Source organism: Passer domesticus, unplaced genomic scaffold (assembly GCF_036417665.1).
Source record: "Passer domesticus isolate bPasDom1 unplaced genomic scaffold, bPasDom1.hap1 HAP1_SCAFFOLD_98, whole genome shotgun sequence".
NCBI classification, from domain to species: domain Eukaryota; kingdom Metazoa; phylum Chordata; class Aves; order Passeriformes; family Passeridae; genus Passer; species Passer domesticus.
The window spans coordinates 51,938-109,377 of record NW_026990192.1 but is presented as its reverse complement, the minus strand read 5'-3'; the positions used below and the strand labels follow the sequence as shown (position 1 = coordinate 109,377).

At 52.7% G+C, this 57,440-nt stretch overlaps 1 protein-coding gene and 8 long non-coding RNA genes across 10 annotated transcripts; all 9 read left to right on the top strand.

Moving 5' to 3' along the window:
• The first annotated feature begins 2,349 nt into the window (after positions 1-2,349).
• Positions 2,350-3,517, top strand: LOC135293278 (uncharacterized). The gene is made up of 3 exons (XR_010355372.1): positions 2,350-2,657; positions 2,768-2,957; positions 3,231-3,517. It is a non-coding gene; the product is annotated as an uncharacterized LOC135293278 (long non-coding RNA).
• A 3,270-nt stretch (positions 3,518-6,787) lies between these two features.
• LOC135293276 (uncharacterized) lies at positions 6,788-7,973 on the top strand. Its single transcript, XR_010355369.1, has 3 exons — positions 6,788-7,108; positions 7,219-7,408; positions 7,682-7,973. It is a non-coding gene; the product is annotated as an uncharacterized LOC135293276 (long non-coding RNA).
• A 3,264-nt stretch (positions 7,974-11,237) lies between these two features.
• Positions 11,238-12,424, top strand: LOC135293275 (uncharacterized). Its single transcript, XR_010355368.1, has 3 exons — positions 11,238-11,559; positions 11,670-11,859; positions 12,133-12,424. It is a non-coding gene; the product is annotated as an uncharacterized LOC135293275 (long non-coding RNA).
• A 3,435-nt stretch (positions 12,425-15,859) lies between these two features.
• LOC135293286 (uncharacterized) lies at positions 15,860-16,875 on the top strand. The gene is made up of 3 exons (XR_010355380.1): positions 15,860-16,010; positions 16,121-16,310; positions 16,584-16,875. It is a non-coding gene; the product is annotated as an uncharacterized LOC135293286 (long non-coding RNA).
• Positions 16,876-20,310: 3,435 nt separating this feature from the next.
• Positions 20,311-21,326, top strand: LOC135293281 (uncharacterized). The gene is made up of 3 exons (XR_010355375.1): positions 20,311-20,461; positions 20,572-20,761; positions 21,035-21,326. It is a non-coding gene; the product is annotated as an uncharacterized LOC135293281 (long non-coding RNA).
• Positions 21,327-24,755: 3,429 nt separating this feature from the next.
• Positions 24,756-25,771, top strand: LOC135293280 (uncharacterized). Its single transcript, XR_010355374.1, has 3 exons — positions 24,756-24,906; positions 25,017-25,206; positions 25,480-25,771. It is a non-coding gene; the product is annotated as an uncharacterized LOC135293280 (long non-coding RNA).
• Positions 25,772-29,225: 3,454 nt separating this feature from the next.
• LOC135293279 (uncharacterized) lies at positions 29,226-30,167 on the top strand. The gene is made up of 3 exons (XR_010355373.1): positions 29,226-29,357; positions 29,468-29,657; positions 29,920-30,167. It is a non-coding gene; the product is annotated as an uncharacterized LOC135293279 (long non-coding RNA).
• Positions 30,168-34,329: 4,162 nt separating this feature from the next.
• On the top strand, positions 34,330-35,297 carry LOC135293288 (uncharacterized). The gene is made up of 3 exons (XR_010355381.1): positions 34,330-34,456; positions 34,567-34,756; positions 35,030-35,297. It is a non-coding gene; the product is annotated as an uncharacterized LOC135293288 (long non-coding RNA).
• Positions 35,298-40,339: 5,042 nt separating this feature from the next.
• Positions 40,340-47,949, top strand: LOC135293274 (protein Shroom3-like). 2 transcript variants are annotated; one of them, XM_064407267.1, is made up of 2 exons: positions 40,340-42,753; positions 46,142-47,949. In XM_064407267.1, the coding sequence occupies exon 1, from the start codon at positions 40,567-40,569 to the stop codon at positions 42,454-42,456; it is 1,890 nt and encodes a 629-aa protein (XP_064263337.1). In that variant the 5' UTR covers positions 40,340-40,566; the 3' UTR covers positions 42,457-42,753; positions 46,142-47,949. The 2 variants fall into 2 exon arrangements, with proteins under 2 accessions (XP_064263337.1, XP_064263338.1); XM_064407268.1 differs by having other exon boundaries at positions 40,340-42,774.
• Positions 47,950-57,440: the final 9,491 nt, after the last annotated feature.

Here is a 57,440-nt window from a genome sequence, read left to right as displayed (position 1 = left end):
AAAATTACCCAAGATCAGGCAAGATCCATGGCAAACACCTGCCCAAATTGTCAGCAACATGCCTTTGCTTCTGTCAGAGCTGCACTCAATCCAAGAGGACTAAAGACTCTCCAGATCGGGCAATCACACATCACACACCAAGCCCCTTTTGGGAGACTAAAATACATCCCCGTCTCAATCCACACCGACAACGCTGCGGTTTCTGCCCCTGCCCATGCTGGTGAAAAATCAAAAGATGCTATAAAACCTTCCTTTTTAGCCTTTTCCATCTTCCCTGTTCCACAGGAAATTGAAACTGATCACAGTCCTGCTAATACCTCCCACTGATTCCAACCCTTTTCTGACCAGTGGGCTACAAAACATGTCACAGCCATACCGCACTCTGCCACAGGACAGTCCATAGTCCAGAGGGCCCACTCTTCCATCCAAAGGATCCTTGATCAACAGAGACAGGGAGTCCACATATTATCTCCCATTGGAGGCCAAGGCCCTTGATGTGCTCAACTTTTTGAACAGCTCCCCCAGTCATCAGGCATTTTATATTTAATTGGCAGCCCAATAAAAAGAAAAGCCACCTGTCTTGATCAAAGACCCTGAATCCAAACAAATTATGGGCCCTTTCCCATTCATTACTTGGGAGGGAGGATATGCTTGTGACTCTACAGCAGCAGGCCCAAAATGGATCCCAGCAAAAAACATCAAACCCTTCTGCCAATGGCGAGGAAAACACCAGAGCCACCATCAGAAAAACAGAACAAAAGCCTAAGAGAGACAGCAGCAGCCTGGAAAAGAAGAAGGACAGAAGAAGATCTCCTAAGCAGCGTGGACCACACAGACCAACACCAAGATAGTTCAGACATCACTAAGCGGAATATATCGCTTAGCATTTATAAAAACTGTATTCCAGCCTTGATATTTGATTCTTCTCATAAGCTGACTTCAAACCCTTGCCTTACAGAAGAGAAAGTTTAGTGGGACCAGAATTTAAGTTTCACATTGCAATCTCCCTATCTCTTTACTTTCAGGCCACCCAAGCCTCCACCCACTACTAAATTAGCTAAAGTCAAAGGATGCTGTCCTTTGTTGCCACTGCAGCAGGAAGCTGGATGCTCCTCACTATGCCGCATGCCTTCGGATGGGTGGTTCCACAGCCAAGCCACAATTTCTTGCCCATGGCCACGCATGTCAACCTCTTCTCACATAGGGACTCAGTATACCAGAGCGGCCAGCTGCTCACAGATCAAATCAACAAGATCCAGACGAAAGGCAACAACGACTGGCTCACTGGACTTTTGAAAGACTGGGGCATGAAAGGCTGGCTTTCATCTTTAGTCAAGACTGTTTTGTGGGCTTTGTTTCTTGTATTCATTGTCTTGGTTATTCTATCCAGTTTTGCTCAACGCTTGCAAAAGTCCATGGCAGAAGCCTTCATTCCTGAAAACAAAAAGGGGGCAGTTGTGGAGGCCCAGGGGCCTCTCATTGCAACTGTAATACCTTAGGGCAAAGGGGACCAAGGTGAAACAGAGAAACCCCTCTGAATGCAAGGCTCTCACCCATGGCCGCTTGCAGCCTCTTGCAATCCGCAGGTTTTGTTGGTATCACCCACTTCAACTGCCATTTTTTCCTTAGATCTACTCTCCAGAGAATGTTCTCCTCTCTCTTCTCCCCTGCTGGTCCTGGCTTCACCCCTTCTCCCGCCTGAATGAAACCCTCAGACCCCAGCCTCATTTTCTCTCTGGCCCTGGACCCTCTTCATGGCAATGCACAGCGTTTGGAGTTCCACACAAAGACCCGTCTCTGGCCTCATTCATCAGCACTTGAAGCAAGTGTGCTCCGGCCTCTGGGAGTGCAGCTCGCTCACACGGGCTCACTGTGGACACGCCGCAATCACACAGTCATTGAGTGCACCAGAGAACCTGGCCTCTAATAAAAGGCATGAATGCCACAGCCCACCCAACCCAATGCCTTGCATGTCTCTACTTTTTCCTTCTTCTCTCATCTCTCATGTCACTTTCACCATTTCCTCTCTCTGGCAGCTTGGCTTCTCTCTCTCCTGGCTGCAGCTTCAGCCACATGTGTGACACTGCAGGAACAGCCTGACCCACAGGGAAATGGGAGAGGACTCTTTGTCAGCAACTGAAGTCACAGAACAAGGGGGAATGGGATGAAACTGCAAGAGCTGGAATCCATTCCATGATGGGAAGAAGTTCTTTCCTGTCAGGGTGCTTGTCCCTGGCACAGGGACCAGCGCAGAGAGCCTGTGCATGCCCCATGCCAGGGAACATCCAAGGCCAGCTTGGACAGGGGCCGCAGCAACCTGCTGTGCTGGGAGGCTGCTCAGCTTGGAACCAGATGATCTTTAGGGTCCTTTCCAAGCCAAACCATTCAAGGATTTCATCATTCTACCATGCCCACCTCCCAGTGTGGAGCGGCCCTGAAACTTCTGTGACATCACAGCTCCCACAGTGTTCCAGGTGGAACGTCCAGCACCTGGAAACCACCACAGCAGACACTCTGCCTGCTGCCAGCGCTCAGTTGGCGCTCGCTCTGCGCTCTGCCCGTCAGCACTCAGCTGTTGCTGCTGCTGCCTGGCCTTTTCCTGCTGCCTGCTCTGGAGCACCAATCCCAGCAGGATGAGCACTGCTGCTCCAGTGGAGGTACAGTGCCATTCCAGGGAGGAGGCAGCATGCTTGAGCAGGCTGCAGCCACGTGGCAATGGATGGTGTGGGACAGGAACCCCACTGTGAGATTGTGCTGTCTCTTGCAGACTGCCAGAGACATTGTGGAGGAAATGGAAGTGGACATGGTGCAGGCTGAGGAAGAGATGATGGAGGTGGACGTGGAAGAGCAGGTTGAGGAGATGGAAGTAGATGTGGAGGATGACATCGAGGAGATGGAAGTGGATGAGGAAGATGAGGAGGAGCCCATGGTCCTTGGATGAAGTTGGAGCCCCACAAGTAAGACAGGCAGATGCTCCCCATGCCCTGCCCACAGACACAGTGGCTGCCCTGACGCCAGGCTGGGGCTGGGCTGGATGGCCCCGCTCAGGGACACGCTGCCCGCAGGGGGCCTGGATTGTGCTGCCACAAGCACCAGCCCTGGCCTGCCCTGTGCTTGCCTGGGGCCACACCAGCCCTGCCAGCCCTCTCCCAGCCCCTGAGGCCCTGCTGTTAGCACAGCTGGGTTTAGTGCCAGCAGCAGAGTCCAGCTTGCTGCTTCCTTTCTTCCAGGACTGATGCCGATGAGGGTCACCGATGTGACACCTCTGTAAATATGTTTGAAACAGTAGAAGAATTCTGTAAATATGTTTGAAACCGTAGAAGAATTCTGTAAATATGTTCTGCGGTTAGAAGTTCTCTGTAATTATGTTTCAAAGATTGTTAGTCCATAGGATCCCATGTAAATATGTTCTGTAGATTGTTATTGTTGTTGTTATAAGGATTGTTGTAATGAAAGATGTTCTGTAAATACTCGTGTTTGCTGATCTTTGGCAAATAAATACTGCTTCTTTTTAAAACCTCACTTCTCTTTGTCATTCCTTTGGGTACAGGTAGCGTTTGCACAGTTGGGATTTCCACTTGTTCCGGGATCCCGGGGCTGGAGCTCCCTGGGGCTGCTGCCACGGCCACCCCGCGGCCGGGGGTCCCTGTGCACAGGGGGTCCCACTGACACCACTGCTGCCGCTGGCCACTGCTGCTGCTCCTGGGCTGGGGCATAGCCACGTCCCCAAGAGCTGAGCTGTCACCAGCACAGAGGGGGCTCTCACTGCACTGGCCCCTGCAGCCATGCCACCAAAGCAAGGCAGGAAACTTTCAGCCACCCTTCCTGCTGCAGCCACAGCCACTCCTGGCTCCAGAGCCGCCATCAGCCCACAGGGATGCAAAATCCACCTGCCCGCTCTCAAGGCCTTGACAGCCTTGGCAACTGTGGCACCTGCATCTGGGCTGCTGCAGGGGCTGATGTTTAAGGCTTGCAGCCTCCAAAGGCTCCGGGCTCTGCTTCCCACCCTGCTCTGCACTGCCCTGGCTCCGCATTGCTCAAGAGACAAAAGCCAAGCCAGGGCATCCTCACCCTGCCCAAATTGCTGAATTGACTGCAGTCCTTAGGACCTTCTCCACTTTCAAAGCACCTCTTCATTTGATCACTGATTCGGCAGATGTCTATGGCCTAGTGCAGCGGGCCGAAAATTCCATTTTCAAAGACATTTCTAACCCCAACTAGAGCATTTGCTTTCCCCTTTCATTTCTCTTTTGTCCCACAGACAACACCCACGCTATATCACGCACACAAGGTCTCATACCACCCTTCCTGCATTTATAGTAGGCAATGCTAGAGCAGATGCCTCAGCAATGCTTCTCCAAACCTCCCTACAGAATGTTTCTGACCAGGCTAGGATCCGCCACCACTTCTACCATCAAAACATTCCTGCACCGCTCAGCATCTTTAAAATTACCCAAGATCAGGCAAGATCCATGGCAAACACCTGCCCAAATTGTCAGCAACATGCCTTTGCTTCTGTCAGAGCTGCACTCAATCCAAGAGGACTAAAGACTCTCCAGATCGGGCAATCACACATCACACACCAAGCCCCTTTTGGGAGACTAAAATACATCCCCGTCTCAATCCACACCGACAACGCTGCGGTTTTCGCCTTTGCCCATGCTGGTGAAAAATCAAAAGATGCTATAAAACCTTCCTTTTTAGCCTTTTCCACCTTCCCTGTTCCACAGGAAATTGAAACTGATCACGGTCCTGCTTATACCTCCCACTGATTCCAACCCTTTTCTGACCAGTGGGCTACAAAACATGTCACAGCCATACCACACTCTGCCACAGGACAGTCCATAGTCCAGAGGGCCCACTCTTCCATCCAAAGGATCCTTGATCAACAGAGACAGGGAGTCCACATATTATCTCCCATTGGAGGCCAAGGCCCTTGATGTGCTCAACTTTTTGAACAGCTCCCCCAGTCATCAGGCATTTTATATTTAATTGGCAGCCCAATAAAAAGAAAAGCCACCTGTCTTGATCAAAGACCCTGAATCCAAACAAATTATGGGCCCTTTCCCATTCATTACTTGGGAGGGAGGATATGCTTGTGTCTCTACATCAGCAGGCCCAAGATGGATCCCAGCAAAAAACATCAAACCCTTCTGCCAATGGCGAGGCAAACACCAGAGCCACCATCAGAAAAACAGAACAAAAGCCTAAGAGAGACAGCAGCAGCCTGGAAAAGAAGAAGAAGAAGGACAGAAGAAGATCTCCTAAGCAGCGTGGACCACACAGACCAACACCAAGATAGTTCAGGCACCACTAAGCGGAATATATCGCTTAACATTTATAAAAACTGTATTCCAGCCTTGATATTTGATTCTTCTCATAAGCTGACTTCAAACCCTTGCCTTACAGAAGAGAAAGTTTAGTGGGACCAGAATTTCAGTTTCACATTGCAATCTCCCTATCTCTTTACTTTCAGGCCACCCAAGCCTCCACCCACTACTAAATTAGCTAAAGTCAAAGGATGCTGTCCTTTGTTGCCACTGCAGCAGGAAGCTGGATGCTCCTCACTATGCCGCATGCCTTCGGATGGGTGGTTCCACAGCCAAGCCACAATTTCTTGCCCATGGCCACGCATGTCAACCTCTTCTCACATAGGGACTCAGTATACCAGAGCGGCCAGCTGCTCACAGATCAAATCAACAAGATCCAGACGAAAGGCAACAACGACTGGCTCACTGGACTTTTGAAAGACTGGGGCATGAAAGGCTGGCTTTCATCTTTAGTCAAGACTGTTTTGTGGGCTTTGTTTCTGGTATTCATTGTCTTGGTTATTCTATCCAGTTTTGCTCAACGCTTGCAAAAGTCCATGGCAGAAGCCTTCATTCCTGAAAACAAAAAGGGGGCAGTTGTGGAGGCCCAGGGGCCTCTCATTGCAACTGTAATACCTTAGGGCAAAGGGGACCAAGGTGAAACAGAGAAACCCCTCTGAATGCAAGGCTCTCACCCATGGCCACTTGCAGCCTCTTGCAATCCGCAGGTTTTGTTGCTATCACCCACTTCAACTGCCATTTTTTCCTTAGATCTACTCTCCAGAGAATGTTCTCCTCTCTCTTCTCCCCTGCTGGTCCTGGCTTCACCCCTTCTCCCGCCTGAATGAAACCCTCAGACCCCAGCCTCATTTTCTCTCCGGCCCTGGACCCTCTTCATGGCAATGCACAGCGTTTGGAGTTCCACACAAAGACCCGTCTCTGGCCTCATTCGTCAGCACTTGAAGCAAGTGTGCTCCGGCCTCTGGGAGTGCAGCTCGCTCACACGGGCTCACTGTGGACACACCGCAATCACACAGTCATTGAGTGCACCAGAGAACCTGGCCTCTAATAAAAGGCATGAATGCCACAGCCCACCCAACCCAATGCCTTGCATGTCTCTACTTTTTCCTTCTTGTCTCATCTCTCATGTCACTTTCGCCATTTCCTCTCTCTGGCAGCTTGGCTTCTCTCTCTCCTGGCTGCAGCTTCAGCCACATGTGTGACACTGCAGGAACAGCCTGACCCACAGGGAAATGGGAGAGGACTCTTTGTCAGCAACTGAAGTGACAGAACAAGGGGGAATGGGATGAAACTGCAAGAGCTGGAATCCATTCCATGATGGGAAGAAGTTCTTTCCTGTCAGGGTGCTTGTCCCTGGCACAGGGACCAGCGCAGAGAGCCTGTGCATGCCCCATGCCAGGGAACATCCAAGGCCAGCTTGGACAGGGGCCGCAGCAACCTGCTGTGCTGGGAGGCTGCTCAGCTTGGAACCAGATGATCTTTAGGGTCCTTTCCAAGCCAAACCATTCAAGGATTTCATCATTCTACCATGCCCACCTCCCAGTGTGGAGCGGCCCTGAAACTTCTGTGACATCACAGCTCCCACAGTGTTCCAGGTGGAACGTCCAGCACCTGGAAACCACCACAGCAGACACTCTGCCTGCTGCCAGCGCTCAGTTGGCGCTCGCTCTGCGCTCTGCCCGTCAGCACTCAGCTGTTGCTGCTGCTGCCTGGCCTTTTCCTGCTGCCTGCTCTGGAGCACCAATCCCAGCAGGATGAGCACTGCTGCTCCAGTGGAGGTACAGTGCCATTCCAGGGAGGAGGCAGCGTGCTTGAGCAGGCTGCAGCCACGTGGCAATGGATGGTGTGGGACAGGAACCCCACTGTGAGATTGTGCTGTCTCTTGCAGACTGCCAGAGACATTGTGGAGGAAATGGAAGTGGACATGGTGCAGGCTGAGGAAGAGATGATGGAGGTGGACATGGAAGAGCAGGTTGAGGACATGGAAGTAGATGTGGAGGATGACATCGAGGAGATGGAAGTGGATGAGGAAGATGAGGAGGAGCCCATGGTCCTTGGATGAAGTTGGAGCCCCACAAGTAAGACAGGCAGATGCTCCCCATGCCCTGCCCACAGACACAGTGGCTGCCCTGACGCCAGGCTGGGGCTGGGCTGGATGGCCCCGCTCAGGGACACGCTGCCCGCAGGGGGCCTGGATTGTGCTGCCACAAGCACCAGCCCTGGCCTGCCCTGTGCTTGCCTGGGGCCACACCAGCCCTGCCAGCCCTCTCCCAGCCCCTGAGGCCCTGCTGTTAGCACAGCTGGGTTTAGTGCCAGCAGCAGAGTCCAGCTTGCTGCTTCCTTTCTTCCAGGACTGATGCCGATGATGGTCACCGATGTGACGCCTCTGTAAATATGTTTGAAACAGTAGAAGAATTCTGTAAATATGTTTGAAACGGTAGAAGAATTCTGTAAATATGTTCTGCGGTTAGAAGTTCTCTGTAATTATGTTTCAAAGATTGTTAGTCCATAGGATCCCATGTAAATATGTTCTGTAGATTGTTATTGTTGTTGTTATAAGGATTGTTGTAATGAAAGATGTTCTGTAAATACTCGTGTTTGCTGATCTTTGGCAAATAAATACTGCTTCTTTTTAAAACCTCACTTCTCTTTGTCATTCCTTTGGGTACAGGCAGCGTTTGCACAGTTGGGATTTCCACTTGTTCCGGGATCCCGGGGCTGGAGCTCCCTGGGGCTGCTGCCACGGCCACCCCGCGGCTGGGGGTCCCTGTGCACAGGGGGTCCCACTGACACCACTGCTGCCGCTGGCCACTGCTGCTGCTCCTGGGCTGGGGCACAGCCGCGTCCCCAAGAGCTGAGCTGTCACCAGCACAGAGGGGGCTCTCACTGCACTGGCCCCTGCAGCCATGCCACCAAAGCAAGGCAGGAAACTTTCAGCCACCCTTCCTGCTGCAGCCACAGCCACTCCTGGCTCCAGAGCCGCCATCAGCCCACAGGGATGCAAAATCCACCTGCCCGCTCTCAAGGCCTTGACAGCCTTGGCAACTGTGGCACCTGCATCTGGGCTGCTGCAGGGGCTGATGTTTAAGGCTTGCAGCCTCCAAAGGCTCCGGGCTCTGCTTCCCACCCTGCTCTGCACTGCCCTGGCTCCGCATTGCTCAAGAGACAAAAGCCAAGCCAGGGCATCCTCACCCTGCCCAAACTGCTGAATTGACTGCAGTCCTTAGGACCTTCTCCACTTTCAAAGAACCTCTTCATTTGATCACTGATTCGGCAGATGTCTATGACCTAGTGCAGCGGGCTGAAAATTCCATTTTCAAAGACATTTCTAACCCCAACTAGAGCATTTGCTTTCCCCTTTCATTTCTCTTTTGTCCCACAGACAACACCCACGCTATATCACGCACACAAGGTCTCATACCACCCTTCCTGCATTTATAGTAGGCAATGCTAGAGCAGATGCCTCAGCAATGCTTCTCCAAACCTCCCTACAGAATGTTTCTGACCAGGCTAGGATCCGCCACCACTTCTACCATCAAAACATTCCTGCACCGCTCAGCATCTTTAAAATTACCCAAGATCAGGCAAGATCCATGGCAAACACCTGCCCAAATTGTCAGCAACATGCCTTTGCTTCTGTCAGAGCTGCACTCAATCCAAGAGGACTAAAGACTCTCCAGATCGGGCAATCACACATCACACACCAAGCCCCTTTTGGGAGACTAAAATACATCCCCGTCTCAATCCACACCGACAACGCTGCGGTTTTCGCCTTTGCCCATGCTGGTGAAAAATCAAAAGATGCTATAAAACCTTCCTTTTTAGCCTTTTCCACCTTCCCTGTTCCACAGGAAATTGAAACTGATCACGGTCCTGCTTATACCTCCCACTGATTCCAACCCTTTTCTGACCAGTGGGCTACAAAACATGTCACAGCCATACCACACTCTGCCACAGGACAGTCCATAGTCCAGAGGGCCCACTCTTCCATCCAAAGGATCCTTGATCAACAGAGACAGGGAGTCCACATATTATCTCCCATTGGAGGCCAAGGCCCTTGATGTGCTCAACTTTTTGAACAGCTCCCCCAGTCATCAGGCATTTTATATTTAATTGGCAGCCCAATAAAAAGAAAAGCCACCTGTCTTGATCAAAGACCCTGAATCCAAACAAATTATGGGCCCTTTCCCATTCATTACTTGGGAGGGAGGATATGCTTGTGTCTCTACATCAGCAGGCCCAAGATGGATCCCAGCAAAAAACATCAAACCCTTCTGCCAATGGCGAGGCAAACACCAGAGCCACCATCAGAAAAACAGAACAAAAGCCTAAGAGAGACAGCAGCAGCCTGGAAAAGAAGAAGAAGAAGGACAGAAGAAGATCTCCTAAGCAGCGTGGACCACACAGACCAACACCAAGATAGTTCAGGCACCACTAAGCGGAATATATCGCTTAACATTTATAAAAACTGTATTCCAGCCTTGATATTTGATTCTTCTCATAAGCTGACTTCAAACCCTTGCCTTACAGAAGAGAAAGTTTAGTGGGACCAGAATTTCAGTTTCACATTGCAATCTCCCTATCTCTTTACTTTCAGGCCACCCAAGCCTCCACCCACTACTAAATTAGCTAAAGTCAAAGGATGCTGTCCTTTGTTGCCACTGCAGCAGGAAGCTGGATGCTCCTCACTATGCCGCATGCCTTCGGATGGGTGGTTCCACAGCCAAGCCACAATTTCTTGCCCATGGCCACGCATGTCAACCTCTTCTCACATAGGGACTCAGTATACCAGAGCGGCCAGCTGCTCACAGATCAAATCAACAAGATCCAGACGAAAGGCAACAACGACTGGCTCACTGGACTTTTGAAAGACTGGGGCATGAAAGGCTGGCTTTCATCTTTAGTCAAGACTGTTTTGTGGGCTTTGTTTCTGGTATTCATTGTCTTGGTTATTCTATCCAGTTTTGCTCAACGCTTGCAAAAGTCCATGGCAGAAGCCTTCATTCCTGAAAACAAAAAGGGGGCAGTTGTGGAGGCCCAGGGGCCTCTCATTGCAACTGTAATACCTTAGGGCAAAGGGGACCAAGGTGAAACAGAGAAACCCCTCTGAATGCAAGGCTCTCACCCATGGCCACTTGCAGCCTCTTGCAATCCGCAGGTTTTGTTGCTATCACCCACTTCAACTGCCATTTTTTCCTTAGATCTACTCTCCAGAGAATGTTCTCCTCTCTCTTCTCCCCTGCTGGTCCTGGCTTCACCCCTTCTCCCGCCTGAATGAAACCCTCAGACCCCAGCCTCATTTTCTCTCCGGCCCTGGACCCTCTTCATGGCAATGCACAGCGTTTGGAGTTCCACACAAAGACCCGTCTCTGGCCTCATTCGTCAGCACTTGAAGCAAGTGTGCTCCGGCCTCTGGGAGTGCAGCTCGCTCACACGGGCTCACTGTGGACACACCGCAATCACACAGTCATTGAGTGCACCAGAGAACCTGGCCTCTAATAAAAGGCATGAATGCCACAGCCCACCCAACCCAATGCCTTGCATGTCTCTACTTTTTCCTTCTTCTCTCATCTCTCATGTCACTTTCGCCATTTCCTCTCTCTGGCAGCTTGGCTTCTCTCTCTCCTGGCTGCAGCTTCAGCCACATGTGTGACACTGCAGGAACAGCCTGACCCACAGGGAAATGGGAGAGGACTCTTTGTCAGCAACTGAAGTGACAGAACAAGGGGGAATGGGATGAAACTGCAAGAGCTGGAATCCATTCCATGATGGGAAGAAGTTCTTTCCTGTCAGGGTGCTTGTCCCTGGCACAGGGACCAGCGCAGAGAGCCTGTGCATGCCCCATGCCAGGGAACATCCAAGGCCAGCTTGGACAGGGGCCGCAGCAACCTGCTGTGCTGGGAGGCTGCTCAGCTTGGAACCAGATGATCTTTAGGGTCCTTTCCAAGCCAAACCATTCAAGGATTTCATCATTCTACCATGCCCACCTCCCAGTGTGGAGCGGCCCTGAAACTTCTGTGACATCACAGCTCCCACAGTGTTCCAGGTGGAACGTCCAGCACCTGGAAACCACCACAGCAGACACTCTGCCTGCTGCCAGCGCTCAGTTGGCGCTCGCTCTGCGCTCTGCCCGTCAGCACTCAGCTGTTGCTGCTGCTGCCTGGCCTTTTCCTGCTGCCTGCTCTGGAGCACCAATCCCAGCAGGATGAGCACTGCTGCTCCAGTGGAGGTACAGTGCCATTCCAGGGAGGAGGCAGCGTGCTTGAGCAGGCTGCAGCCACGTGGCAATGGATGGTGTGGGACAGGAACCCCACTGTGAGATTGTGCTGTCTCTTGCAGACTGCCAGAGACATTGTGGAGGAAATGGAAGTGGACATGGTGCAGGCTGAGGAAGAGATGATGGAGGTGGACATGGAAGAGCAGGTTGAGGACATGGAAGTAGATGTGGAGGATGACATCGAGGAGATGGAAGTGGATGAGGAAGATGAGGAGGAGCCCATGGTCCTTGGATGAAGTTGGAGCCCCACAAGTAAGACAGGCAGATGCTCCCCATGCCCTGCCCACAGACACAGTGGCTGCCCTGACGCCAGGCTGGGGCTGGGCTGGATGGCCCCGCTCAGGGACACGCTGCCCGCAGGGGGCCTGGATTGTGCTGCCACAAGCACCAGCCCTGGCCTGCCCTGTGCTTGCCTGGGGCCACACCAGCCCTGCCAGCCCTCTCCCAGCCCCTGAGGCCCTGCTGTTAGCACAGCTGGGTTTAGTGCCAGCAGCAGAGTCCAGCTTGCTGCTTCCTTTCTTCCAGGACTGATGCCGATGATGGTCACCGATGTGACGCCTCTGTAAATATGTTTGAAACAGTAGAAGAATTCTGTAAATATGTTTGAAACGGTAGAAGAATTCTGTAAATATGTTCTGCGGTTAGAAGTTCTCTGTAATTATGTTTCAAAGATTGTTAGTCCATAGGATCCCATGTAAATATGTTCTGTAGATTGTTATTGTTGTTGTTATAAGGATTGTTGTAATGAAAGATGTTCTGTAAATACTCGTGTTTGCTGATCTTTGGCAAATAAATACTGCTTCTTTTTAAAACCTCACTTCTCTTTGTCATTCCTTTGGGTACAGGCAGCGTTTGCACAGTTGGGATTTCCACTTGTTCCGGGATCCCGGGGCTGGAGCTCCCTGGGGCTGCTGCCACGGCCACCCCGCGGCTGGGGGTCCCTGTGCACAGGGGGTCCCACTGACACCACTGCTGCCGCTGGCCACTGCTGCTGCTCCTGGGCTGGGGCACAGCCGCGTCCCCAAGAGCTGAGCTGTCACCAGCACAGAGGGGGCTCTCACTGCACTGGCCCCTGCAGCCATGCCACCAAAGCAAGGCAGGAAACTTTCAGCCACCCTTCCTGCTGCAGCCACAGCCACTCCTGGCTCCAGAGCCGCCATCAGCCCACAGGGATGCAAAATCCACCTGCCCGCTCTCAAGGCCTTGACAGCCTTGGCAACTGTGGCACCTGCATCTGGGCTGCTGCAGGGGCTGATGTTTAAGGCTTGCAGCCTCCAAAGGCTCCGGGCTCTGCTTCCCACCCTGCTCTGCACTGCCCTGGCTCCGCATTGCTCAAGAGACAAAAGCCAAGCCAGGGCATCCTCACCCTGCCCAAACTGCTGAATTGACTGCAGTCCTTAGGACCTTCTCCACTTTCAAAGAACCTCTTCATTTGATCACTGATTCGGCAGATGTCTATGACCTAGTGCAGCGGGCTGAAAATTCCATTTTCAAAGACATTTCTAACCCCAACTAGAGCATTTGCTTTCCCCTTTCATTTCTCTTTTGTCCCACAGACAACACCCACGCTATATCACGCACACAAGGTCTCATACCACCCTTCCTGCATTTATAGTAGGCAATGCTAGAGCAGATGCCTCAGCAATGCTTCTCCAAACCTCCCTACAGAATGTTTCTGACCAGGCTAGGATCCGCCACCACTTCTACCATCAAAACATTCCTGCACCGCTCAGCATCTTTAAAATTACCCAAGATCAGGCAAGATCCATGGCAGCCACCTGCCCAAATTGTCAGCAACATGCCTTTGCTTCTGTCAGAGCTGCACTCAATCCAAGAGGACTAAAGACTCTCCAGATCGGGCAATCACACATCACACACCAAGCCCCTTTTGGGAGACTAAAATACATCCCCGTCTCAATCCACACCGACAACGCTGCGGTTTCTGCCCCTGCCCATGCTGGTGAAAAATCAAAAGATGCTATAAAACCTTCCTTTTTAGCCTTTTTCACCTTCCCTGTTCCACAGGAAATTGAAACTGATCACGGTCCTGCTTATACCTCCCACTGATTCCAACCCTTTTCTGACCAGTGGGCTACAAAACATGTCACAGCCATACCACACTCTGCCACAGGACAGTCCATAGTCCAGAGGGCCCACTCTTCCATCCAAAGGATCCTTGATCAACAGAGACAGGGAGTCCACATATTATCTCCCATTGGAGGCCAAGGCCCTTGATGTGCTCAACTTTTTGAACAGCTCCCCCAGTCATCAGGCATTTTATATTTAATTGGCAGCCCAATAAAAAGAAAAGCCACCTGTCTTGATCAAAGACCCTGAATCCAAACAAATTATGGGCCCTTTCCCATTCATTACTTGGGAGGGAGGATATGCTTGTGTCTCTACATCAGCAGGCCCAAGATGGATCCCAGCAAAAAACATCAAACCCTTCTGCCAATGGCGAGGCAAACACCAGAGCCACCATCAGAAAAACAGAACAAAAGCCTAAGAGAGACAGCAGCAGCCTGGAAAAGAAGAAGAAGAAGGACAGAAGAAGATCTCCTAAGCAGCGTGGACCACACAGACCAACACCAAGATAGTTCAGGCACCACTAAGCGGAATATATCGCTTAACATTTATAAAAACTGTATTCCAGCCTTGATATTTGATTCTTCTCATAAGCTGACTTCAAACCCTTGCCTTACAGAAGAGAAAGTTTAGTGGGACCAGAATTTAAGTTTCACATTGCAATCTCCCTATCTCTTTACTTTCAGGCCACCCAAGCCTCCACCCACTACTAAATTAGCTAAAGTCAAAGGATGCTGTCCTTTGTTGCCACTGCAGCAGGAAGCTGGATGCTCTTCACTATGCCGCATGCCTTCGGATGGGTGGTTCCACAGCCAAGCCACAATTTCTTGCCCATGGCCACGCATGTCAACCTCTTCTCACATAGGGACTCAGTATACCAGAGCGGCCAGCTGCTCACAGATCAAATCAACAAGATCCAGACGAAAGGCAACAACGACTGGCTCACTGGACTTTTGAAAGACTGGGGCATGAAAGGCTGGCTTTCATCTTTAGTCAAGACTGTTTTGTGGGCTTTGTTTCTTGTATTCATTGTCTTGGTTATTCTATCCAGTTTTGCTCAACGCTTGCAAAAGTCCATGGCAGAAGCCTTCATTCTTGAAAACAAAAAGGGGGCAGTTGTGGAGGCCCAGGGGCCTCTCATTGCAACTGTAATACCTTAGGGCAAAGGGGACCAAGGTGAAACAGAGAAACCCCTCTGAATGCAAGGCTCTCACCCATGGCCGCTTGCAGCCTCTTGCAATCCGCAGGTTTTGTTGCTATCACCCACTTCAACTGCCATTTTTTCCTTAGATCTACTCTCCAGAGAATGTTCTCCTCTCTCTTCTCCCCTGCTGGTCCTGGCTTCACCCCTTCTCCCGCCTGAATGAAACCCTCAGACCCCAGCCTCATTTTCTCTCCGGCCCTGGACCCTCTTCATGGCAATGCACAGCGTTTGGAGTTCCACACAAAGACCCGTCTCTGGCCTCATTCGTCAGCACTTGAAGCAAGTGTGCTCCGTCCTCTGGGAGTGCAGCTCGCTCACACGGGCTCACTGTGGACACACCGCAATCACACAGTCATTGAGTGCACCAGAGAACCTGGCCTCTAATAAAAGGCATGAATGCCACAGCCCACCCAACCCAATGCCTTGCATGTCTCTACTTTTTCCTTCTTCTCTCATCTCTCATGTCACTTTCACCATTTCCTCTCTCTGGCAGCTTGGCTTCTCTCTCTCCTGGCTGCAGCTTCAGCCACATGTGTGACACTGCAGGAACAGCCTGACCCACAGGGAAATGGGAGAGGACTCTTTGTCAGCAACTGAAGTCACAGAACAAGGGGGAATGGGATGAAACTGCAAGAGCTGGAATCCATTCCATGATGGGAAGAAGTTCTTTCCTGTCAGGGTGCTTGTCCCTGGCACAGGGACCAGCGCAGAGAGCCTGTGCATGCCCCATGCCAGGGAACATCCAAGGCCAGCTTGGACAGGGGCCGCAGCAACCTGCTGTGCTGGGAGGCTGCTCAGCTTGGAACCAGATGATCTTTAGGGTCCTTTCCAAGCCAAACCATTCAAGGATTTCATCATTCTACCATGCCCACCTCCCAGTGTGGAGCGGCCCTGAAACTTCTGTGACATCACAGCTCCCACAGTGTTCCAGGTGGAACGTCCAGCACCTGGAAACCACCACAGCAGACACTCTGCCTGCTGCCAGCGCTCAGTTGGCGCTCGCTCTGCGCTCTGCCCGTCAGCACTCAGCTGTTGCTGCTGCTGCCTGGCCTTTTCCTGCTGCCTGCTCTGGAGCACCAATCCCAGCAGGATGAGCACTGCTGCTCCAGTGGAGGTACAGTGCCATTCCAGGGAGGAGGCAGCGTGCTTGAGCAGGCTGCAGCCACGTGGCAATGGATGGTGTGGGACAGGAACCCCACTGTGAGATTGTGCTGTCTCTTGCAGACTGCCAGAGACATTGTGGAGGAAATGGAAGTGGACATGGTGCAGGCTGAGGAAGAGATGATGGAGGTGGACGTGGAAGAGCAGGTTGAGGACATGGAAGTAGATGTGGAGGATGACATCGAGGAGATGGAAGTGGATGAGGAAGATGAGGAGGAGCCCATGGTCCTTGGATGAAGATGGAGCCCCACAAGTAAGACAGGCAGATGCTCCCCATGCCCTGCCCACAGACACAGTGGCTGCCCTGACGCCAGGCTGGGGCTGGGCTGGATGGCCCCGCTCAGGGACACGCTGCCCGCAGGGGGCCTGGATTGTGCTGCCACAAGCACCAGCCCTGGCCTGCCCTGTGCTTGCCTGGGGCCACACCAGCCCTGCCAGCCCTCTCCCAGCCCCTGAGGCCCTGCTGTTAGCACAGCTGGGTTTAGTGCCAGCAGCAGAGTCCAGCTTGCTGCTTCCTTTCTTCCAGGACTGATGCCGATGATGGTCACCGATGTGACGCCTCTGTAAATATGTTTGAAACAGTAGAAGAATTCTGTAAATATGTTTGAAACGGTAGAAGAATTCTGTAAATATGTTCTGCGGTTAGAAGTTCTCTGTAATTATGTTTCAAAGATTGTTAGTCCATAGGATCCCATGTAAATATGTTCTGTAGATTGTTATTGTTGTTGTTATAAGGATTGTTGTAATGAAAGATGTTCTGTAAATACTCGTGTTTGCTGATCTTTGGCAAATAAATACTGCTTCTTTTTAAAACCTCACTTCTCTCTGTCATTCCTTTGGGTACAGGTAGCGTTTGCACAGTTGGGATTTCCACTTGTTCCGGGATCCCGGGGCTGGAGCTCCCTGGGGCTGCTGCCACGGCCACCCCGCGGCTGGGGGTCCCTGTGCACAGGGGGTCCCACTGACACCACTGCTGCCGCTGGCCACTGCTGCTGCTCCTGGGCTGGGGCACAGCCGCGTCCCCAAGAGCTGAGCTGTCACCAGCACACAGGGGGCTCTCACTGCACTGGCCCCTGCAGCCATGCCACCAAAGCAAGGCAGGAAACTTTCAGCCACCCTTCCTGCTGCAGCCACAGCCACTCTTGGCTCCAGAGCCGCCATCAGCCCACAGGGATGCAAAATCCACCTGCCCGCTCTCAAGGCCTTGACAGCCTTGGCAACCGTGGCACCTGCATCTGGGCTGCTGCAGGGGCTGATGTTTAAGGCTTGCAGCCTCCAAAGGCTCCGGGCTCTGCTTCCCACCCTGCTCTGCACTGCCCTGGCTCCGCATTGCTCAAGAGACAAAAGCCAAGCCAGGGCATCCTCACCCTGCCCAAACTGCTGAATTGACTGCAGTCCTTAGGACCTTCTCCACTTTCAAAGAACCTCTTCATTTGATCACTGATTCGGCAGATGTCTATGGCCTAGTGCAGCGGGCTGAAAATTCCATTTTCAAAGACATTTCTAACCCCAACTAGAGCATTTGCTTTCCCCTTTCATTTCTCTTTTGTCCCACAGACAACACCCACGCTATATCACGCACACAAGGTCTCATACCACCCTTCCTGCATTTATAGTAGGCAATGCTAGAGCAGATGCCTCAGCAATGCTTCTCCAAACCTCCCTACAGAATGTTTCTGACCAGGCTAGGATCCGCCACCACTTCTACCATCAAAACATTCCTGCACCGCTCAGCATCTTTAAAATTACCCAAGATCAGGCAAGATCCATGGCAGCCACCTGCCCAAATTGTCAGCAACATGCCTTTGCTTCTGTCAGAGCTGCACTCAATCCAAGAGGACTAAAGACTCTCCAGATCGGGCAATCACACATCACACACCAAGCCCCTTTTGGGAGACTAAAATACATCCCCGTCTCAATCCACACCGACAACGCTGCGGTTTCTGCCCCTGCCCATGCTGGTGAAAAATCAAAAGATGCTATAAAACCTTCCTTTTTAGCCTTTTCCACCTTCCCTGTTCCACAGGAAATTGAAACTGATCACGGTCCTGCTTATACCTCCCACTGATTCCAACCCTTTTCTGACCAGTGGGCTACAAAACATGTCACAGCCATACCACACTCTGCCACAGGACAGTCCATAGTCCAGAGGGCCCACTCTTCCATCCAAAGGATCCTTGATCAACAGAGACAGGGAGTCCACATATTATCTCCCATTGGAGGCCAAGGCCCTTGATGTGCTCAACTTTTTGAACAGCTCCCCCAGTCATCAGGCATTTTATATTTAATTGGCAGCCCAATAAAAAGAAAAGCCACCTGTCTTGATCAAAGACCCTGAATCCAAACAAATTATGGGCCCTTTCCCATTCATTACTTGGGAGGGAGGATATGCTTGTGTCTCTACATCAGCAGGCCCAAGATGGATCCCAGCAAAAAACATCAAACCCTTCTGCCAATGGCGAGGCAAACACCAGAGCCACCATCAGAAAAACAGAACAAAAGCCTAAGAGAGACAGCAGCAGCCTGGAAAAGAAGAAGAAGAAGGACAGAAGAAGATCTCCTAAGCAGCGTGGACCACACAGACCAACACCAAGATAGTTCAGGCACCACTAAGCGGAATATATCGCTTAACATTTATAAAAACTGTATTCCAGCCTTGATATTTGATTCTTCTCATAAGCTGACTTCAAACCCTTGCCTTACAGAAGAGAAAGTTTAGTGGGACCAGAATTTCAGTTTCACATTGCAATCTCCCTATCTCTTTACTTTCAGGCCACCCAAGCCTCCACCCACTACTAAATTAGCTAAAGTCAAAGGATGCTGTCCTTTGTTGCCACTGCAGCAGGAAGCTGGATGCTCTTCACTATGCCGCATGCCTTCGGATGGGTGGTTCCACAGCCAAGCCACAATTTCTTGCCCATGGCCACGCATGTCAACCTCTTCTCACATAGGGACTCAGTATACCAGAGCGGCCAGCTGCTCACAGATCAAATCAACAAGATCCAGACGAAAGGCAACAACGACTGGCTCACTGGACTTTTGAAAGACTGGGGCATGAAAGGCTGGCTTTCATCTTTAGTCAAGACTGTTTTGTGGGCTTTGTTTCTTGTATTCATTGTCTTGGTTATTCTATCCAGTTTTGCTCAACGCTTGCAAAAGTCCATGGCAGAAGCCTTCATTCTTGAAAACAAAAAGGGGGCAGTTGTGGAGGCCCAGGGGCCTCTCATTGCAACTGTAATACCTTAGGGCAAAGGGGACCAAGGTGAAACAGAGAAACCCCTCTGAATGCAAGGCTCTCACCCATGGCCGCTTGCAGCCTCTTGCAATCCGCAGGTTTTGTTGCTATCACCCACTTCAACTGCCATTTTTTCCTTAGATCTACTCTCCAGAGAATGTTCTCCTCTCTCTTCTCCCCTGCTGGTCCTGGCTTCACCCCTTCTCCCGCCTGAATGAAACCCTCAGACCCCAGCCTCATTTTCTCTCCGGCCCTGGACCCTCTTCATGGCAATGCACAGCGTTTGGAGTTCCACACAAAGACCCGTCTCTGGCCTCATTCGTCAGCACTTGAAGCAAGTGTGCTCCGTCCTCTGGGAGTGCAGCTCGCTCACACGGGCTCACTGTGGACACACCGCAATCACACAGTCATTGAGTGCACCAGAGAACCTGGCCTCTAATAAAAGGCATGAATGCCACAGCCCACCCAACCCAATGCCTTGCATGTCTCTACTTTTTCCTTCTTCTCTCATCTCTCATGTCACTTTCACCATTTCCTCTCTCTGGCAGCTTGGCTTCTCTCTCTCCTGGCTGCAGCTTCAGCCACATGTGTGACACTGCAGGAACAGCCTGACCCACAGGGAAATGGGAGAGGACTCTTTGTCAGCAACTGAAGTGACAGAACAAGGGGGAATGGGATGAAACTGCAAGAGCTGGAATCCATTCCATGATGGGAAGAAGTTCTTTCCTGTCAGGGTGCTTGTCCCTGGCACAGGGACCAGCGCAGAGAGCCTGTGCATGCCCCATGCCAGGGAACATCCAAGGCCAGCTTGGACAGGGGCCGCAGCAACCTGCTGTGCTGGGAGGCTGCTCAGCTTGGAACCAGATGATCTTTAGGGTCCTTTCCAAGCCAAACCATTCAAGGATTTCATCATTCTACCATGCCCACCTCCCAGTGTGGAGCGGCCCTGAAACTTCTGTGACATCACAGCTCCCACAGTGTTCCAGGTGGAACGTCCAGCACCTGGAAACCACCACAGCAGACACTCTGCCTGCTGCCAGCGCTCAGTTGGCGCTCGCTCTGCGCTCTGCCCGTCAGCACTCAGCTGTTGCTGCTGCTGCCTGGCCTTTTCCTGCTGCCTGCTCTGGAGCACCAATCCCAGCAGGATGAGCACTGCTGCTCCAGTGGAGGTACAGTGCCATTCCAGGGAGGAGGCAGCGTGCTTGAGCAGGCTGCAGCCACGTGGCAATGGATGGTGTGGGACAGGAACCCCACTGTGAGATTGTGCTGTCTCTTGCAGACTGCCAGAGACATTGTGGAGGAAATGGAAGTGGACATGGTGCAGGCTGAGGAAGAGATGATGGAGGTGGACGTGGAAGAGCAGGTTGAGGACATGGAAGTAGATGTGGAGGATGACATCGAGGAGATGGAAGTGGATGAGGAAGATGAGGAGGAGCCCATGGTCCTTGGATGAAGATGGAGCCCCACAAGTAAGACAGGCAGATGCTCCCCATGCCCTGCCCACAGACACAGTGGCTGCCCTGACGCCAGGCTGGGGCTGGGCTGGATGGCCCCGCTCAGGGACACGCTGCCCGCAGGGGGCCTGGATTGTGCTGCCACAAGCACCAGCCCTGGCCTGCCCTGTGCTTGCCTGGGGCCACACCAGCCCTGCCAGCCCTCTCCCAGCCCCTGAGGCCCTGCTGTTAGCACAGCTGGGTTTAGTGCCAGCAGCAGAGTCCAGCTTGCTGCTTCCTTTCTTCCAGGACTGATGCCGATGATGGTCACCGATGTGACGCCTCTGTAAATATGTTTGAAACAGTAGAAGAATTCTGTAAATATGTTTGAAACGGTAGAAGAATTCTGTAAATATGTTCTGCGGTTAGAAGTTCTCTGTAATTATGTTTCAAAGATTGTTAGTCCATAGGATCCCATGTAAATATGTTCTGTAGATTGTTATTGTTGTTGTTATAAGGATTGTTGTAATGAAAGATGTTCTGTAAATACTCGTGTTTGCTGATCTTTGGCAAATAAATACTGCTTCTTTTTAAAACCTCACTTCTCTCTGTCATTCCTTTGGGTACAGGTAGCGTTTGCACAGTTGGGATTTCCACTTGTTCCGGGATCCCGGGGCTGGAGCTCCCTGGGGCTGCTGCCACGGCCACCCCGCGGCTGGGGGTCCCTGTGCACAGGGGGTCCCACTGACACCACTGCTGCCGCTGGCCACTGCTGCTGCTCCTGGGCTGGGGCACAGCCGCGTCCCCAAGAGCTGAGCTGTCACCAGCACACAGGGGGCTCTCACTGCACTGGCCCCTGCAGCCATGCCACCAAAGCAAGGCAGGAAACTTTCAGCCACCCTTCCTGCTGCAGCCACAGCCACTCTTGGCTCCAGAGCCGCCATCAGCCCACAGGGATGCAAAATCCACCTGCCCGCTCTCAAGGCCTTGACAGCCTTGGCAACCGTGGCACCTGCATCTGGGCTGCTGCAGGGGCTGATGTTTAAGGCTTGCAGCCTCCAAAGGCTCCGGGCTCTGCTTCCCACCCTGCTCTGCACTGCCCTGGCTCCGCATTGCTCAAGAGACAAAAGCCAAGCCAGGGCATCCTCACCCTGCCCAAACTGCTGAATTGACTGCAGTCCTTAGGACCTTCTCCACTTTCAAAGAACCTCTTCATTTGATCACTGATTCGGCAGATGTCTATGGCCTAGTGCAGCGGGCTGAAAATTCCATTTTCAAAGACATTTCTAACCCCAACTAGAGCATTTGCTTTCCCCTTTCATTTCTCTTTTGTCCCACAGACAACACCCACGCTATATCACGCACACAAGGTCTCATACCACCCTTCCTGCATTTATAGTAGGCAATGCTAGAGCAGATGCCTCAGCAATGCTTCTCCAAACCTCCCTACAGAATGTTTCTGACCAGGCTAGGATCCGCCACCACTTCTACCATCAAAACATTCCTGCACCGCTCAGCATCTTTAAAATTACCCAAGATCAGGCAAGATCCATGGCAGCCACCTGCCCAAATTGTCAGCAACATGCCTTTGCTTCTGTCAGAGCTGCACTCAATCCAAGAGGACTAAAGACTCTCCAGATCGGGCAATCACACATCACACACCAAGCCCCTTTTGGGAGACTAAAATACATCCCCGTCTCAATCCACACCGACAACGCTGCGGTTTCTGCCCCTGCCCATGCTGGTGAAAAATCAAAAGATGCTATAAAACCTTCCTTTTTAGCCTTTTCCACCTTCCCTGTTCCACAGGAAATTGAAACTGATCACGGTCCTGCTTATACCTCCCACTGATTCCAACCCTTTTCTGACCAGTGGGCTACAAAACATGTCACAGCCAGACCGCACTCTGCCACAGGACAGTCCATAGTCCAGAGGGCCCACTCTTCCATCCAAAGGATCCTTGATCAACAGAGACAGGGAGTCCACATATTATCTCCCATTGGAGGCCAAGGCCCTTGATGTGCTCAACTTTTTGAACAGCTCCCCCAGTCATCAGGCATTTTATATTTAATTGGCAGCCCAATAAAAAGAAAAGCCACCTGTCTTGATCAAAGACCCTGAATCCAAACAAATTATGGGCCCTTTCCCATTCATTACTTGGGAGGGAGGATATGCTTGTGTCTCTACAGCAGCAGGCCCAAAATGGATCCCAGCAAAACACATCAAACCCTTCTGCCAATGGCGAGGCAAACACCAGAGCCACCATCAGAAAAACAGAACAAAAGCCTAAGAGAGACAGCAGCAGCCTGGAAAAGAAGAAGGACAGAAGAAGATCGCCTAAGCAGCGTGGACCACACAGACCAACACCAAGATAGTTCAGGCACCACTAAGCGGAATATATCGCTTAGCATTTATAAAAACTGTATTCCAGCCTTGATATTTGATTCTTCTCATAAGCTGACTTCAAACCCTTGCCTTACAGAAGAGAAAGTTTAGTGGGACCAGAATTTCAGTTTCACATTGCAATCTCCCTATCTCTTTACTTTCAGGCCACCCAAGCCTCCACCCACTACTAAATTAGCTAAAGTCAAAGGATGCTGTCCTTTGTTGCCACTGCAGCAGGAAGCTGGATGCTCCTCACTATGCCGCATGCCTTCGGATGGGTGGTTCCACAGCCAAGCCACAATTTCTTGCCCATGGCCACGCATGTCAACCTCTTCTCACATAGGGACTCAGTATACCAGAGCGGCCAGCTGCTCACAGATCAAATCAACAAGATCCAGACGAAAGGCAACAACGACTGGCTCACTGGACTTTTGAAAGACTGGGGCATGAAAGGCTGGCTTTCATCTTTAGTCAAGACTGTTTTGTGGGCTTTGTTTCTTGTATTCATTGTCTTGGTTATTCTATCCAGTTTTGCTCAACGCTTGCAAAAGTCCATGGCAGAAGCCTTCATTCCTGAAAACAAAAAGGGGGCAGTTGTGGAGGCCCAGGGGCCTCTCATTGCAACTGTAATACCTTAGGGCAAAGGGGACCAAGGTGAAACAGAGAAACCCCTCTGAATGCAAGGCTCTCACCCATGGCCACTTGCAGCCTCTTGCAATCCGCAGGTTTTGTTGCTATCACCCACTTCAACTGCCATTTTTCCCTTATATCTACTCTCCAGAGAATGTTCTCCTCTCTCTTCTCCCCTGCTGGTCCTGGCTTCACCCCTTCTCCCCCCCGAATGAAACCCTCAGACCCCAGCCTCATTTTCTCTCCGGCCCTGGACCCTCTTCATGGCAATGCACAGCGTTTGGAGTTCCACACAAAGACCCGTCTCTGGCCTCATTCGTCAGCACTTGAAGCAAGTGTGCTCCGGCCTCTGGGAGTGCAGCTCGCTCACACGGGCTCACTGTGGACACGCCGCAAGCACACAGTCATTGAGTGCACCAGAGAACCTGGCCTCTAATAAAAGGCATGAATGCCACAGCCCACCCAACCCAATGCCTTGCATGTCTCTACTTTTTCCTTCTTCTCTCATCTCTCATGTCACTTTCACCATTTCCTCTCTCTGGCAGCTTGGCTTCTCTCTCTCCTGGCTGCAGCTTCAGCCACATGTGTGACACTGCAGGAACAGCCTGACCCACAGGGAAATGGGAGAGGACTCTTTGTCAGCAACTGAAGTGACAGAACAAGGGGGAATGGGATGAAACTGCAAGAGCTGGAATCCATTCCATGATGGGAAGAAGTTCTTTCCTGTCAGGGTGCTTGTCCCTGGCACAGGGACCAGCGCAGAGAGCCTGTGCATGCCCCATGCCAGGGAACATCCAAGGCCAGCTTGGACAGGGGCCGCAGCAACCTGCTGTGCTGGGAGGCTGCTCAGCTTGGAACCAGATGATCTTTAGGGTCCTTTCCAAGCCAAACCATTCAAGGATTTCATCATTCTACCATGCCCACCTCCCAGTGTGGAGCGGCCCTGAAACTTCTGTGACATCACAGCTCCCACAGTGTTCCAGGTGGAACGTCCAGCACCTGGAAACCACCACAGCAGACACTCTGCCTGCTGCCAGCGCTCAGTTGGCGCTCGCTCTGCGCTCTGCCCGTCAGCACTCAGCTGTTGCTGCTGCTGCCTGGCCTTTTCCTGCTGCCTGCTCTGGAGCACCAATCCCAGCAGGATGAGCACTGCTGCTCCAGTGGAGGTACAGTGCCATTCCAGGGAGGAGGCAGCGTGCTTGAGCAGGCTGCAGCCACGTGGCAATGGATGGTGTGGGACAGGAACCCCACTGTGAGATTGTGCTGTCTCTTGCAGACTGCCAGAGACATTGTGGAGGAAATGGAAGTGGACATGGTGCAGGCTGAGGAAGAGATGATGGAGGTGGACGTGGAAGAGCAGGTTGAGGACATGGAAGTAGATGTGGAGGATGACATCGAGGAGATGGAAGTGGATGAGGAAGATGAGGAGGAGCCCATGGTCCTTGGATGAAGTTGGAGCCCCACAAGTAAGACAGGCAGATGCTCCCCATGCCCTGCCCACAGACACAGTGGCTGCCCTGACGCCAGGCTGGGGCTGGGCTGGATGGCCCCGCTCAGGGACACGCTGCCTGCAGGGGGCCTGGATTGTGCTGCCACAAGCACCAGCCCTGGCCTGCCCTGTGCTTGCCTGGGGCCACACCAGCCCTGCCAGCCCTCTCCCAGCCCCTGAGGCCCTGCTGTTAGCACAGCTGGGTTTAGTGCCAGCAGCAGAGTCCAGCTTGCTGCTTCCTTTCTTCCAGGACTGATGCCGATGATGGTCACCGATGTGACGCCTCTGTAAATATGTTTGAAACAGTAGAAGAATTCTGTAAATATGTTTGAAACCGTAGAAGAATTCTGTAAATATGTTCTGTGGTTAGAAGTTCTCTGTAATTATGTTTCAAAGATTGTTAGTCCATAGGATCCCATGTAAATATGTTCTGTAGATTGTTATTGTTGTTGTTATAAGGATTGTTGTAATGAAAGATGTTCTGTAAATACTCGTGTTTGCTGATCTTTGGCAAATAAATACTGCTTCTTTTTAAAACCTCACTTCTCTTTGTCATTCCTTTGGGTACAGGCAGCGTTTGCACAGTTGGGATTTCCACTTGTTCCGGGATCCCGGGGCTGGAGCTCCCTGGGGCTGCTGCCACGGCCACCCCGCGGCTGGGGGTCCCTGTGCACAGGGGGTCCCACTGACACCACTGCTGCCGCTGGCCACTGCTGCTGCTCCTGGGCTGGGGCACAGCCGCATCCCCAAGAGCTGAGCTGTCACCAGCACAGAGGGGGCTCTCACTGCACTGGCCCCTGCAGCCATGCCACCAAAGCAAGGCAGGAAACTTTCAGCCACCCTTCCTGCTGCAGCCACAGCCACTCTTGGCTCCAGAGCCGCCATCAGCCCACAGGGATGCAAAATCCACCTGCCCGCTCTCAAGGCCTTGACAGCCTTGGCAACCGTGGCACCTGCATCTGGGCTGCTGCAGGGGCTGATGTTTAAGGCTTGCAGCCTCCAAAGGCTCCGGGCTCTGCTTCCCACCCTGCTCTGCACTGCCCTGGCTCCGCATTGCTCAAGAGACAAAAGCCAAGCCAGGGCATCCTCACCCTGCCCAAACTGCTGAATTGACTGCAGTCCTTAGGACCTTCTCCACTTTCAAAGAACCTCTTCATTTGATCACTGATTCGGCAGATGTCTATGACCTAGTGCAGCGGGCTGAAAATTCCATTTTCAAAGACATTTCTAACCCCAACTAGAGCATTTGCTTTCCCCTTTCATTTCTCTTTTGTCCCACAGACAACACCCACGCTATATCACGCACACAAGGTCTCATACCACCCTTCCTGCATTTATAGTAGGCAATGCTAGAGCAGATGCCTCAGCAATGCTTCTCCAAACCTCCCTACAGAATGTTTCTGACCAGGCTAGGATCCGCCACCACTTCTACCATCAAAACATTCCTGCACCGCTCAGCATCTTTAAAATTACCCAAGATCAGGCAAGATCCATGGCAGCCACCTGCCCAAATTGTCAGCAACATGCCTTTGCTTCTGTCAGAGCTGCACTCAATCCAAGAGGACTAAAGACTCTCCAGATCGGGCAATCACACATCACACACCAAGCCCCTTTTGGGAGACTAAAATACATCCCCGTCTCAATCCACACCGACAACGCTGCGGTTTTCGCCTTTGCCCATGCTGGTGAAAAATCAAAAGATGCCATAAAACGTTCCTTTTTAGCCTTTTCCACCTTCCCTGTTCCACAGGAAATTGAAACTGATCACGGTCCTGCTTATACCTCCCACTGATTCCAACCCTTTTCTGACCAGTGGGCTACAAAACATGTCACAGCCATACCGCACTCTGCCACAGGACAGTCCATAGTCCAGAGGGCCCACTCTTCCATCCAAAGGATCCTTGATCAACAGAGACAGGGAGTCCACATATTATCTCCCATTGGAGGCCAAGGCCCTTGATGTGCTCAACTTTTTGAACAGCTCCCCCAGTCATCAGGCATTTTATATTTAATTGGCAGCCCAATAAAAAGAAAAGCCACCTGTCTTGATCAAAGACCCTGAATCCAAACATATTATGGGCCCTTTCCCATTCATTACTTGGGGGAGAGGATATGCTTGTGTCTCTACAGCAGCAGGCCCAAAATGGATCCCAGCAAAAAACATCAAACCCTTCTGCCAATGGCCAGGCAAACACCAGAGCCACCATCAGAAAAACAGAACAAAAGCCTAAGAGAGACAGCAGCAGCCTGGAAAAGAAGAAGAAGAAGGACAGAAGAAGATCTCCTAAGCAGTGTGGACCACACAGACCAACACCAAGAGAGCTCAGACACCACTATCCGGGATATATCGCTTAACATTTATAAAAACTGTATTCCAGCCTTGATATTTGATTCTTCTCATAAGCTGACTTCAAACCCTCGCCTTACAGAAGAGAAAGTTTAGTGGGACCAGAATTTCAGTTTCACATTGCAATCTCCCTATCTCTTTACTTTCAGGCCACCCAAGCCTCCACCCACTACTAAATTAGCTAAAGTCAAAGGATGCTGTCCTTTGTTGCCACTGCAGCAGGAAGCTGGATGCTCCTCACTATGCCGCATGCCTTCGGATGGCTGGTTCCACAGCCAAGCCACAATTTCTTGCCCATGGCCACGCATGTCAACCTCTTCTCACATAGGGACTCAGTATACCAGAGCGGCCAGCTGCTCACAGATCAAATCAACAAGATCCAGACGAAAGACAACAACGACTGGCTCACTGGACTTTTGAAAGACTGGGGCATGAAAGGCTGGCTTTCACCTTTAGTTAAGACTGTTTTGTGGGCTTTGTTTCTGGTATTCATTGTCTTGGTTATTCTATCCAGTTTTGCTCAACGCATGCAAAAGTCCATGGCAGAAGCCTTCATTCCTGAAAACAAAAAGGGGGCAGTTGTGGAGGCCCAGGGGCCTCTCATTGCAACTGTAATACCTTAGGGCAAAGGGGACCAAGGTGAAACAGAGAAACCCCTCTGAATGCAAGGCTCTCACCCATGGCCACTTGCAGCCTCTTGCAATCCGCAGGTTTTGTTGCTATCACCCACTTCAACTGCCATTTTTTCCTTAGATCTACTCTCCAGAGAATGTTCTCCTCTCTCTTCTCCCCTGCTGGTCCTGGCTTCACCCCTTCTCCCCCCCGAATGAAACCCTCATTCCCCAGCCTCATTTTCTCTCTGGCCCTGGACCCTCTTCATGGCAATGCACAGCGTTTGGAGTTCCACACAAAGACCCGTCTCTGGCCTCATTCGTCAGCACTTGAAGCAAGTGTGCTCCGGCCTCTGGGAGTGCAGCTCGCTCACACGGGCTCACTGTGGACACGCCGCAATCACACAGTCATTGAGTGCACCAGAGAACCTGGCCTCTAATAAAAGGCATGAATGCCACAGCCCACCCAACCCAATGCCTTGCATGTCTCTACTTTTTCCTTCTTCTCTCATCTCTCATGTCACTTCCACCGTTGCCTCTCTCTGGCAGCTTGGCTTCTCTCTCTCCTGGCTGCAGCTTCAGCCACATGTGTGACACTGCAGGAACAGCCTGACCCACAGGGAAGTGGGAGAGGACTCTTTGTCAGCAACTGAAGTGACAGAACAAGGGGGAATGGGATGAAACTGCAAGAGCTGGAATCCATTCCATGATGGGAAGAAGTTCTTTCCTGTCAGGGTGCTTGTCCCTGGCACAGGGACCAGCGCAGAGAGCCTGTGCATGCCCCATGCCAGGGAACATCCAAGGCCAGCTTGGACAGGGGCCGCAGCAACCTGCTGTGCTGGGAGGCTGCTCAGCTTGGAACCAGATGATCTTTAGGGTCCCTTCCAAGCCAAACCATTCAAGGATTTCATCATTCTACCATGCCCATCTCCCAGTGTGGAGTGGCCCTGAAACTTCTGTGACATCACAGCTCCCACAGTGTTCCAGGTGGAACGTCCAGCACCTGGAAATCACCACAGCAGACACTCTGCCTGCTGCCAGCGCTCAGTTGGCGCTCGCTCTGCGCTCTGCCCGTCAGCACTCAGCTGTTGCTGCTGCTGCCTGGCCTTTTCCTGCTGCCTGCTCTGGAGCACCAATCCCAGCAGGATGAGCACTGCTGCTCCAGTGGAGGTACAGTGCCATTCCAGGGAGGAGGCAGCGTGCTTGAGCAGGCTGCAGCCACGTGGCAATGGATGGTGTGGGACAGGAACCCCACTCTGAGATTGTGCTGTCTCTTGCAGACTGCCAGAGACATTGTGGAGGAAATGGAAGTGGACATGGTGCAGGCTGAGGAAGAGATGATGGAGGTGGACGTGGAAGAGCAGGTTGAGGACATGGAAGTAGATGTGGAGGATGACATCGAGGAGATGGAAGTGGATGAGGAAGATGAGGAGGAGCCCATGGTCCTTGGATGAAGTTGGAGCCCCACAAGTAAGACAGGCAGATGCTCCCCATGCCCTGCCCACAGACACAGTGGCTGCCCTGACGCCAGGCTGGGGCTGGGCTGGATGGCCCCGCTCAGGGACACGCTGCCCGCAGGGGGCCTGGATTGTGCTGCCACAAGCACCAGCCCTGGCCTGCCCTGCACTTGCCTGGGGCCACACCAGCCCTGCCAGCCCTGTCCCAGCTCCTGGGGCCCAGCTGGGCCCAGTGCTGGCAGCTGACTCCAGCTTTGCTTCTTTCTTCCTTCCAGGACTGCTGGAGATGACGGCCGTTCATATTACACCTGTGTATATATGTTTGAAAAGTTAGAAGATTTTTGTAAATATGTTCTTTGGTTAGCAGTTCTTTGTAAATATGTTTTGAAGATTGTTAGTCCATAGGATCCCATGGAAATATGTGCTGTAGATTGTTGTTGTTGTTGTTATAAGGATTGTTGTAATGAAATGTGTTCTGTAAATCCTCGTGTTTGCCGATGTTCAGCAAATAAATAATGATTCTTTATAAAACTTCACTTCTCCTTCTCATTCCTTTGGGCACTGTCAGAACCCCGGACCTCCCCCTGACCATCCTAAATGATCCCAGCCCCAGCCAGGGGGCTTTAAATCCCTGGCAGGGGGTTCGGAGACCCTGGCATGTAGCCAAAGACCCCTGTGCCTTTGAATTTAACCCATAAAGCATGTTACCACCTTTATGTCAAGAATTGAAAGTCACAAAAATTTAGATAGTCTAGTAATAGTAATCACAAAGTGAACGCAAAACATTTAGAGCACTGTACACAGAGGTTTTGAACCTTGTACGAAAGAGTTTGGTATTATCGACATAGATAGAAAAATGTGGGCGTACCCTGTCCTTCCTCTTTCTTCTCCCTAGCATCCATATGAAAGACGATATTACCATTCACAAATTGGTTTCAAGTAGAAAGTCACTATCTAACTTAAGTAATAGGTATTAAAACATTCTTGCAAACATAGTATAGGCAGGTTTTAATATAAAAGATAACACCAACCCAAGAGGCAAAAAGAGTACCTTAAGCTGAGCTGCTGAACAAAGCTCAGCAGGCCAGCAAAAAATGTTTCAGACAAAACATAAAAATCAACCTTAAGAGAGTGAACCACATACTTCTCAACTCTTCCTTCGACAGCTAAGTTAGAGAAAAAGAGACTTCTAACATACCTCGAAATCCCCTCAACCAAAGAAAACCCAAGAGGCACAGGCAGCGTTTGCACAGTTGGGATTTCCACTTGTTCCGGGATCCCGGGGCTGGAGCTCCCTGGGGCTGCTGCCACGGCCACCCCGCGGCTGGGGGTCCCTGTGCACAGGGGGTCCCACTGACACCACTGCTGCCGCTGGCCACTGCTGCTGCTCCTGGGCTGGGGCACAGCCGCGTCCCCAAGAGCTGAGCTGTCACCAGCACACAGGGGGCTCTCACTGCACTGGCCCCTGCAGCCATGCCACCAAAGCAAGGCAGGAAACGTTCAGCCACCCTTCCTGCTGCAGCCACAGCCACTCCTGGCTCCAGAGCCGCCATCAGCCCACAGGGATGCAAAATCCACCTGCCCGCTCTCAAGGCCTTGACAGCCTTGGCAACTGTGGCACCTGCATCTGGGCTGCTGCAGGGGCTGATGTTTAAGGCTTGCAGCCTCCAAAGGCTCCGGGCTCTGCTTCCCACCCTGCTCTGCACTGCCCTGGCTCCGCATTGCTCAAGAGACAAAAGCCAAGCCAGGGCATCCTCACCCTGCCCAAACTGCTGAATTGACTGCAGTCCTTAGGACCTTCTCCACTTTCAAAGAACCTCTTCATTTGATCACTGATTCGGCAGATGTCTATGACCTAGTGCAGCGGGCTGAAAATTCCATTTTCAAAGACATTTCTAACCCCAACTAGAGCATTTGCTTTCCCCTTTCATTTCTCTTTTGTCCCACAGACAACACCCACGCTATATCACGCACACAAGGTCTCATACCACCCTTCCTGCATTTATAGTAGGCAATGCTAGAGCAGATGCCTCAGCAATGCTTCTCCAAACCTCCCTACGGAATGTTTCTGAACAGGCTAGGATCCGCCACCACTTCTACCATCAAAACATTCCTGCACCGCTCAGCATCTTTAAAATTACCCAAGATCAGGCAAGATTCATGGCAGCCACCTGCCCAAATTGTCAGCAACGTGCCTTTGCTTCTGTCAGAGCTGCACTCAATCCAAGAGGACTAAAGACTCTCCAGATCGGGCAATCACACATCACACACCAAGCCCCTTTTGGGAGACTAAAATACATCCCCGTCTCAATCCACACCGACATCGCTGCGGTTTTCGCCTTTGCCCATGCTGGTGAGAAATCAAAAGATGCTATAAAACGTTCCTTTTTAGCCTTTTCCACCTTCCTTGTTCCACAGGAAATTAAAACTGATCATGGTCCTGCTAATACCTCCCACTGATTCCAACCGTTTTCTGACCAGTGGGCTACAAAACATGTCACAGCCATACCACACTCTGCCACAGGACAGTCCATAGTCCAGAGGGCCCACTCTTCCATCCAAAGGATCCTTGATCAACAGAGACAGGGAGTCCACATAGTATCTCCCATTGAGAGACTGGCCAAGGCCCTTGATGTGCTCAACTTTTTCAACACCTCATTTATGCAGCCAACTCCCCCAGTCATCAGGCATCAGGCATTTCATGTGACTTCAGGCCAGTGAAAACAAAAGCCACCTGTCTTGATCAAAAGACCCTGAATCCAAACAAATTATGGGCCCTTTCCCATTCATTACTTGGGGGAGAGGATATGCTTGTGTCTCTACAGCAGCAGGCCCAAGACGGATCCCAGCAAAAAACATCAAACCCTTCTGCCAATGGCCAGGCAAACACCAGGGCCGCCTTCAGAAGAACAGAATGAAAGCCTAAGAGAGACAGCAGCAGCCTGGAAAAGAAGAAGAAGAAGGACAGAAGAAGATCTCCTAAGCAGTGTGGACCACACAGACAAACACCAAGAGAGCTCAGACACCACTATCCGGGATATATCGCTTAACATTTGTAAAAACTGTATTCTAGCCTTGATATTTGATTCTTCTAATAAGCTGACTTCAAACCCTTGCCTTACAGAAGAGAAAGTTTAGTGGGACCAGAATTTCAGTTTCACATTGCAATCTCCCTATCTCTTTACTTTCAGGCCACCCAAGCCTCCACCCACTACTAAATTAGCTAAAGTCAAAGGATGCTCTCCTTTCTTGCCACTGCAGCAGGAAGCTGGATGCTCCTCACTATGCCACATGCCTTCAGCTGGCTGGTTCCACAGCCAAGCCACAATTTCTTGCCCATGGCCACGCTTGTCAACCTCTTCTCACATAAGGACGCAGTATACCAGAGCGGCCAGCTGCTCACAGATCAAATCAACAAGATCCAGACGAAAGGCAACAACAACTGGCTCACTGGACTTTTGAAAGACTGGGGCACGAAAGGCTGGCTTTCACCTTTAGTTAAGACTGTTTTGTGGGCTTTGTTTCTGGTATTCATTGTCTTGGTTATTCTATCCAGTTTTGCTCAATGCATGCAGAAGTCCATGGCAGAAGCCTTCATTCCTGAAAACAAAAAGGGGGCAGTTGTGGAGACCCAGGGGGCTGCCATTGAACTGTAGTACCTTAGGGCAAAGGGGACCAAGGTGAAACAGAGAAACCCCTCTGAATGCAAGGCTCTCACCCATGGCCACTTGCAGCCTCTTGCAATCTGCAGATTTTGTTGCTATCACCCACTTCAACTGCCATTTTTTCCTTAGATCTACTCTCCAGAGAATGTTCTTCCCTCTCTTCTCCCCTCCTTCGCCCCTTCGCCCTCCAATATAAAACCCTCATTCCCCAGCCTCATTTTCTCTCTGGCCCTGGACCCTCTTCATGGCAATGCACAGCGTTTGGAGTTCCACACAAAGACCCATCTCTGGCCTCATTCATCAGCACTTGAAGCAAGTGTGCTCCGGCCTCTGGGAGTGCAGCTCGCTCACACGGGCTCACTGTGGACACGCCGCAATCACACAGTCATTGAGTGCACCAGAGAACCTGGCCTCTAATAAAAGGCATGAATGCCACAGCCCACCCAACCCAATGCCTTGCATGTCTCTACTTTTTCCTTCTTCTCTCATCTCTCATGTCACTTTCCCCATTGCCTCTCGCTGGCAGCTTGGCTTCTCTCTCTCCTGGCTGCAGCTTCAGCCACATGTGTGACACTGCAGGAACAGCCTGACCCACAGGGAAGTGGGAGAGGACTCTTTGTCAGCAACTGAAGTCACAGAACAAGGGGGAATGGGATGAAACTGCAAGAGCTGGAATCCATTCCATGATGGCAAGAAGTTCTTTCCTGTCAGGGTGCTTGTCCCTGACACAGGGACCAGTGCAGAGAGCCTGTGCATACCCCATGCCCACCAACATCCAAGGCCAGCTTGGACAGGGGCCGCAGCAACCTGCTGTGCTGGGAGGCTGCTCAGCTTGGAACCAGATGATCCTTAGGGTCCCTTCCAAGCCAAACCATTCAAGGATTTCATCATTCCACCATGCCCACCTCCCAGTGTGGAGCGGCCCTGAAACTTCTGTGACATCACAGCTCCCACAGTGTTCCAGGTGGAACGTCCAGCACCTGGAAACCACCACAGCAGACACTCTGCCTGCTGCCAGCGCTCAGTTGGCGCTCGCTCTGCGCTCTGCCCGTCAGCACTCAGCTGTTGCTGCTGCTGCCTGGCCTTTTCCTGCTGCCTGCTCTGGAGCACCAATCCCAGCAGGATGAGCACTGCTGCGCCAGTGGAGGTACAGTGCCATTCCAGGGAGGGGGCAGCCTGCTTGAGCAGGATGCAGCCATGTAGGAATGGATGGTGTGGGACAGGAACTCCACTGTGACATTGTGCTGTCTCTTGCAGACTAACAGAGACACTGTGGAGGAGATGGAAGTGGACATGGTGCAGGCTGAGGAAGAGATGATGGAAGTGGACATGGAAGAGCAGGTTGAGGAGATGGAAGTAGATGTGGAGGATGACATCGAGGAGATGGAAGTGGATGAGGAAGATGAGGAGGAGCCCATGGTCCTTGGATGAAGTTGGAGCCCCACAAGTAAGACAGGCAGATGCTCCCCATGCCCTGCCCACAGACACAGTGGCTGCCCTGGCGCCAGGCTGGGGCTGGGCTGGATGGCCCCGCTCAGGGACACGCTGCCCGCAGGGGGCCTGGATTGTGCTGCCACAAGCACCAGCCCTGGCCTGCCCTGCACTTGCCTGGGGCCACACCAGCCCTGCCAGCCCTGTGCCAGCCCCTGAGGCCCTGCTGTTAGCACAGCTGGGTTTAGTGCCAGCAGCAGAGTCCAGCTTGCTGCTTCCTTTCTTCCAGGACTGATGCCGATGATGGCCACCGATGTGATGCCTCTGTAAATATGTTTGAAACAGTAGAAGAATTCTGTAAATATGTTTGAAACCGTAGAATAATTCTGTAAATATGTTTTGCGGTTAGAAGTTCTCTGTAATTATGTTTCGAAGATTCTTAGTCCATAAGATCCCATGTAAATATGTTCTGTAGATTGTTATTGTTGTTGTTATAAGGATTGTTGTAATGAAAGATGTTCTGTAAATACTCGTGTTTGCCGATCTTTGGCAAATAAATACGGCTTCTTTTTAAAACCTCACTTCTCTTTGTCATTCCTTTGGGTACAGGCAGCATTTGCATAGTTGGGATTTCCACTTGTTCCGGGATCCCGGGGCTGGAGCTCCCTGTGGCTGCTGCCACGGCCACCCCGCGGCTGGGGGTCCCTGTGCACAGGGGGTCCCACTGACACCACTGCTGCCGCTGGCCACTGCTGCTGCTCCTGGGCTGGGGCACAGCCGCGTCCCCAAGAGCTGAGCTGTCACCAGCACACAGGGGGCTCTCACTGCACTGGCCCCTGCAGCCATGCCACCAAAGCAAGGCAGGAAACTTTCAGCCACCCTTCCTGCTGCAGCCACAGACACTCCTGGCTCCAGAGCCGCCATCAGCCCACAGGGATGCAAAATCCACCTGCCCGCTCTCAAGGCCTTGACAGCCTTGGCAACTGTGGCACCTGCATCTGGGCTGCTGCAGGGGCTGATGTTTAAGGCTTGCAGCCTCCAAAGGCTCCGGGCTCTGCTTCCCAGCCTGCTCTGCACTGCCCTGGCTCCGCATTGCTCAAGAGACAAAAGCCAAGCCAGGGCATCCTCACCCTGCCCAAATTGCTGAATTGACTGCAGTCCTTAGGACCTTCTCCACTTTCAAAGAACCTCTTCATTTGATCACTGATTCGGCAGATGTCTATGACCTAGTGCAGCGGGCCGAAAATTCCATTTTCAAAGACATTTCTAACCCCAACTAGAGCCTTTGCTTTCCCCTTTCATTTCTCTTTTGTCCCACAGACAACACCCACACTATATCACGCACACAAGGTCTCATACCACCCTTCCTGCATTTATAGTAGGCAATGCTAGAGCAGATGCCTCAGCAATGCTTCTCCTAACCTCCCTACGGAATGTTTCTGACCAGGCTAGGATCCGCCACCACTTCTACCATCAAAACATTCCTGCACCGCTCAGCATCTTTAAAATTACCCAAGATCAGGCAAGATCCATGGCAGCCACCTGCCCAAATTGTCAGCAACATGCCTTTGCTTCTGTCAGAGCTGCACTCAATCCAAGAGGACTAAAGACTCTCCAGATCGGGCAATCACACATCACACACCAAGCCCCTTTTGGGAGACTAAAATACATCCCCGTCTCAATCCACACCGACAACGCTGCGGTTTTCGCCTTTGCCCATGCTGGTGAGAAATCAAAAGATGCTATAAAACGTTCCTTTTTAGCCTTTTCCACCTTCCCTGTTCCACAGGAAATTAAAACTGGTCATGGTCCTGCTAATACCTCCCACTGATTCCAACCGTTTTCTGACCAGTGGGCTACAAAACATGTCACAGCCATACCACACTCTGCCACAGGACAGTCCATAGTCCAGAGGGCCCACTCTTCCATCCAAAGGATCCTTGATCAACAGAGACAGGGAGTCCACATATTATCTCCCATTGGAGGCCAAGGCCCTTGGTGTGCTCAACTTTTTGAACAGCTCCCCCAGTCATCAGGCATTTTATATTTAATTGGCAGCCCAATAAAAAGAAAAGCCACCTGTCTTGATCAAAGACCCTGAATCCAAACAAATTATGGGCCCTTTCCCATTCATTACTTGGGAGGGAGGATATGCTTGTGTCTCTACAGCAGCAGGCCCAAAATGGATCCCAGCAAAAAACATCAAACCCTTCTGCCAATGGCCAGGCAAACACCAGGGCCGCCTTCAGAAGAACAGAATGAAAGCCTAAGAGAGACAGCAGCAGCCTGTAAAAGAAGAAGAAGAAAGACAGAAGAAGATCTCCTAAGCAGCGTGGACCACACAGACCAACACCAAGATAGTTCAGACACCACTAAGAGGAATATATCGCTTAACATTTGTAAAAGCTGTATTCCAGCCTTGATATTTAATTCTTCTCATAAGCTGACTTCAAACCCTTGCCTTACAGAAGAGAAAGTTTAGTGGGACCAGAATTTCAGTTTCACATTGCAATCTCCCTATCTCTTTACTTTCAGGCCACCCAAGCCTCCACCCACTACTAAATTAGCTAAAGTCAAAGGATGCTGTCCTTTCTTGCCACTGCAGCAGGAAGCTGGATGCTCCTCACTATGCCGCATGCCTTCGCATGTGTGGTTCCACAGCCAAGCCACAATTTCTTGCCCATGGCCATGCAGGTCAACCTCTTCTCACATAGGGACTCAGTATACCAGAGCGGCCAGCTGCTCAAAGATCAAATCAACAAGATCCAGACGAAAGGCAACAACGACTGGCTCACTGGACTTTTGAAAGACTGGGGCATGAAAGGCTGGCTTTCATCTTTAGTCACGACTGTTTTGTGGGCTTTGTTTCTTGTATTCATTGTCTTGGTTATTCTATCCAGTTTTGCTCAACGCTTGCAAAAGTCCATGGCAGAAGCCTTCATTCCTGAAAACAAAAAGGGGGCAGTTGTGGAGGCCCAGGGGCCTCTCATTGCAACTGTAATACCTTAGGGCAAAGGGGACCAAGGTGAAACAGAGAAACCCCTCTGAATGCAAGGCTCTCACCCATGGCCACTTGCAGCCTCTTGCAATCCGCAGGTTTTGTTGCTATCACCCACTTCAACTGCCATTTTTTCTTTAGATCTACTCTCCAGAGAATGTTCTGCTCTCTCTTCTCCCCGGCTGGTCCTGGCTTCACCCCTTCTCCCCCCCGAATGAAACCCTCAGACCCCAGCCTCATTTTCTCTCCGGCCCTGGACCCTCTTCATGGCAATGCACAGCGTTTGGAGTTCCACACAAAGACCCGTCTCTGGCCTCATTCATCAGCACTTGAAGCAAGTGTGCTCCGGCCTCTGGGAGTGCAGCTCGCTCACACGGGCTCACTGTGGACACGCCGCAAGCACACAGTCATTGAGTGCAACAGAGAACCTGACCTCTAATAAAAGGCATGAATGCCACAAATCACCCAACCCAATGCCTTGCATGTCTCTACTTTTTCCTTCTTCTCTCATCTCTCATGTCACTTTCCCCATTGCCTCTCTCTGCCAGCTTGGCTTCTCTCTCTCCGGCCTGCAGCCTCAGCCACATGTGTGACACTGCAGGAACAGCCTGACCCACAGGGAAGTGGGAGAGGACTCTTTGTCAGCAACTGAAGTGACAGAACAAGGGGGAATGGGATGAAACTGCAAGAGCTGGAATCCATTCCATGATGGGAAGAAGTTCTTTCCTGTCAGGGTGCTTGTCCCTGACACAGGGACCAGCGCAGAGAGCCTGTGCATGCCCCATGCCCACCAACATCCAAGGCCAGCTTGGACAGGGGCCGCAGCAACCTGCTGTGCTGGGAGGCTGCTCAGCTTGGAACCAGATGATCCTTAGGGTCCCTTCCAAGCCAAACCATTCAAGGATTTCATCATTCCACCATGCCCACCTCCCAGTGTGGAGCGGCCCTGAAACTTCTGTGACATCACAGCTCCCACAGTGTTCCAGGTGGAACGTCCAGCACCTGGAAACCACCACAGCAGACACTCTGCCTGCTGCCAGCGCTCAGTTGGCGCTCGCTCTGCGCTCTGCCCGTCAGCACTCAGCTGTTGCTGCTGCTGCCTGGCCTTTTCCTGCTGCCTGCTCTGGAGCACCAATCCCAGCAGGATGAGCACTGCTGCGCCAGTGGAGGTACAGTGCCATTCCAGGGAGGGGGCAGCCTGCTTGAGCAGGATGCAGCCATGTAGGAATGGATGGTGTGGGACAGGAACTCCACTGTGACATTGTGCTGTCTCTTGCAGACTAACAGAGACACTGTGGAGGAGATGGAAGTGGACATGGTGCAGCATGAGGAAGAAAGGATGCAGGTAGATGTGGAAGACCAGGTTGAGGAGATGGAAGTAGATGTGGAGGATGACATCGAGGAGATGGAAGTGACACTAGGAGGAATTTCCCCAGGGAAAGGCTGCTCAGGCCTTGGCAGGGGCTGCCCAGGGAGCTTTGCAGTGCCCATCCCTGCAGCTGTCCCAGGAAGGCCCGCAGGTGGCACTCAGGGCTCTGGGCTGGGGACAAGCTGGGCATCGAGCACTGCTGGGACTCCATGGTCTCACAGACCTTTTCCAACCTTAGTGATTCCATGAGTCTATGATTCTATGAAGGCATGATTCAGAACAGATTTAACTCAAATCTATCATACACAAATATTACAGAGGTCAAAATTCATGTGAATGAAATTTAAGATTATTCTTTAAGACTGAAAGAATCGTATGTCAATGTTGCATATAGGGAAAGCCCTGTAGGGGTGCATTAGTTTTAAGTTGGTTTATTCCTGTACCCCCCATTCTGTTTATGGTTCTGCCCGGGCTTTCTCTCTCTCCCTCTTCTGAATTGTCCCGTCAGCTACACTTTATCTTTCCTAAATTCCTCCCTAACTGCCTGTCTATTATTCAGGGTCCTTGCCCACTCATCCAGAACATTCTGGCCTGGACATTGAATGATTGGTTTAGAGGTCAGGATTCAACCCCTAATTTATTTACACTGGACATCTGAGCTGTTTGTTATGCGTTATTCCCTCCTCTCAAAATTTTAGATTGGTCGCTGTGTTCTAGTTATAAGACCTTGCCGAGCAAGCTTTTTTGTCCGCGCCCGACGCTTCTTCAATAAACATCTCCCTTTTCCCTGTCCGCGCGGTCCTGTCTTTCTCCTGCGAGACGCAGACTGACTACACTGCAGACAGCTCCGGGAATTCTCGCGCTCCTAAAGGCTTTTCGCCTTAAGCGCTCTCCCCAGGAAATCTTTCCGCGGGAGAGTGCCCTTCCCGCTTCGGTACTGCCGGCGGCACTGCCCACAGCAGCCGGGGACCCAGAGGCCAGTCGTAGCCGCTGCAGGTTGGCGCTCAGCCGTGGGGGAGTCCGACACCACCGTGGACCCTACGACAGAGAAATCCCGGAGCCAGCGGGCTCGGCTCGTTGAAACACCGGAAAGTTTCTCATGAGACGTTAACCTACCCCGTGGGATAGCGGACCCATTTTCATGGGTATCGCTCCACCAGGGACTGGGTCGGTAGCTCCGTGCACTCCGGAGTCGATCCATTCGCAGGAGCCGCCTTCCCTAGAACGTGAGTTTTCTCTTCCTTTCTTTCTCCCCCCCCCACTTTCTTAACTTACGCCGTTTTCGTACGGCTTTTTCGTAACTCACGCCGTTTTCGTACGGCTTTTTCGTAACTCACGCCGTTTTCGTACGGCTTTCTCGTAACTTTTGCCGGCACTGCCCGGCGGTGGGGGGTACTCCAAAAGTCCTTTCTCTCGCGTTTTTCCAGGGTTGGTGGTTTGAGCTTTTTACCATCTCATTATGGGTGCTCGTTTTACCAAAGCTCAAAAAAGACACTTTAACTTTGTTTCTGCTATCCTTTCTCAGGGGGGTTTTGAAAAATTCGAAAAAAAGGAAATTAAACAACTAATCATTTGGCTGTCTGCTCAGTTCCCAGAAGTTTCCCCTGAACAAATTCACGATTGGCGTTTTTGGGGACAAGTTTCCACTAAATTAGGAGAATTGGCTAAATCGGGGAGCTCTTCGCTTTCGCGGACTGCTTTCTGGGCTTCCCAAATTAGGAAAGTTCTGAAGTCCCAGAGGAAACTGAGCAGAAAGCCGTCTGACGTGCGTTTTGTTCCCAGCTCACCTTGTTCCCTCTGTTCTGTTCCTTCCCCCGCTGCCCCCGAGCGCGGAAACCTGAAAGCGGCAGCCTACGATGGCACCGCACAGAAACGAAGTCACTGCTCCGACCTCTTTCGGAATCCTCCCCGTCCTCATTATGACTCGGTTAAGAACACTCGCAGCTGCGAAAGTCCAGTTCGTTTTAATATTCCCCCCCCCTCTCCTCCTCCTTCCCCGCCATCTGCCCCACTTTTACAGGATAGCTCACAGGGAGCCCGAAATGGCGGACACCGCGTGGCGCCTCCCTCCGGCATTCCTTCTTCCCAAAAAACACTTCTTTCTCGTTACGACTCTTTCCCTTCTCCGGTTTCCCCTCCCGCTCCTCTTCCCTCCGCCCCTCCCCTCCCTCCTCCCGATTCTACGCCCCGCGGCACTTCCACTCCGGCGTCGGCTCCTCTCCCTCCCCCATACCACGTCTCCCAGGCGGGGACAAAGTCGTCAGCCGTCTCCGCCCCCATTCTTATCTCTCCCCCTCCTTCTTCCCCTCTCAGCTCCGGTTCCCACGCTCCGTCCGGAGCCGCGGCGGGGGGGGCTGAAGGCCATATTCCAGAGCCGCCAGTCCTCTCGGCGGCACCGGTCACTTACCAGCCCGGGATGGGGGGGGGGAACCAGCCCCAGTGGAGCCCGTTCCCACATCACTCGATAAAGGAGCTGTGCAAAGCCCAAAAAGACTTCTCCCGGGAGAGTGAATACTTCCGGGGAATTCTGAGAGCCACACTCTCTGACACCGTGGTCACCCCTGCAGATTTAAGGCGGCTGTTCTCCTGTCTTTTGAACCCCACAGAATTCCTGGTTTGGGAAAAACATTGGCAGAGAGAAATTGGTAAAATCTTGCCCTCGCTGCGGGAGAACCAAGTGACAGCCACAGATCTGCAGGGGGGTGTGTTAACAACCGACCACTTGTGTGGGACAGGGGCATGGCAGGATGGGCAGGCTCAAGCGTGGTATGTTCCAGTGGAGGCTTTAAAAGAGGGAGCCAAAGCAGCCGAGCGGGCTTTCTTCACCTTACGGTCTCTTGTTGCCCCCTTAACATCATATATGAAAATCATTCAAGAATCTAACGAGCCCTTTTTAAGCTTTGTTGAGCGCCTCCGCAGGGCGATCGAGACGCAGGTCCATGATGAGTCGATTAAGAGGGGAATCCTCACTGAGGTGGCAGCGACGAATGCAAATCCAGCTTGCAAGGCCGCTATCCTCAGCTTGCCGCTAGATCCTCCCCCCACGCTGGATCAGATGCTAGACGTCTGTGACCGCAAACTCGCTATCATCGCGGGGGAACCCGACCAGCAACCCAGGGCTCCAGCTCGAAGGGTAGCTGCCACCGACCTGGAGGAAGTCACCACAGCTGCTGCTGCCCCGTCCCGACAGCCCAACACACCAAAGCTGCAACCCCGGACGGATGCACCGTGTCACCTGTGCAACCAATCCGGGCATTGGATGCCGGACTGTCCCCTGAGGCGGGAGTTTTACGAATTTAAAAAGAAACATCGGCCTCAGGGGACCCCACAACACCAACCAAAAAACTAAATTGCAAGCGCGCCTCCTCCCCGCGCCACGATAAAAATAGGGCAGGTGTCACCATTCCACCATGCGGGGAAAGGGGAAGGGAGGGGGACCTCCAGCAGGACCTGCCTGTTGCCACAGACTCTAAAACTTTACCAGACTTAACTTCTCACGAACCTATTTCTGATCTTTTTCAGGCGGTACCTCGGCCAGTCCTAACAACCACCTCCAGGACGACCCCCTTTCGGTTGCAGTTGACGGAGCCGCTCCATCTTATTGACTCAAGTATCCAACTCGTCTCCGTCAGTCCGGAGTGCCCAGGTACCTGGCATCGGACCAAGGGTGGGTTCGTCACGGTTGGAGATTCTAAATCTACACCACAAGACATTCACATCATCCCGGGTCTCATATCATCAGACCCGAAGATATTCGAAATAGCCATGTATTGTGCCAGCCCTCCCACCTTTCTGCCTCGGGGTCAAATTGTGGCGCAAGCCATTCCTATCCCTGAGGAGCTCTGGAACTCCAAGCCACCCAAAACATCCACATCCTCACACCTCCCATCGGTGGCTTGGGCTCAGACCCTAGGCAAAGAAAAACCAAGAATCACCTGCAGCCTACAGAAAGGTGGGGACCAGAAGTTCGTTCACGGGCTTCTGGACACTGGAGCAGATGTCACGGTCATTCCCTCACGGGATTGGCCGTCGCATTGGGAGTTGCATGACGCAGCAGAGCGGATCCGAGGTGTAGGAGGGATCCAATTGGCGAAACAATCTAAGAGCATTGTGCAAATTATGGGGCCGGATGGACAATTAGCATCTGTACGTCCATTTGTCTTAGATTACACGGAGCCCCTGTGGGGGAGGGACCTGCTCGCCCAGTGGGGAGCCCGTATTGACTTACCAGCGGCTCCCCAGGTTTTTGGGGCAGCGGTCACTGAGGAGCGCCCTACCCAGAAACTGAATTGGCTGACTGACACACCTGTCTGGGTAGAACAGTGGCCGCTTTCTAAACAGAAATTAAAGGCGCTCGAGGAGCTCGTGGAGGAGCAGCTGCAGCGAGGTCACCTGGTGGAGACCACGTCTCCGTGGAACTCCCCAGTGTTTGTCATAAAGAAACCTAATAAAGAGAAGTGGCGGCTCCTTCACGACCTTAGACAAATTAACAACGTCATTGAAGACATGGGTCCCCTCCAACCAGGGATGCCCTCCCCAACAATGCTCCCCCAAAATTGGAATTTAGCCGTAATTGACATCAAAGACTGCTTTTTCCAAATTCCCCTACACCCGGACGATGCGCCGCGTTTTGCTTTCTCGGTTCCTACCATTAACCGAGAGGCCCCTAGGAGGCGCTACCACTGGAAAGTTTTGCCCCAAGGCATGAAAAACAGTCCAGTAATTTGCCAGTGGTATGTCTCTTCCTTGCTCTCATCAGTCAGGGCAAAGGCAACCAACGCTACAATTTTCCATTACATGGATGACATTCTCGTATGTGCTCCAACTGATGACGAACTTGCTCACAGTCTTGACCTAACAATCAATGCATTGGTTGCTGCAGGGTTCGAGTTGCAGCAGGACAAAATTCAAAGAATGCCACCCTGGAAATATTTAGGTCTTACAATTAGCAAAACAACTATCACACCACAAAAAATTACAATTCGAAATTCCATTCGAACGCTTGCTGATGCCCAGCAGCTGTGTGGGTCTCTGAATTGGGTAAGGCCTTGGCTAGGCATTCCCACCGAAGACCTGGCCCCCCTTTTCAATTTATTGAAAGGGGGAGAGGAGCTTAGTTCTCCCAGGTCGCTCACCCAAGAGGCGCGAGCTGCGTTGGAAAAGATCCAAAAGTCCATCTCGGAGAGGCAAGCCCATCGTTATCAGCCGGGTCTGCCCTTCAAATTCATTATTCTTGGGAAATTGCCACACCTCCATGGAATGATCTTCCAGTGGGAGGACATCAAGAACACCAAAAAAGACCAAGGGGCTAGGGACCCTCTCTTGATTATAGAGTGGGTGTTCCTTAGTCACCAAAGGTCCAAAAGAATGACGAAGCCACAGGAGCTGGTGGCGGAACTGATCCGTAAGGCTCGCCTTCGGATCAGGGAGTTGGCAGGTGTGGATTTCACATGTATTCACATACCACTCAAATTAGATTCGGCCCACTTTACAAAAGCTATGTTGGAACACCTTCTCCAAGAGAATGAGGCCCTACAGTTCGCTTTGGACAGCTACACTGGTCAGATTTCTATTCATCGGCCGGCTCACAAAATTTTTAATTCGGAAGTCCAGTTTAAATTATCTCTTCAGCAGGTTCAGAGTAGGACTCCTTTGAAGGCCCTGACTGTTTTCACTGATGCATCCGGCGCATCCCACAAGTCAGTCTTGACTTGGAGGGATCCGCAGACTCAGCAGTGGGAAGCTGACATCAAAGAGGTGGAAGGATCACCTCAAGTAGCTGAGTTAGATGCTGTTGTCAGAGCTTTCGAGAAGTTCCCTGGACCATTCAATCTAGTCACTGATTCCGCTTATGTAGCAGGAGTAGTTGCCCGTTCAGAACAAGCGATTCTGCAGGAGGTGTCCAACATAGCCCTCTATCAGTTGCTCACCAAATTAGTAAGATTAGTCTCTCACCGAGAACATCCTTTTTATGTGATGCATGTGCGGTCCCACACTAACCTGCCAGGGTTCGTTGCCGAGGGGAACAGGAGGGCGGACGCCCTCGCTGCCCCTGTGCAGGTGGCCCCGCTCCCAGACGTGTTCCGCCAGGCTAAGATCAGCCACCAGCTCTACCATCAGAATGCGCCGGGTCTGGTCAGGCAGTTCCAACTTAGCCGTGACCAGGCCAAGGCCATTGTGGCCACATGCCCCCACTGTCAGTCCTTCCAGCTTCCAACTGTTAACACGGGGGCTAACCCTCGAGGATTGGCGAGTTGCGAGGTGTGGCAGTCCGATGTTACACACGTCTCTGAGTTTGGAAAACTGAAGTTCGTTCACGTGTCAGTAGATACCTTTTCCGGCGCGGTTTTTGCCTCCGCCCACGCAGGGGAGAAGGCAAATGACACCAAGAAACACCTACTTCTAGCCTTCTCCACGCTGGGCGTTCCAAAAGTATTAAAAACTGACAACGGCCCAGCATACAAATCCAGGGAACTGCGCAACTTCCTGCAGCAATGGGGAATAGAACATAAGACCGGCATCCCCTATTCCCCAACAGGTCAAGCTGTAGTGGAGCGGACCCATCAGAGCCTCAAAAGGGTCCTCCAACAACAACGTGAGGCAATGAAGATGGAGTCCCCCCAGGTCTGCCTTGCCAGGGCCCTTTTTACAATCAATTTTTTAAACTGCTCTTTCGAAAATCTAAATCCACCCATTGTTCGGCACTTTAGGCAACACCAACAACTGCAGCCGAAAGAGAAGCCTCCAGTTCTCGTAAAGGACCCCGAGACCTGGAGGACGGAGGGACCTTTTGACCTTGTCACCTGGGGGAGGGGATACGCCTGCGTTTCCACTCCCTCGGGTCCAAAATGGGTCCCTTCAAAATGGGTCAAGCCATACACCGCCTCCAGTAAAGTTCCAACTAAGAAAGTGGCACAGGTCGAAGAGGCCTGCTGGAGGAGAAAAAAGAGGCCTTCTGAAGGAGGTTTAGACCTCCCGGAGCAGAACCATTCCTAATGTTTTACCTGTATGACTTTTTGTCTTGTTCTTTTCAGAAAGCCCGAGAATGTCCGTCCCCATAACCCACATCGAGCTGATCATTTTCTGGAACTTTTTTGCCATCGCGAGCTCATGGATTGTCCCTCAACCCAAGCAAAACATTTGGAAGATGCTCGCTGGCGCCCTCGGCAGAGATCATTTGTGCCTCTCCGCCACCTCGGCAGCAGACCCCTTGTCGACCTGCCTTGTGGGGATCCCGCTTCCTCCAAAAGAGTTTCCCGAGCCCCTTTACTCCTTCCTTGAACCCCTTTCCCAAAATAAAGTTTTCAGTCCCTCTAGTCCCAATCCCAATCCAATCTGGAGGAGGCTAATGTCCAAATTGAATATATCTAAATCTGACCCCACCGAATTTAAATTGCTCGGCTCCGCGTCAGCAAATTTGTGTGTTCAATTTTTCCCTTCCCGCGACTGCTACGAAAAATCTTTTACACCAATTATAGAACAGAATCAAAACTACGCGGCAGGGAATTGGTGTTCTGTCACCTCTCATATTACCACCCCCATCTCATTTGACGATAAACCCAGATCCCTCCCTAACGGCGTATTTTTCATTTGCGGAAACCGAGCATGGGCAGGTATCCCCTCTCGCCTTCTAGGAGGCCCGTGTACATTTGGACGGCTGACGCTGTTTGCTCCCAACAATTCCCAAATTAAAGATTGGAAGGAGAAAATTGTCGCACACAATTCGGTCCGCGTAGCAAGAGACCTTAAAGATTTAGATGAACAGTGCGACTCCAAAATTGTTCATTGGTCAAAGCCAGAAGGTGTCGCATGGACAGTGTTTCTCCCATGGGTGTCTATTGCAAAGTCTCTAGGTGAATTAGCTCACCTGGAGTGTTGGGTAGCCAGACAGGCCAATTTTACCTCAGCCGCTCTAAGCAACCTCCTAGCAGACGAGGAAATAACAAGGCAGGCGACTCTCCAAAACCGGGCAGCAATAGACTTCCTATTGCTGCTTCAGGATCACCGGTGTGAGGAGTTCGAAGGGCTCTGCTGCCTCAATTTATCATCCAAAGCCGGGGACGCCAGAAGATCTATTGACCAAATGAAGGGAATGATCAGCGACATTAAGGAGAAAACATCAGACTGGTTGGGAGACATCTTTACGGGATGGGGTCTCTCGGGCTGGGTAGTCTCTATTTTGAAAACTGTTGTTTTAGTCCTTTTCATTTTACTAGTCATTTCAATTGCAATTTCTGTCGTTTGGAGAATTCTTAGAAGGCTTATAGTTAAATCGATGTCTGCTTTAGAAGTGAATCGGGTGGTAGTCGAAGAACAGATTATGGACGAAAGTCAAGAAGAAGGTGCCGAAGAAGACGAGCAGTTAAAAGACCACCCTGGGTCAGATGAGTCCTCAGAAGATGGTGTTTAAGTTACCCCACTCCTCCTTTTTCTTTTTAAACAAAGAAGGGGGAAATGTAGGGGTGCATTAGTTTTAAGTTGGTTTATTCCTGTACCCCCCATTCTGTTTATGGTTCTGCCCGGGCTTTCTCTCTCTCCCTCTTCTGAATTGTCCCGTCAGCTACACTTTATCTTTCCTAAATTCCTCCCTAACTGCCTGTCTATTATTCAGGGTCCTTGCCCACTCATCCAGAACATTCTGGCCTGGACATTGAATGATTGGTTTAGAGGTCAGGATTCAACCCCTAATTTATTTACACTGGACATCTGAGCTGTTTGTTATGCGTTATTCCCTCCTCTCAAAATTTTAGATTGGTCGCTGTGTTCTAGTTATAAGACCTTGCCGAGCAAGCTTTTTTGTCCGCGCCCGACGCTTCTTCAATAAACATCTCCCTTTTCCCTGTCCGCGCGGTCCTGTCTTTCTCCTGCGAGACGCAGACTGACTACACTGCAGACAGCTCCGGGAATTCTCGCGCTCCTAAAGGCTTTTCGCCTTAAGCGCTCTCCCCAGGAAATCTTTCCGCGGGAGAGTGCCCTTCCCGCTTCGGTACTGCCGGCGGCACTGCCCACAGCAGCCGGGGACCCAGAGGCCAGTCGTAGCCGCTGCAAAGCCCTATAAAAGAAGAGCCTTGTTACCCTTGTAAGATGATGCCTCGGGCCTCCTGCTTCGGCTAAGTTCAGCTAACAGGCAGGGGTGAGGGGCTCCCAGCAGGGCAGGGAGAGCCGAGCTCAGGATCCCAGGCACCCGAGCAGACGGGGATAGGTGTCTCCTTTATTGAGGTGGGTGTTAATAAGGTCCCAGTTCAGTGGCTGTTCTCACCAGCAGAGGCTCACCCCACGGCAGAGGAAGCAGCTCTGGGCTGGGCTCCTGCAGCAGCAGTGGAATTCCTTTCCCCAAGAGCAGTGGCTCCCACAGTGCTCCTCCAAAGCTAAGACAAGGCTAGGAGCTGCACCCAGCCCCTTCCCCCAGCCCAAATCCCACCGTAGCTCTGGCCCTCCTCCTGCTTCCCCAGGGAAAACTCCCAAAGAAACAGAGCTCTCCCTTTGTCTGAAGCACCCAGCAATCACCTGCCATTAGCAACTCACTGGCAAGAAATTCTACAGGTGAAAAGGAAGAACAGAAAAGAAAACCCTTCCCCAAACAAGGAGGTGGCCAGATGCTGAAGGAGCACACACACATCCCCAGCTGGTGAGAAACCCTCCCCCTGCCTCAAAGAGGAAGAGTCTGACGGTGCAGGAGTGAAACCCACAGACATTACAACCAGCCAGGTTCCAGCTGAACTGCAAGGGCAGCCACAGCCAGCAGCAGTCGCCCCTGTAGAACCGAGGAGATCTAAGATGAAATCAGAGCACCCAAATGCTGTGGAGTCTGGCAAATCTGGGGCCATCTCAATACACCACCTTCACTGCAACCATTAATGCCCATACCAACCCAGAGACAGTGGGCTCTGCCACCAACAAGCTTAGAAATTATGAGAGTGTGATCAATGGCCCCATGCAGGCCTGATGCAGTCTGTGCTGTGGTTAAGGACCTCAGAAAGGAATTTAAAGAGGAAATGAGGGAGATGAGGCAGGAGGTAAGATAAATGCAGCACTAGTGCAAGTCACAGGCCCCAAAGTCAGAGCCCAACGTCCCCCAGCTACTGTGAGAGTACATCCCACGAGCTGACCTGTGCTTCTTCCTGAGTGACCATGGGGAAGGCATGGGAACATGGGATGGGAAACCCACTTCTGTCTTAGCAGCACAAGGAGGGAAAACTCAACTCAAGGAAGGAAACACTAATCGAGGGAGTTCCAGTAAGGTGAAGGTAGCCTCCTGCTATGACCAAGCTGCTGGGTATGATCTGTCAGATCCCCTTAAAAGGTACGTCTAGTATGAATGCCCAGGAAAGAAAGAATAACCACGGCTAAAGGGGCCCTGCCTCTAGCCAGGGAGAGGCACGGGAAAACCAGGTCTTTTGGATGGTGTGGATCCAATGGCCTTTCCACATCTCCTTGGGAAAGGAAGGTGCCCACAGCACAGCTTGTACAGCAAGATACCCAGGGACCAGATGGTGGCTGGCTGGCCATGGGAGCAGCCAAAGAGGATCCACTCCGCTGGGCTGTACTCCGGCATTCCTATGGGACACGGGCGCAGCTCATCAGGCCCATGCTGCTCCCTCCCTCCCTCCCAGCCAGCTCCCGTTCCACAACAGCCAGCCCCTGCCCTGCCGAAAACCAACTGGGCTGCAGCTGGCTGAAGAAGGATTCTCCCTCTCTCCCTGTTCCCCCTCTGCCAGCAAAGGGGGAACCTCCGCTGCCCGGCTGGGCCCGGCTTTGGGCTCACCTGACATCCGGGTGTAGAACGTGTCCTGGAGGATCGTGCCGCACCCGAAGTCGATGAGCTTCGCCTGGCCCGTGCCCAGGTCCACGAGGACGTTCTCGGCCTTGATGTCGCGGTGCAGACGCCGCGGCTGCTGTGGTGCCGCACGGCCTCCAGCACCGGGCGGAGCAGCCCCCGCGCCACGGGCTCCGTCAGGAAGCCCCGCTCCTCCAGCAAGTGCCAGAGCTCCTGACTGCGCTCCGCACGCTCCATGACCAGCGCCAAGCCGTCGGGCACCTCGAACCAGCCCAGGAGCCGCACCACGCCGCGGAAGCCGGGCCGCCACACCTTCCACAGCAGCGCCAGCTCCAGGGCCACAAGGGCGCCCTTGTGCTGCGGGGGGACCGCGATGCCGACAGCGGGGCCGATGCTGCGCCGCGCCTTGGGCCCCCTGCCCGGCCCCGCCGCGGCTCGCCACTGCCCGGCCCGGCACGCTGCGCGGGGCCCGCTCTCTCCACGCTCGCTCCCCTCCGCCTGCCGCCCTGCCGGGCCTCGCCTCAGCCCCGCCCGGCACGCCCCGCCGGCTCCTCCGCGGGCCCCGCTCTCTCCACGCTCGCTCCCCTCCGCCTGCCGCCCTGCCGGGCCTCGCCTCAGCCCCGCCCGGCACGCCCCGCCGGCTCCTCCGCGGGCCCCGCTCCCTCACCGGCCGCGCCCACTCCCAGACGCGCTCCCGGCACGCTCGCTTGATGGCCGCCTGCGAGCCAAGGCCAGCGGCGGGCTCAGCTCGCCGCCCGCCGCCCCGCTCCGACCCGGCCCCGTCTCTTACCGGGTCCCGGAGTAAACGCTGCCGCAGCCGCCGCTGCCCAGCAGCGGCCCTCCCGGCAGAGCTGCTCTGGGCGAGGCTTCTCCGCCCGTGCGGGCGGCACCGCGCTCTCGCTCTTGTGCCCGGGGCAGCCGAGCGCCCGGCGCGCTGCTGCTTGCCGAGCCGCCCCGGGCTGCGGCGGCTCGGGGCCGGCGGCCGAGCTGGCGAGCGGCGGAGCTCGGAGCGGGGAAGCTGCCGGCAGCGCTGTCGGCGGCGGGCCGGGAGCCGGGCGGCAGCGGGGCGGCTGCGGGCGGAACCGCGGCAGGGGCTTCCTTCGGGGCCGGGGCCTCGGCCGGGGCCGGGCCAGAGCCCGCGCCAGGCGGAGCCGAAAGACCGTGCTGCTCCGCCAGCAGCAGAGCGAGCGGCACCTCCAGCGGCGCCACGGGCGGGACGGAGAGAGCCCGGCGGAGGCGGAAGCACGGCGGGCCGGGCAGCGGCGGGCACGGGGCGGCCCCGCCGAGGGGCGCCGTGCGGGACGCGGCGTGAGCCGGGCGGGAGAGGCGGGACACGGACGGGACGGGAGTAGAGCGAGTGTGAGAGCGAGAAGGGGATGGGGAGCCAGTGGAAAGTCGAACGGAAAACCCATCGAGAGAAGCCCTGCTGCTGCTGCTGCTGCTGCCCCTGCAGCTGCTGCTGCTGCCCCTGCAGCTGCTGCTGCTGCTGCTGCTGCTGCTGCCCCTGCAGCTGCTGCTGCTGCTGCTGCTGCCCCTGCAGCTGCTGCTGCTGCTGCTGCTGCTGTGCCCCGCGGAACGAAAGAGAGAAAGAAACAAATCACACCCCAAAGTCATTCCTGTTAGAGAAATAACCAAAGAAAACAATGGAGCAATAAAGAAGAGTGCTGTCTTGTGGCTTCTTTCTTCTTTGGGTGAGACGAAGCATTTCATGGGGAAGAATTGCCTCTTCTGACAGTTTCGCCTGAGTGGACAGGAGTGCAGCATTGAATTTTCAAGTCAAAAAGGGAAATCGTGTCAGTAATGTCATCTCTTTTCATCCTCTCTTGAGACAGTTGCAGGCTGCCAAAAGACACGGTCTGCAGTCTGGAACTTGGGGCCAAGTTTCTTTTTCTGCCAGAGGATGAGGAGGGGAAGCATCCCAGAATCATGGAGTCGTGCCATGGTTGAGCTTAGAAGGGATCTGAAAAATCCCGTGGCTGCAACCCCGCTGCTGTGGCTGGGGAGCCCTTGCACTAGACCGGCTTGTCTGGAGCTCCGTGCAGCCCGGCCTTGACCACTGTCAGGGACGGGACATGCACGCCTTCTCTGGGCAACCTGTTCCAGCAGAGTCTTTTTTTCTGAATCCCTTAGCTAAACCTAATCTGTCTCCATTTGGATCCATTCTCCCTTGTCCTGTCCTTGCCTGCCCTTGTACAAAGTGACAAAGTGGGGGGGGGATTGGTTGTGGAAGAGATTAAGAAAAGTGCCCAATGAACAGACAATCAGTGCCCCACCTCTAACAGATAGGAATAGAATTCCCCTATTTGTAACCTAAGACAACTGGGATCCTGGATCCATTTTTCCTGTGGCTGCAGGTCCCACCCCCGGCGGAGCAGAACTGGGAGCTGGGACTGTGATCCCTGATTGCCGATCCCCTTGTCTCTCTCTCTCCTGTTCCCTCCCTTTCCTCTGGGGGATCACAAATCCCAGAGCAGCTGCAGAGCCCCGTGCCCAGCCCGGGTTTCCCAGCAAAGGGAGGCCTGGGGGTGAGGTGCCCCGGGCTAGCCAGGAATGGGGGTCCGGGGGTCCCTGGGCTCATGGAAACAGGGAATCCAGGGGCTAGCAGAGGGGGATACCCGGGAAAGGGGGTGCAGGGGGTGTTGGTGCAGGATAAGGAAGTGCAGGGGGTCCTGGAACTGGGGAAGGAGATGCAGGGGTGTCCCAGTGCCCCAAAATAGGGATTCAAGGGGGTCCCTGGGGGAGTCCCCAAAGCCCCTCCCAGGGGGGAGCAGGAGCTGGGTCGGGAGCTCTGGGTAGAGAAAAGGGGGTGACCCCGGCATGGGGGGGACATGGGGGAGTCAGACGCGCTCTGAGGGGGGACACGACCCCCGGGGACCCCCCTCACCTTCTCCCGCAGGGGAGGCCGAGCCCCAGCCCAGCAGACGAAGCCCAACACGAAGCCCCCGAGCCCCGGCAGCACCTTGGGGGGCGTCCGGCAGCAGCTCCGGGGGCGGGAGGGGCAGGATCCGGGAAACGGCGGCTGGGAAGGGACCGGCACAGACTGGGACAGGCTGGGATGGACTGGGACAGGGATGGACTGGGACAGGCTGGGATGGACTGGGACAGGCATGGACTGGGACAGGCTGGGATGGACTGGGACAGGCATGGACTGGGACAGGCTGGGATGGACTAGGGCAGGGATGGACTGGGACAGGGATGGACTGGGACAGGCTGGGATGGACTGGGACAGGCATGGACTGGGACAGGCTGGGATGGATTGGGACAGGCTGGGATGGACTGGGACAAGCTGGGATGGACTGGGACAGGCATAGACTGGGACAGGGATGGATTGGGACACGCTGGGATGGACTGGGACAGGCTGGGATGGACTGGGACACTGGGACACAGCAGGGTACACCGAGATACACCAGGACACACCAGAATACACTGGGACACACCACACCCAGGACTGGGACCCACTGGGAGCAGGATCAGAGCACACTGGGACCTAGCAGGACCAGAAGTGGGAGAGCAGGGATCATAGTGGCAGCAACTGGGATATACTGGGAGTGACTGGGATCATACTGGTGGAAACTGGAACTGTATTGGTTTAGCTGGATGTGACTGGGAAGGACCATGAGTATGCTGAGGGCAACTGGGATATACTGGGAATGTCTGTAACCATACTGGGTGTGACTGGTTTGACTGGGACCATGCTGAGGGAGAATGGGATCACACTTGGAATGACTGGGCCAGTGCTAGGGGCAACTGAGAGCAACTGGGATCATACTGGAGCAACTGGGACCACAGTGAGGGTGACTGGCGTCATACTGGGATCATATTGGAAGTCACTAGGAGCAAGCTGAGAACAGCTGGGACTATGTTGGGGCAACTGGGATATACAGGGAGTAACTGGAATCATGCTGGAGTTGACTGGGGATTGCTGTGAGCAACTGGAATTGTGGAAGCTACTGGGAGCAACTGGGAGTGTGTGGAAGCATGCTGCGGGCAACTGGGATATACTGGGAGAGGCCAGGAGTGACTGGAATCACAGAGCAATCATAAAGGAAGCTACTGGAATAATATACTGGGACTATCTGGGAGTCACTGGGATGGTACTGGGAGTAACTGGAACCATACTGGGATGATAGTGGGGGCAAAGGGCATTGTACTGAGAGTACTGGGAGTGACTGAGATGATACTGGGGGTGACTGGAACCATACTGGGAGAGGCTGGAACCATCCTAGGGGTGAATGGTAACACCTGGGACCATTCTGGGATCATTCTGGGAGTGACTGGGATCATACTGGGATTGTAATGAATTCAACTGAAAGTTACCGGGATCATACTGGGTGTGACTGGGAGCCGCAGAGCCCATGCTGGGAGTGACCTGGGCACCCCTGGGGGAACTGGGGCAACTGGCCCAGCTGGGGCTCAGGGTTGTTCTCCCCCAGGGCTGCCCTGGGTCCTGCTGCCACCTCTGACCCCACAGAGCCAAGAGACAGGTGACAGGGACAGGGGAGAGCTGAGGGACAAGGACAGGAGACAGGGACAGGGACAGGAGAGGGACAGGGGACAGGGCAGAGCCAGGGAACACGGCCTGGCCGAGGGACACTGAGCTCCAGCACTTGGGGCTGTTGCCCTTGGGCTCCCAGCACAGCCCAGGGGCACAATCCCCTCCAGAAACTGTTGTTTGCTTTCAGCTTTGCTCTGCAACATTCCCCAGGAGCCCCTGCAGCGGCTGCAGCCCGGCCGGGTGCCCGGGGCCACCAAAGCTGCTCTGGCAGTGCCCTCCTGCCCCGGGCAGGGCACACAACAGCCAAGGAAAGGCTCCTGCTGGGCTCAGGGCAGGCACAGGGGCACTCCCCTGGCGCTGCCACGGGCACAGCAGAGCCGGCCTGGGCACAGCATTGGCACCCATGTCCCATGTCATCCCAGCAGGGATTATGGCTCATTGTGTTATAAATGAGAAGCTTGACTAGGCCAATGTTCAGGCAGCAATCAATATATTAATTAATATGGTAAAGTATGAGCAATACAGCACTTGGTAACAGTGGGGGAAATTTTCCCTCCAACTGCACACTGATAGTTGAGGCTTACAGTATTTATAGGGGTACTCATAAGTTTTCTCAGCAGTTTCCATTCCCAATTTTTACGTCACAATTCTATACACTATTATGATTTAGTTTTTCTCAGGATGTATCCCAGAAAGGAGTATCCCCAGATGGTGGTGTCTGTCTTCTGAAAGAAGGAAGAAATCTCTCAGCTGGTGAGGTCTAGATTCCAGATGCGTTCACCTTTTAATTGCAAACCTCATAACAGTGATATCCAGCTTCCCTTGGTGGAAACTATCAATCCTTGAGTAGATGTTCATCTTCCTTTGTTAAGCTGCTTTTCACTGTTTTGTTAATGTGTTGAGATAAGCATGTTTCCTTTTGATATATTCTAAAGCTATAGTTTCAAAGATCCTTACTACAAACAATATTCTAAAATGATACTTCAAAAGGTTATTATTGCAAAACTCTTTTTAGCTCAAAGCAGAAAGTTCCTGTCAAACAGCAACATCCTTAAAGCTTTAATTCAAATGCTCCTAAATCAAGATTTATAAAGATTAATTGTGAACAAAGGAGAGGTTCAAAGGCCTTCTTCCATGCTTTCCTTCCTCAGTTATTTATTAGAATTGTCTTTATAACTGTCCCACAGTCAGTTTCCACACATATCACAATCACAGATATACACGTTGCCTGTATGTACCTGACATGAAACATAGCTTTGTATTTCACATTACTACCTTTTTTCTTTTTGTTACTTTTAATAACATTTTCTTTATAACCTTTTAAAATGTTAAGCCTGCTTTACTTTTCTCCTAATCCTATCTCACAACAAAATAAATATATAAATATTCAAGTGACAATAAAACCCACCACACTCATGAATACATTAATTAAGAAATATCAAAATTAGAAAAATCTTAAATTAACAAACTATAACACTACAATGTCACAGTAAACCTTTTGCCAAAATTTCTCTAATTTTCTAAAGTTCCCAGTAAAGGCTGTTTTGAGCCTCTGAGAATCTTTTGTTGGTATTTCTCCAGGGAGGCCAACTCAAAGGACAAAATAATAGTAAGTCCTTCTAAAGGTCTTCTTGAGAGAGTTGTTTGGAGGAAACAGCTGCAAGAGGAAATCTGGGAGAAGGGGAAGGGCATAGATCCAGCTGCTCCAATTGAAGAGATGTCCTTAGACATGGCCATTTAACCAGGAGAGCTGGAAACACCGGAAGGAGGGGTCATGAAATATTAGACTGAATGTTGGTGGCTCAAATAGAGGGGAAGATCAGTATTTCTTCTCCTGACATCAGTAGAAGAATCCATGAGATCCAGGAAATAATTTCCTGTTCCTGATGGGATAACTTTGCCATTTCTTAAATGTACTCAAGTGACCCAGGTAATAAAGGTTTGCTTGTATATGATGAAATATGCAAGTATTAAAACCTGTGCCCCTTTCCAGGCAGCCATCAGCTGTGTGCCCATGAACAGGCAGTGCCACTTGTGCCCTGAGGTGCCCAGCTGGGATTGGATCTCTCCGAGAGCACCTGAGGGAGAACAGAGCACCTTGCAAGCTGCAGGTCCCTGACAGCCCCGCAGGGCTCCTGTCCCATCAACATCTGCTCTGCTCCAGTCTGAAACAGGGCCCAGCATGGTGCCGGGATCATCAGAGAGCTGAGGTGTGTGCTGGAATTCAATGCCCTCCCCATCCCGCAGCAGCCCTGCATTTCCCTGCTCCAGCCTTGGTCTGCAGCACAGCCATGGAGGCTCTTTGGGCTCCTGACTGTTCCTGCAGCCCCCAAGGGCAGCTGAGCTCTGCCTGTGGCAGTGGGGTTTTTTGAGGTTGTTTGGTCTCCCGTTGCACTGGGTTTGAGTATGTTTGGTCTTTCCCCGTCTGGTTGGGATAGCAATTTGAAGATGTTTAGTCTATGTTTGCCTCCTGTCTAGCCAGGGCACTTGGAGTGGTTTCTTCCCCTAGCCTGGTAAGTTCCCTGTCAGTTCCGGGTTTCTCTCTTTGCTATGGGTTTATGCCTTTCCCATCTTAGCTTCTGACCTAACCCCCACCCCGATTTCCCGCTCTCTCTTACGCAAAAGCCGCTGTTTTCTCTGCCTCCCCGCTCTGTGCCACTGTCTGCCCTTCCAGCTGCACGGCTCCCGCGCTCTGCCGGATCCCGTGCCCCGCCGGCTCCCCCTCCGCAGCCGGCACCCCTCTCCGCCCGGGAAAGGAGGTCACCCCGCGGGGCATCGGACGCCTGGCTCCTGCCCGCGCCGCCGGCACCGCTGAGCCTCCCGTGAGCCACGGCTCCTGGCGAGAGGGGGATCGCCCACACGAGCACCGCTGCTGCCAGCGCCGTGAGGAGAGAGACTGTCCCCGCCGTGAGGAGAGAGACTGTCCCCGCCGCCAGGACAGAGACTGTCCCCGCCGTGAGGACAGAGACTGTCCCCGCCGCGAGGAGAGAGACTGTCCCCGCCGTGAGGACAGAGACTGTCACCGCCGTGAGGACAGAGACTGTCCCCGCCGCCAGGACAG

Excerpts from the sequence above, each read along its gene's own strand:
- LOC135293274 (XM_064407267.1), top strand. The coding sequence starts at position 40,567 with ATGGGTGCTCGTTTTACCAAAGCTCAAAAAAGACACTTTAACTTTGTT.